This window comes from Chroicocephalus ridibundus, chromosome 4 (assembly GCF_963924245.1).
Source record: "Chroicocephalus ridibundus chromosome 4, bChrRid1.1, whole genome shotgun sequence".
In the NCBI taxonomy this organism is placed as follows: Eukaryota; Metazoa; Chordata; class Aves; order Charadriiformes; family Laridae; genus Chroicocephalus; species Chroicocephalus ridibundus.
The window spans coordinates 26,011,508-26,072,455 of NC_086287.1; the positions used below are offsets into that span (position 1 = coordinate 26,011,508).

Consider the following 60,948-nt stretch of genomic DNA (forward strand, 5'->3'; position numbering starts at 1 on the left):
AGTACTGGTATTATGATGGCACTCCTATTCTGTCACGGAGCTTCCCTGTTCTCCAATACTCTTTAATACTGAATTAATGGCTCAAAGAATTCAAATGCTAGATTTATTTATTTATTTGCTAGGATTTCAGAACTCCTGGTCATAAAATACCTACTTTTAGCTGGTGCTCCCCACATTCCACTTTGACTATAATGAATAAATTTATACTATACATAATCTCATCGGAGGGTTAAAAAACAGAGCAGAAACAGCCTCTGGATATTTCTATCTGTTCTGCATCACTATTTATAATTTTACTTTCAGTTTAGCAACAGATAACTCAATTGACCCAATTTTCATCAATCAGCTGGAGGGGTATTGTTCCTAATATACCTTAAAAATGCCATCTTACTCCTTTTAATCCTAATAGCTTTTGGTATTCACTTTTCCCCCCCATGGCTTGCTTTAACACAGGGAAAAAGTATAAATTAAGCTAAACAAAAATGTACTCGTGTCAGCTTTATCATGAAAGCACAGGGAAAAAAAGATACAATAAGATTGTCTAAGCAACAATGCGGATGGAAGAAATCACACTTCATTGAAAAAAATCAAATGAAACTGCAAGCAAAATTTAGAGAACTTCTATTTCAATGTTTTTCACTTGACTCACGCTTTGAATGTCGGGAATTACTTTTTATTATGTTTGTAAGATACAGGCAAATACATAAACCTAGAAGTTGCTCAGTTGTTTTACAATGTAAAAATAGAACTGCTGCCTGTGAGAAACACAGCCAAAAAAACCCAACTTTAAGAGAATTAGAAAATACTTCATCTTAGATACCAACATCCCTAACACACAGTCTCCATCTCCTGGTTTTGAAGCAGCACACAGGGAGTTATGAGACAGAACTCTGCAACCCTAACCCCATCTAACAGAAACAGAAACCACAGGTTTCTGTGCTGTAGTTCGTTAAAAAGGACATCAGTGACCAGCAGAGCTGGACAGACACAGAGGTGTTCAGACTCTCTCTCTTGATTAGATCCTTGCCTAAGGGTTGGTGAATTTCTACTACAGCGTTTAATGCAGCAAAAGTTTGTTCCACTCTGTTTATCTAAGGAGTGGGAGGAGATGGAGGAGAGGCATCCATACCTCTCCCAATATGTTCGGTGCTGTTGTGCTTAGCTGTGCATATGCCGGGGACATGAAGCATATGGCCCGGGGGCTGGCGGTGTCCCGCTTAGCAGATGTCTTCAATGCATTCTGCCATAAAAAGTCTTTTTGGGGGCTGGTTAACTGCTTTTTATCAGACAATTCTATGTCTCTGGTTGATAGAGAGTTATTCACCTCAACTGAAATCACACTAAGCACCTTTGTAGAACTTGTGCAGCTTTTCATGTGCAGGAACTAGAGAATAAGGCTTTAGTACTTTCTCAAATTAAGAGTGCACCTAGCAGATAGATTGACTACAGACTGACTACTAGGTGCCACAAGAAGTCATAAATCTCCCTAAAGTAGTTATGTTGCTTTGTTTTTTTGGACCAAGGAGTCTGAGACAGGAAAAAACAGTCAATCTTCCAAGGCAAAAGCTCTTCCCTGTGTGGCATTACTCCAAGCAGCCAGGGATGCACACGCCAGGTAATATATTTGTGCAGACCTGGCAAGCCAAGAGGTAAAGAGGAAGGCCCACACATCTTACAGAAATGCAAGAGAGCAAGCAAAGTACTAATGGTAAATAATAATCTTGCGAGCTATCTGGAAATCCACTGCAAATTAATCTTGCAGCTTGGCATTGTAAGGGCTCATTGAGTTATTCAAATGGCGAACAATATTTAATCCTGTTTACAAACTCCTTTACCTGAATTGTTTTCTGGCCTGTCAATTCCCACTTCGTATTTGTGCATTTGACAATCCCTTCCCCATAGGTCTTCCAGTGTTTGGGCACATCCATCAAGATAAAGGACAAAATAATCCTGCTAGAAATCCTTTTTGCCTTTGTAGAGGACAGATCAGACAGTGGAGTAATGGCTGGATGGGATAAGAAAATGCTGTTGCACAGTATCAATGCTTGTGACAAAAACTAGAAAGTCAAAGCATTAAAAGTGATTAGCCTCTAGTTGGTGAGCTTAAAGGCAGAACACACAAAAAACCTCTTAATTTCTATTTTTTTTTCGTTTTTTTCTTGTTATAAAGGCTGGACACTTTCACCAAGTATCACAATCCAGTTTAGTTCTATCTTGAGCTCAACATCTGTATCACGCTAAAACTTTTACATTCTCACTTTCAAATTAGAAGGGAAAAACTAGCACACTTTTTGAACCCTCATGAAAATACTTTACAGAATAAGACCCAGGAGAACCGCCCTTCAAATGCCTCAAATCTGGAAACTAATATTTAACTTTGAGCATTTTCTTCCCCTGAACCAGTGGTAGAGAATTCCCATTCCCTAGCTGGTGATGTGGACATGCCAGGCTTCTCCCAGGTACTGTGTCTGATAGTCACGCAAACACCTCACACAAGAGATCTCATTTATTGATTTCCTTCTTATTGTGGTCAAACACCCTGATTAAAAAAGAAGTTAGATTGCCTCAACAAAGTCCACTCTTCAGCGAGCAAGGTCTGCTCCTCTTGCCTTAGAAGAACAACGGGGAGTCTTTTATAATTATCTCAATAAAATAAACAGTATATTTTCAATCAAATTAAAGAAAATCTAGATTATTTCCCCCACCCCTTTCTATGAACCCTTTATGCCAGGTTCAGCATTACTTCCTTGTGTCTGAATTACAGAATAATCCACGTTTTAAGAACAATAATAAGCTTAGTTTTCCAGCTCTTTCACTATGTAAATACCCCAGTGGACAAAGCTTCTCCTCCCTTCTTTGAGAAGCTTTTCCCTTGTCTAATACACTTCACCATCCATTTGGGATTCAGCAACCCACAGATCACAAATTCTGAACAGATCAAGGGAAAAGCGTATAATTCTCCAGACAAATTACACTCCACAGTAAGCTTAATGAATTTTCCTGTATCCTCCTCTGAGAAGTTAACCACTTAATTTCTCAGACTTTCACTACTGTGCTACCATTTAGATGCAACACAAAATATAAAATTATAACAAGCATATATGAAAATATTCAAATTAACAGAACTATTTTTATTGTCTTCAATTGCTGCTTAATCCTTAGAAAAATTTTCCATTGGCCCTGATTCAGCAGAGCACTTACAAGCACATTCTTCCCCAACTATATGCCAAAGTCCCACTGAAAGAAATCACGCTTTATGTTTTCCATTCAAGTCCATACATAGACAAGATTATTAGGCCAAGGGACATATTTACCTACTTCAACCTAATATAAGCCAAATCTGCCCAAACCACTCAGACATCTGCTGATGACTAGAGTGAGGAGATCACTTGAGTAATTGATGCAGGTTTTACGTATTCGTAATCACCTGTTGAAATTCAGGAGTGTAAGTGTCCATCTAGTCATCACTATCTACATAAATCCTTACTCCCCTCCAGCCCATGAGAACTATGGGTCTATCGGGTCTATGATCACAATCTTTGAACGGCCCTTGTCTTCCGACTGTTCAACTCTTCATCTTTGCAAAACCACGATAACTCCATGGTTTGACAATGGCAGTGCAGAGTAATAGCTTCAGGAGACCTCAGCTATGTCACACTTATATTTTCAGAAATTAGAAGTTACTTTAAACGTTCCTACCCACAGTCTTCTGATTAGTCTGTGAAATTTCCTTATCAGACAAAAAAACAAGAACAAAACAAACTCCTGCCATGACTGAGATTACTAAAGAAAAAGAAAAAGCTGGTAGAAAAAGTACTTTTCTTGATGCAACTCTTCAAAGAAAGGCTGCAACTGACATTTTTCAATTATACTAAAAAAATTGTATGATCATTGTGGTGTGGGGGGAGCTTGACTCAAACTAAGAGAAGGAAAGGGAAAGAGAATGTCAAGTACTGCCCATCCGTATATTTTCCAAGGAGAGAAAGATGCATGCTGGTGGCAAACTTAATAGCATGTGAATGGAAGTGAGGCAGTGGCACCGCGCCAGACTGGTTTGCTTTATTTGAGAAAGCCCTGAACACTGATATATGAGATCACTTACTAGAGGAGCTGGGAGAGCAATTCACAATAAACAATTTACTCTCCAAATGTAGCTCTTTCACTATTCAAACTGTCCACAAAGACCATGCCATTTTTATAGATGTTTGCTATTTGTAATTATCCAGACAAGTATTTCCTTCTAGTCCACATCAGTGGACATAAGTGCTGGCTTAAGTATTCAGAGTTCACAATGACAGCACTGTAACTGCTCAGGCAAGTCAGCTGGTGGGGTTTCTACAGCTTCTGCTTAGCTGCATAATCTAAACTCCTTTGCACAAGGAGTTTACAAACTTCTGAAAGTTCTGTCTTGGCACCTACAGGCCTGGGGTTATTTCTCCCAAAACCTTAGCATAAAAACCCCAGCTCTTTCTGTACACATCACAACTGATGTGAAGAACATGTCACCACAGGATTTTACTGTAAGGTTAGTCAACAAATTTTACTCATTTCTCCTGCTCTTATTTAAAGCACACTGGGAGAAAAGGAATTTAGTAGACAGTCTGAGAGACAAGACATGCAGAATTAGTCCTTTTTGTCATATGTGCTTTGTCCCTTTCCTCTACCCTTTGAAATTCAATTTCTTGTTTGCTGAGATAGCATCTCATAAAAACTTAACCAGTTTTTATACACATAAAACATTTCTTCTCTAAATCTGACATTTATCTTATCAGAAGACATGTGTAAGTGCAAGAGAATTGCATAGCTACTTTTCTAAATGTAATTTCATTTAAGACCTCATACAGCTCTCAGGATTATGGCATGGTAACATCATGTATGAGACAGGTAATTTGATGTACGTTCACTGTAGTTCACATGCATACTCTGTTTACTCATACTAAGCTGCAGCTGTTGAAGTACTTATTTTATGTTTCAAAAAATAAAACTACTGGGGGTTAAGCCCTGTGATTTTAGGGCATGTAAAGGGCATTACATTTTAGATGTAAAAGAAACGGAGAAATATTATGATTTTATTTCACAGTTCCCAGCTATGCTCAGGTCAGGTTCATCGATCCTTAATGAAGCTAATGGGTCGGAAAAGAACTTGGCATGTTCCTCTGCAACCTCAAAGACTCACACTGAATCAACACAATTGCCTTTTCCAGAAGCAGGCTGCTAAATTTCTGGAAGCAAGTTTACAATGTAGACTTGTTTGTTTCCCAAAGGGAGAGAAAAATCATGTGAAACGATAGAAAACTGAGAGAAACTGAAAAGAAACTTGTTAAGACTCTTGTTCCAAGCTTGCAGATCAGCTAGAACCTAGCATTTTTCTCTACAGTGGTTACTGAAACGAGTAGGCAGTTATGTGTTTTCTAAGTGTTGAACAAAATAACTCATGTTGGCTTTAACACCGATATTTGTGGTTAACTACCAGATGCACTTGGAGCTCAGCAAAGACTAGCTTAACCCATCAGGAAGCAGTAGAAACTTACCCACATTAGGGTCCATGCTGCTGCACCAGAATAACCACCCGACCAGAGCTAGCTAGTTTGGTAGCTCTGTACTAGACATACCTTAGCCCACGTTAATTCAAATAAGCAAGTTCATACTACTGCTGTTGGCATGGCTTAAGGTACTCTTCTGTCAGATCAAGAAGAAAAGGAAAAGCAATGCATAGGCGGTACAAAGGGCTTAGACATTCTTTTTAATAAGATGGATGTTGCAATTGAAAGAACTACAAAGAGACCCTTGAAAACTGCTCCATCTGACATTCTTGTGCTTCTAATTTTCTCATCTCAAAACTGAAAAAGAAAATAAATATAACTTTCTGCATCCTATTCTGTGGAAAAATAGGGATGATTGCTTATTTTGGCAGGGAGAAGGGGACCAGCGTCTCATACTGTAGATGCAGGAAAAACACAGAAAGGGAGAGGCAATATGTTTGCGCAACTATGTTTTGCAGTCATGTCACAAACCACTCATACGTGACAACATGTTGACAGTTAATGCGTCCTCCTTAACTTTCAGTTCATGCTAAAAGAACCTATTATGTACCATTACATTTTATATTACAAAAAAATAACACATCTATCATATGATATGATCTGATGGAAAAACTGCTACTAGGGAATGACTCAAATAACCCACACAAAGCTGACCTGAAAATAATAATGGAAAGCTTCTAAATCATAGAATTGTCTAGGTTGGAAGGGACCGTTAAGATCATTGAGTCCGACCATTAACCTAACACTGTCAAAACCACCACTAAACCATGTCCCTAAGCATCACGTCTACCCGTCTTTTAAATACTTCCAGTGAATCAGTGGTGATTCAACAGCTTCCCTGGGCAGCCTGTTCCATGTTCTCATCCGGACTGGAGAAGTAGAACAAAAAACAGATTCCATTTAGCCATATTTCTAGATATATTTCTTTTTATGAAGTCTGACTCAGTAAAGCATTCACCACACTTTGGTTTTACCTACCAGTGATGCCATGCATTTCCAGAAGATTATTCACATGGCGTAAGAATTCACAGAGTTCAAAGTTTGCTTCAGAAGATCAAAATAACTGAGTTCTTGCAGGATGAAACCCCCTGCATTAATCCTGTTTTAATGATGCCAGCTATCTGAATGAGAAGACTATCAATTTCCCTTAAATGTTCGGTCCTTTTCTACCCTGCTACCAGCTAGAAAGATGTTTTCCATATTAAAATTCTATTATCTGTTTAGAGAAGTTAAGAAAATTGCTGTTGGTTAAGGAAAACAACAAAACTGTGGTTGTAGATAATTACAGTTACACTGACCTAAGACTCATTTTGCATAGGCCTTTAAACCAAATTATACCAAATGACTAAATTATCCTGAGCTGGATTCAAACCAGTAACCTCTAATTAAAAGGTACTAAACCTCCAAGGCACATGCTTTCACTGGCGCTATGTGAATAGTTACACTGCTTTCTAACTTGATGCTTTCTGTCCCCAAAAAAATCTGTCTCACTAATTACATCTCAAACCAAGATTTTTAGCAACCCTAACAGAAATGAGCAAAGTCTGCTACTTGTAATTCACATAAACAATATTCTATTTTACAAAGTCAGATGTCTGTTATTTCTTTTTTTCTGAGACAAAAGTACAAGTAAACACATCAGCATAAGGGGAAAAAAATGTTTGACAGCAACACCTCCTTTCTAAAGCTATAAAGAGATTTTTAATGCATGATAGGTTTTATAATAATTATAGTTCCATGAGATTACTCAAGGATCACAAGTCTCTTTTGAATTTATTAATCTTAATCTAATTAATATTTCTATTTTACAGATTTAAAATACAGATCTATTTTACAGATACAGATATTTCAAATTAGGTGTCCTATAGTCAGATGACTACATTCACATTGAGAACTGAAGGTACTCAGGATCTTTCAGTGTCAAAACAATTTTTTAGGAACCTATCCATTGGCTAGGCTAGAAATCATAGGACCCCACTTTTGGAAATTGTGGTCTATATGACTAGGCAGTGGATATCATAGGAACCTGTGTGGCCAAATACCTTATTCTAACTATTACCATTTCTAATCTTGGACTAAATATCTGTTGGGTTTTTATATATACATTTATATACACCTGAAGGAGAAGAATGGAACAAGCAGGTAATTTTGTCATTTCCTGTGAATTATATAAACTAGGTAGGAGCACTAGGTTTATGACACTCTAATTGCATACCACTTAACACAACGCTCCTGCTACACAAGCAGGTCTGCCCTCGCTTTAAGCTACTTGTAAGTAGTAATGGCAGTCTCTACCCATCAGGAAGACTTCAGGAAGACTTCAGGAAATGGGTACCTGTTCGGTAGTTTGACCAGTGTCTGATTATGAAGCTAATAGCTTCTTGGTCTGCAAGTCAGAAGGAAGGACAGAAACTTCAGATCTAATGAGATTACCCATTAACTCATAATACTGGGCCTTGGAATATAGCTATTATGCACAGGTTATGCTAACCAGACCGTAGAACAAAAGCCACTCTCAGTTCAAGCACAAAGTCAAGGCTCAACTCATTAACTTCATACTAACTAAAAAACAAATCATGGAGCTGAGTTGTTTCTCCACAAACTTTGGGAGAATTTGAGTTTAAAGCAGGGAATCAGCAGACTACAGTATTTTTCAGGCACAAACTCTCAGCATGGTAGAGGAAGCAAACTCAAGTGGCACTAGTCCATTAGATCCAGAAAAGCATAGGACATGTCTGTAATGCAGCAGTTGCAGCCAATTAAATATACAGCCCTAAATATTTAGGGCTGTCTCCAACCTTATTTCTCTTTTTTAGAATTTTATTATTGTAGTACTCATGCCCAAAGACACTCTAATCTTTGAACTGCTCCTCCTCTTGGGACATTTAATATAAAGAGAACATACCAATCGGTATCTCTATCTTATTGTTCCACAAAATAGACTAGAAAATACATACAAAATAACAGTGTTATCATGAGACTAGAGTTTATTCATTCTCTTTAAAGCCACAGCATCTTTTGCTAACCTCCTCTTTCTCTTTAGAGAGAGAAGAAAAAAATAATATAAAATATCCACATACTCAACTGTCCACAGGTATCTGCATGATGTACATCATCTATAAAGGAAGTCTCTGCATAACTGTAATCTTTTGTTGTCTTATTCTCTCCCTTTCTGTTTGTTCAGTTGAGAACCCAACATTTTCGCATGCTGAAGTAGTGAAGAATTACATAGTTACACAAGGTAATCAAGTCCACGTTTCATTGCTCATCCATCCACTTACTGGGACAAGAAACTCTGAAGGAATCTTTCCTCATGAAAGGGGGAACGGATTATCTAAATTATATAGGGCTTTCTTCCCTTCCTCAATCTTTCCTCTAAAACATCCATCAGCAAAATCTCAGTAATCCAAAATTCCACTCCAATTATGACACACAAGCTGAAATCAGGCACTGCTCCAACAGGTGATGCTAAGTGTAGAATCAGTTCTTTGCAGCATCTGACCTGAACACATTACCAGAGCTGTATGGAAAAAAATAGCCAACAAGTGTTCATACAGTTCACTTAATTTGAAGCTCCGTACTATGTTTTCCATGTGCAAAAGAGCAGAACATACGGGCCTTTCAGTGTAGATAGCTTCTTTTAAAGAAAAAAAAAAAAAAAGCTAGCAAGTTTTCTTTAGCAGGTACACTATAGGTTAAATGCTGATCTATTTCTGCCCTCACAATACGCTGGTTCACTTCAGCAATCAAAAAACAACTAGGAAGAAAGAGATAAAACTTGAGATAAAAGTGAACACTAATCATTGCAAAACTGAAACTGGAAGAACTTGTAACATCAAGCTTCAGTTACATCTCCAGCAAGTCTGAAAGATCAGGTTTAAATTAGAAAGCAAACCTTAGCAACAGTCAGTCTGGAATGTGTCGTATAAAAATCACACACTCACCTGTTTTTCAGTCCCAAGTCAGAAAAGCGTGCTTTTTCAAAATAAAGTTCTTTTTGAGACCTAAATTGCTCAGAATTCAAAAGTGAAAACAAAGTTACCACAGGAAGTCGGCCCCATCTGGATTAAAAAAAAAAAAAAGAGTAAAAGTAAAGAGAAAGTGTAGCACCACAAAAGCATAAACTGTTCCCCATGCCTTTGATACAAATACTTCCCAGTCCCAGAAGTGAGATAAAGACGCTTAAAAAATGTTTAGAGATTGAAACGTCTAAGTCTCTGAATCATTATGAAGAAAACTATTATTCCACAACTTGGTGAGGCAGACTATGCACAATGATGCTACGTGTTATTCACTGTACTGAAGTTAATTTTGCCCTGCATTTACTTTCTTTGTGGTGTTTACCTAGAGATTTAAAGATCTTTATTATCAAAATATCTGACTATTGCCCCACGAGCAGGTTCTTGTTCAGTAAAGAAGGGATGCATTACTAATGCCATTTCACAGTTGAGCAATGAAATTCTCGAGAGATTAAGGCAAGACTTCTCAAAAAGTGGATACTGAAGCAGAAAAGCTTTTCATGTTGTTTTTTGGGATACTAAGTAGCAGTACCCTTGCTGAAGCTTCCAGTACTCCACAATCTTTAAAAAGTAGTAGCCTTCAAGGTGTTTTAAGACACCCAAAACGAAATCCACTTGACAAGTATAACCGACAACGGAAGCCCCTCAGCAAATGCTAGACATTCAGAACTTTAGGTGAGGTTAACCGCAGATCCCTTCCTCTCTTTCCAGCGATTTCCTGATGCCAGGAACACCGTGAACGCCTGTAAAAGCATCACCAAGCCCTGTCCCCCCCATCCCCGTCCCCGCTCCCCGGGCAGCCGGCGCCACAGCGCCACCTAGCGGCCCGCAGCCGCCACCGACCGCTCCGAGCGGGGCCGGGGGCTTCACCCCTCCCGGGCGCATCTGGAAAAATCTGTCCTACACATAAACATAGGAGAAAGCACCTTCAAATCGTTTCTGGGGTGTCCAGCTTTCAGATATCTGGAATTGTATATTTTAGGTTAGTACCTAACAGGGAACTTAAGTACTTCAGTAGGAAGGCCCCCCCCCATAATTGAGGACAAATCCAATTTACACCCCCAAGCGAGTTACTTTAAATTGTTAAGATTTTACTTCAATGTTTAGAGCGGGCACTGCTGAGGAAAGATGCCCAATTACTAATCTTAAAGCGGCACGTACGGCAGAAGCAGCAGTAAAGACAGGTTTCTGCCAAACTGAAAATTGCTCTTAAACCTGAACTGCAGCACCCCTCCTCCTGCACAACAAACGGAGAGCTGGATCTCCAATCTAGGCAGTCTACAGCTGAGCATACTGAAGTTTGTAACATGAACACTCAGCTCCATCAAAACTGTACGTGAGCTGTGGGTTACAGAGCAGCTCAGCAGACAAAAACCAGCCTCACGAGAGAAGTGAGCTGATGGCCAGTGCCACTGTCCAGAGGGAATGCTGTCAAGTCAGAAGACTGATACACCAAACATTTAAAACTCACAATGACACCAGAGGGAAAAAAAAAAAAAAAAAATCTGAAGTGCAGTTTGTATTCATTCCCACTGCGAGAATCACCTGTCTATCCACTGCGTGAAGTGATGGATGCTTGCCCTGCTCAATCCTGTAGGCAAGCTCAAATTCTTGCAGCAAGAGATGAATAATCCGTCTTAAATCATCTCTGACTGGTGATACCTTAACCTGAGTGCCATAACTCGAAAGCTATTTGTGACACCTGTATGTCCTTTAAGAAGGCCCAAGATTTTATGAGGTGGCACGCAGCAAAAAGCAAAATTAATTTCAATTTATTTTCCCCGCTGTCTCTTACAGATATAGCATCTAACTCAGGTTTTGAAAAACAGAAACATGAGTCACTTATAAGCCAAAAGCTGTGTAACCATATTAGAATGACCTCACTAAAGGCCATGCCTATGAAGCCAACCACAGTGTTATAATGGTACAGTGATGTGTCTTCCAGATCTCATTTGGCTTTGATTTGTCTCCTTAGAACACACTGAATATACAAAATGAGCCTAATTCACTGGCGCAATTCTGGCTCAGTCAAAAGTAACATGACTGTTACAGAAGTTACAGCCCATTAAAATGGACCAGCAACATGTACACATTAATGTTGTCACCCATTTGCTTGGTAGGGGATACAGTTGTGACTCTCCGGTAGGCAAAAGCCTTAAAGTCACTTAGCCCTGATTACATGAATTCATAAACGTTAAATTCGGTATAAACTCAACCACAGTTCACTCACACACTGCATACAAGACCTTCCCACTTTGCAGCTTACACTTGTAACTACAGTTAAACCATAAACAGGAGCAGCTAAACCATTAGAGAAAAGCCTTTTCAACAAAGCAAATATATTTAAAATAAAAAAGGTCTGATACTCTTCCATAACTGTCTCACTAGACATCTGATCACCATTTCCTCCCCAGGACAACAGTCCAGCTTTCCTCCAAGTCTCAGATGCCTGATCAGAGAAATGCCTTTTTAATGGCTTTTAGTAAACTGAACATTGATTTTCACAGCCAAAACAAAGCTTAAAAAGCACACTATTCTGCCTGATTTTACTCCCCTGCTCCCTTACCACATGCTTTTACCACCAGAATCATGCCTGAATACCTTTAAGCAGGCCAGCTTGTTGGGGCATCTGGGGCCTGACATGAGAGAGAAAACTGACAAGGAAACTGATGGCAGGAGAAACTTTGTGTGAATCCATGTGACAACATAATTTGGTGGCAAGGTAACACCAGTACAGGCTTCGGTGGAAGCAATTAAATAAGGCTGCACAGCTAGCCAGCAACCAATGACCTTCATCTTGCCATCTTCAAAGTCCAGTGGCCCGTTCTGCCCCGTGGGCACAGAACTAGTTACACCACCTCACTCATGGCAGCTACAGAACCGAGGCATGACAACAGTCTAATCCTGCAATGGGGAAGTTCTCCTCAAAACTCTTCCAAATATCCCTTGGCAAAACTTGTGCTGCTATTCTACTCCTGAGGACCAGAGCTCAACTCACACCCCTCGGTCCCAACACCCTACTAGTACCATTTTTCACCCTCAAAGTTAGTTCTCTGATGATGCACTTCAAACGGTCTTGGGTGGGCTGACATCCATCCTGAATATTGATCTCTTAATCTGTCAAGTCTTACGTTCTTTTAGATACAAGTTATTTCTACATATGTGTTTCTAAATATATACAGATGATTAGTTTTTACCATTTCCTGTTCCCAAATAACCTCAGAAAAAAAACTACTCCCCCAAGCACGTTCATTATTTGCAAGTGTTTGTTGCATCATATTTCTGAATAAATTACACCCTGCATGAGTGCTAAGATTGTTTATTTGTGATTGATAGTTTAAACCTTGTGATTGTTTTTTGTTTTTCCAGCTGAATGATTCAAATTTTCTAAGCAAAGCGATATAAATAGTAAATAACCATACTTATGAGCTAACTCTTTGCCACAACGTGAACACAAATTAGATATCCAAGAGTTCACAGAAAGCTAAGGGATGGTCAATATAGCAAAATACAACATTCTTAGAGATGCATTCTCGTTCATCTGGCTTTGTGTTCCCACAGAATTACAGCTCTGGGGATGTTTCCCAGTTAATACCCAACCCTATTCCCATCATGAATATCCACCGTGCGTCTTTGCCTGCTCACCTCATCACTGACCAGAGCTTGCGCTTTTGTCCTGGGCCTGCAGGCAGCACAGAAAGTTTAAAGAAAGGGACTCATGAGCTGGAAAGGAAAACATCATATCCAGGTCCCACTTACCCCTGAGCCCATCTCCATGCTGTACTCATTATCTTGTCCTATTTTACCTTGAAGGGTTTCAGTCCCTTTGAGGTTTTCTTACTTTAAAGTAATTCAGGTTACACTAGAAATTGCCATTAATATAACTGAAACCACTACATCTATAAGTGCAAGTACAGTGCAACATATATGGAATTTTAGGCTGTAGACAGCATTAGTTTTAATTTCCTTCTGCATCTGCACTGCAAGTCACGAGACAACTCTCAGGAAATCAAGTCAAAGACACCCTAATACACCTAAATTCACATGTATGTACAGCAGTACAGAAAGGGAATGGCCTATCTCTTGCAATTTCCAATTATAGACCCTTAACTGTCGGACTATGTTTCTTCTAAATAAAACTATTTTCCTCATTTTATCCAGCTTCCGAAATTCACGAGCCAGAATAGAACTATTGATTTTACACAGCATTACTTCAATAATTAAAATGCTTTTTTAAAATAGAAACACCAGACTTTTACACAGACTGGCCCAATGTCACTACATCTCTGGAGTAGGCTGGCATTTGTTATGCTGTAACACACTGCAAACTCATTTGTGTTTGCTATTCATTGTCATCTAAAGACAGGACATTAAGCACACAGCCAACTGGATAACATTATTTTCAGAGCAAGCACACCAACTGTCCTTGCCAGAAGGTTTCCACACTAGGCAGAGAGCTGAAGCTCGCAGCACAATTCACAGACATAAGAAATCTATACAAGCAAGCAACTCATGCCCTTGGGACCGTAACATTACAACTCTGGTAAGCATGTAATACTCAGGTTTCATTAAATCCTACAGGAAATCTCACTGAAGGTAACTGGAGCTATTCCCTTAAGAAAATGAGCAGTAAAAAAAGCAAGTGATAGCAGTAACTCAACAGCAGAGGCAAAACCAGAACCAATACAAAAAGCAGTATGATTCCAGGACCTGAACCAAACAAGAGTATTTTTCTCTATGCCACTGTAAGAGTGCGTAGAATGTAAGAGCATCTGGTTCATTAAGCTATCTAGTTAAGGACTACCCAGTGTAATAGAAATAACAAGCAACAAGGAAGGCGATAAAGCAATAAAGTAAACAGATACGCAAACATTAATGAGCAGGTAATAACATAGACAAAGACCAGAACTCTTCAGTCACTGATTGACGGGCCCTTAAACGGAACTACTCAGGCATACTTGGGGTGGGGGAAATAGGAAGGAAATCAAGATTTTTGTGAGTATGATGGGATATTTGAGGGGTTTTGTGGGAGTGTACCAAAAGCATGGAATAATAGAAAGAACTTGTGGGGTTATGTAAAAATTATGGGATCTTTTTGGGAAGTGACAAGGCAAGGAAACTGAGGGATAAGGATGGATAGCAGAGGGAAAAACATGGGACACTTCTCTGAGCCCTACACTTGATCAACACAGTATATCCTATCTTCTTATTAAATCCTATTATCGACTTTGCCTTTGTAATCTCACTGTATCCTATACGAGTGCTACAATGTGTAACTGCCAGCAGCTGGAGAACAAACCGTGGGTCACCAGGCCTGCAGATCCAGGTGCCAACAACAGAGAGACCAGAGTACAACAGAGACCTGGGTGCCAGCAATTGGGAAGGGGATCATACACCATTGGGAGCAGGGTGTGTGCTGCTGGGGTCTAAGCTCCAGCAACTGGAATGGGGACAGTGACTCACAGGGCCCATAGATCTAAGTGCCAGCAGTTGGAGAGACCAGATCATTTGAATTTCCTGAGGGAATTTAGTTCTGCTCGCACATACAGATAGTTTGCTAGCAAACCTTAAGCTGGACTAGCTAGGAAGTAGAAGATCTATATCTAGAAGACTCCAGGTCTGAGTCAGTAACCAGATAAGGGACACAGGGTCCATGCACTGCCATTAAACCACCACCTGGTGACCTAAAATTCAAGGGATGCATGAGCAAGAGGTGCACGAGAGAACAGCGCATGAGCGTGTGCATCTGTTTTGCTACTGAACATCAAGCCAAACCACTTGCTAAGTAGGGGAAGCCCTGCATTACCGCACAGGGGCCAAGGGTCTAGACACGGATATTAGAGCCCACACTGATATTAGAGACGTCTGTGAATGTGGATCTATTTGGGAAGCTAGAGAGCACAAGCTGATGTTTTCACTAATGAGCTTCAACCCTTACCAGCTGTACAGGAGAAACAGTACTTGGCTATCTGCATTTCTATTTATGTGAATGCCTGTAGTTCACGATGTTGGCTAATTAACCTTTACAATTTGTTACCAGTCTGGACTGGCTGACAGCTCTTAGAGGTACATCCTTCTTGTTCCTCTTGACTGGAGTTCTCACAAAAGCCATGCCAACAACTTCTTTTCTAACATAAAATGGAAGAATATTCCTTCCTCTCTCCATCACTGCTTGTCTCTGCCTCGTTCCCTGTGCTTGGACACTTGATTATCACAGATCAGGTGATATTAAGTTTGGTAATTTTCACCTTTGCTTCCTCAGGTTGCTTAATTAGCATTTGTATTATGTCTCTTACTTTGCATATGGGCCTTGCAGGAATCATAACTCTCCTATAGCCATGAACACTGGAGATTTAGGAATGTTATTCTCCTTGTAATCCCTTCCTCAGAAATATGTGTCCAGAAACTTTAAAAACACAGAGTAAAACAAAGAAAAGCAAAAAAAATCATTAAAAGACTACGAAAATTAGTCTGTCTAAAACTATATATTTTGCACTTTAACAGAAAAAAAAAAAAAGGAAAGATGTGTCCTTTTTTGTCAGAAAAATCTGCCAGAAAGCCAGGATATTTTGGGACAGAAATCTTCCCTGAGAGGTGGCTGAAGCTTGCTCCTTTTTTTTTTTTTTTTTTAAAGCAAGCTGTAAGAACTTTATGAAAATACCCTGCAAGCATAATTCTTGGGAAAATGCTCATCAAAATGCACCAAGCTTCATACCTCTCCCACTTTTGCAGTTTTACATTAAGAAAAAAAAAATGTAATACAAGAAAGTTTCCACAATCAAAGAAAAAAGCAGTGTTGCTACAAAGGAAAAAGTTGTGTGATCAAACTATAGAGACAGAAGTCAAGCAAGAGAGTATGAGAAATACTCATAAAATTCTCATGCCTATCACTAAACTACTCAAAACTTTAACTCACACACTTCCATTCTCCTACCTGGAGAATGACTAATATTACATTATGCCATAGAAGTAGCAGGTAGTATTTAAATAGGTCAAATTCAAAAACCTCTTGAAAATTCAGATTCAGACTTTGAGAAACTAAACTTAAGCATACCTAAAACACAAAGGATACAATTTGAGCCCTTACTATTTGCCAGTCATTTGGACTGGTCCATAAAAGACCACCACATTTTGGTATAGAAAAGGAACACAGCAAAAATACCTAAGCTTCCATTCAAGGCTTCATAGAAGAAAATGCAAAACTGATTAAGAAAAGTAATAGGAATTTTATGGCTGCTGCACACATAAATGAAAAGGCAGCAATAAATTTACCACACTCTTAGAGTACAGCATAGACTAAAGTAATTGGAACTAACTCAGTCTGCATTATTATCTGTTTGTTTTTTTTTATTTAGGCGATTAATTATTTCAGAAAAAAAAAAATCTCCTTCCCTCATTATATTTTTCCTCATATTCCTCCATTTCACTTAACCAAGCACACAGAGCTTTAGACATAGAATAAATTTGGTTAGAAGAGACCTCCAGAGATCCCCTAGTCCAACCCCTGCTTGCAGGAGGGCTGATGAGGGATTTGTTCCCTCAAGTCTTGAACACCAGAAGGGCTCTGATCAGCCCACCCCAGCACCTGATACCCCTTGGTCAGAGGAACACGGGCATTGCCCTTCGAGGGTTTCCCCGGCCCCAGCACTGCTGAGCTGCTCCGCTCTTCTCAGGGCAGCAATGTTCACAAGCAGGCAGGCTTTAACATGGTTCTGTTTAGCACACAGGTTAAACTTTGGTCTGATCCAAGCACAGGGAAGCTCTGGTGAAACCCCCTCAGGCCTGTACTGGAACAATAGCACTCCTACACCATAGTGCAGCTTGTTTTTGTCTAAGTTGATGGACACTGTTATAGCTGTACTGTAGCTAGAAAAAAAAATTAACTAGTACTCAGCATTCTCCTAATTAGAATCAAAAGCACTTACTAGATCTGCGCAAGGCACTTACATGCTACTCAGAAGCATCGTAGGTGGAGCAGTACGGGTGCTCCCCTGACTGCAGAGCCGGTCCCAGCAGTAGAAAACCCCTCAGCCAGTCTGGGGTGGGACTGTATGTCCCACAGTCCTCTCCCACAGGAAAAAAATCCCACGGCCATGGGCGGCTACTCTCGCCCTGCAGAGACCACAACTGTAGCGATGAGATGGCTTAACGCTATTTAGATGGTATTGTGTTAACAGCATGGTCCTGTGATGCAGTAACACTTACTACCAAGTTGCAACTACCAAGTCGCGTTTCAGTCCACTGCAGGTTGGGACGCTGCTTCCCTTTCCTCGCCTGTTGTTGTTTTTTAACTGACCTACAGAGAGATGCGATTCTTGTAAGAATCAAGAGTTGCATCCCACGGTCCCTTCCCGGAGCTGACACCTTTCTGAAGGGAAGGTTCAACTAACTGCATTCTTTGAGTTCCACATGCTTCAGCTATGCAGGGTTAGATAGGTTTTTCATTTACTGCTGCTTCCCGTACAGCTAATCAAGAGTCTCTTCAGCCACCTGGAATTCCATTGTCTGAAACAGGGCTCCCTGTTGCTTTTAGAAACAAATTAAAGTCATAAACCCTTCAGTTTCCCACTGGGGGGAAAGAAAAAAAAAAGGCTGATGTAGAAACCTACTGGCAGAGAATAAAAACGTTGTAAGAAAAGAAAAAAAAGGCTTAGTAAATTAAACTAAACCATTAACCTCCCTTTCCGGGTTCCCCAAAAGAGAGGCTGGAGCTACTGCTCTGACTTGTGCCGGGCGGCCGCCGGCCGCATCACCTCACGGCCGGGCGGCACGGCCACTCCCTCAGCGGTTCGGCGCGGGGGGTTATGGGCGGTGGCAGGCTGGCCCGTGCCCCGCACCGTCCGCGGGCCACCAGCACCGCCATGGCCGCCGCAAGGCGCCCTGGGCCTTGTAGGAAGGGACACGCCAGCCAATCGGCGCCGCAATTTCGAGAGGGCGCCCTCGCGCGGCCGCTACGCCCTCTGAGGCACGTGCTTCCCGTCCTGTGATGTCATTGGCCAAGAGGAGGGCGTGCCCGACGGAGCCGTGCGTGCGCGGCGGCCAGCGGTCGGTAGCTGGCCGGCGGCGCGGCCGGCGGATTGGTCGGCGCCGGGGGGGGGTGGGCGGGGCGAGGAAGCCGGACCCGGAGCCCCCTCAGCGGCGGCGGGCGGCGGCGGCCCCTCAGGCTCCCGGCGGGATGGGGCGGTGGGCGCGCCTCGGGCTGGTGCTGAGCCTCACGCTGGTGCTGTGTCTGACGGCGCTCTGGGCCGGAACTCTGGCCGCGGCCGGTTAGTACCGGGGCTCCGTGTCCCGCTGGGCCTGAGCCCGGCGGCGGCCTTGCCCCCCGCCGTGGCCTGCTGCGGGGGAACGGGAGGGTCCTGCTGCGTCCTTGGGGACGGGATGCTGTGTGCTCCGCTGGGGCTTTGGAGTGCGCGGGGGCACCGCCGTCCTCGCCAGGGCGCTGAGGCGGTGGAGGGGAAGGGAGCTGGGCTGCTGTCAGCTGCGTGGCCGGGGGTGGCGGGCCCATCGCTCACCCTGTGCTGCTGGCTTTGCCTCACCGGGGGCGGTTCGGTAGGCCTGACAGGGGTGAACGCGTTGCTTAGTCTGGCTTCGGCCTTTAAACAGTTCGGTAGGAGCCTACCTTGTAATGCTTCCTCTGCTCAAAACCGAAATGAGACTTTTTTTTTCCTTCCTACTACGTGTTTTCCTGCTGAGGAGCTGATAGTGCTGACGTTAGCGTTATCAGAACAGTTTTCACCTGCAAATATATCGAGAACATTTCTGGGGCCTGCGTTATGTCGCTGTGATATATTTTTTTCCTGCTTCTTTTTTTGTTATGCAGTTTGGGCTTTGTGTGCTTCTCATATGTTGTCATCTACTTCCTTTCCTTTCTCCCACACCCTTCGCACCATGGGCGGGTGGGGGAAATGTGCAATACTTTTATTCATATAGTGTTTCTAAAGCTAGAAAGTACTCCTTTAGTAGACAGCCTTATCCAGTGCTACTGAGGATGTGCTTTTAGGCTGTCAATGGTATTTCAGGGAAGTAATGTTTTCTCTAGAGGTAAGTTCTGTGGTTTGGGTTCGTTTTCATGTATGCAGTAAGAAGTTGAAATTTAAAGTTCTGTTACTGGAGTTCAGATCGGATGTCAAGCACAGTTATAGGGATTTTGTAGGTAATGTTATATGCCAGCAGGGCACTTCCCAAGGTGTAGAAAGGATATGTACAAGTTCTGTGCAGCCAGAGAAAGGTACCTAGGCTCTGAATAATGTGTTCTCACTATGAGTGTATATAAAGAAAAAAGCTAAGGTGAGATGAGACTGTTCATGTCAGATGAACCATCTGTTGTGTATGTGGAAGTTAGGTGACAAAATTAGGGGCTGTTCAAGTGTGCATCTATAGCTGTGCTAGCGTGCAACTCTTCTGTCTTGACTGCTTTTCCACTATCACAAAGTTGTGTTTGTGAATATGAAGATCCAATAGCTTAATTCAGCCTTTAAAAAGCATATATTTAGAGTCAATTGAACTAATACAATTAGTAGGCCCAAGAAAGCACATGGTACAGTACATGAAGGATTAAGAGCTGTTGCCAAACGTAAATCGCTACTATGAGGTAAAACTGTTCATTAATATCCAGAATTAATTAGGAGAGGGTGTTCAGAGTCCAGCTTTTGGCAGCAGATTAGAACAGGAAGACCTCTCTTCCTCCAATTTTTGTCAAGAATCATTCTGAAAGAAAATAAGATGTCATCACTTCATTGAGGTTTTGATTTCCTACAGTAAGAGTAACACATTCTCTAGTAGAGTCTGTCATAAGCCTAGAGACTGTGTGTTAAATGCATCCGTGAATACCTGTTCATTCCTAATGTCTGGTCTGGAAACAGTCATCTGGAATGTGAGTACATTGAAGGGAGGGGTTTTAAGAAGGATGAGTAAAAATGGTTTGAGTGTTACATTTCCTGAGTTCAGAAGATGTTCTTAATGAGGATTTTTTTTTTAGTAGTGAGTCTTTTAACGATAGCTTTAAACCCTAACTCTATAGTCATAAACTTTGCTTAAATCAATTTATTGAAAACTTGAGCTGAATGCGTGAAAACTCAGGCCTAAAGAAATGGGCACTATTTTTTCTAAAGATACAATATTAATACAGATTATGAAGAAGTTGAACACTGGGGGCTGGGGAAAGAATATTAAGGAGTCCATGGGGAATTGGCAAAATCAGCTAACAGAATTGGAAACTCTGTGTTCCAGCCAAAGCTGGCTGTCTTATGTGTGTTAACAGCAGTCATGGCCTTCTGCTTCTTCTGTTACCATTCATTAAGAATGTTGAAAAAAAATCTTTTTTTCCAATTGCCAATATTATTTCATTGCTGTGGTGTTTTCCCTGTGTTTGCAGACTAAGAGGTAGAAATTCTGTCATTCTGCCTGAAGAGAGGAGCTGATGCTTCCTTCCTCTGACTGTCCTGCATCTTCCATAGCTGACTTCGGTGATAGGCAGAGGTTTTCATACTGTCTCGTTAAGTGGTAGGACAAATGAGCACAGTCATATACTTGTAGGAAACTTCTGTATCTGTTCTCTCAAAAGCCAATAATGGCTTTCCCCGCCCCTTCTAATTTTACTTACCTAACTAAAAAACATTCCCTAAACTTGTTGCCTGATAGGGAATCTCAGTTCCTATAGAGGGACTGCTGGAGACTAAGTTTTGTAAATAGTTAGCCAGCAATTGCAAGGAGACTGGAAAAAAGATTTGTATTCAGAGTGAGGGTTGACCTATATCTTAAACTTTTAGTTGCACTAAAATGAATACAGTGCACAGATTGTAGCTGAGAACAATTTAGTTGCTGCAAGGGATACTTCAAAACTAGTCTCACTGAATAGATGCATTTACGGATTTTGCTTAACTCACTGCAGATTTTAGAGGTTCATGTAACAGGAATAGAAACAGCATAGAAACATTTACGCTATTGAGTCTGTTTCTGTGCTGAATTTAACAGTTGAAAAATTGATGAGGTAATTTTCTTAAGATTTCTTTTTTGTCCTGCAAGAATAGGATAAACAGGGTTTGCACTCTTTCAAAGTCTAACTAGTCAATTGCACAAAAAGAGTATTGAAAGAAATAACTAAAAATACCACAGAATGTCTCTGATGGGTGCTCTAAAGCAGTTGTCAAACCTTTTTTGTTCATGCACCCCTCTCGGTAAAAACATTTTTGAGCATGCATCTTCAATGTTTAACTTAAAAACAAACAAAAAAAAATGTACTACTGTACTAGCATATTATGTACATCATAAACCATACACAAAAACAGAAATGAAAAAAGAATGTGATAAAAATGAAATAAACACTGTATTAAGAAAAGTTTTATTTATTAGTGGTACAAAAAGTATTTTCTTCCTGCATGCCTGGTGGGTTGGCTAGCACACCCCCTGGGGTGCACACACCCCACTTTGGAGATCCCTGCTCTAGAGCATGCAAACTCTTACTTGTTGCTTTGTTGTGATGGTGTTTGAAGCTTGAAGAGCTTGGCAAAAAATGGAAGGAAACTGACTCCAGTGATCAGTTAGGGCATTCCTCAGAGCTTTGGGAGATTGCCAACTGCTTGCACTTACTGAATTTTTGGCTATTTCCTGAAGATGAGTGACCATTCTAATGTTGAAACTGATAGTATTTCTTGTCTGGTAGTAGCAGTCCTTTAGCCTTACAGGCTGTCAGTTGATTTGTTCTTCTAATACAGCAAAACTCTGGAACTGTTGGGCTCCCTCCAGCTAATGACATTCTTCTTGCTGAATCACATGGCATAGCTCTTCTTGTTTCTGCCCCGCTCTCCATAGTGCTCTCTTGAAAAAAGTAATTCTTACAAAATGGTAGGATCTTTATCCAGCATATGGTAGGAACTTTTTATCTGGCATAGGCTGCCAGATGACTTTTGCTATATTTAAATAGGCTGATTGAACACTGGTATTTCTAATTGAGGAAAATGAATACATTTTAAAGCTGATTTTAATTATATATGAACTGGTGGATGGTTGAAACAAGTGTTTAGCTGTATGAAGTGCTCTAGAGTCCTACCTGGGCATGAGAGCACCCAGCAGTGTCTACAGGTCAGCACTGTTTGACAGTGAAGCATTCTGTACAACGTCGTCAGCTGCCCATTTCAGCCACAGGTATTTTTGCCTACTTCTTCCTTTTAATATATCATTGCATCTCCCTGATTTGTTTAATAGAAGGTAGGGTTAATTTCCAGTTGACCTTTTCAGAAGGGTTTTATAGAAGTAGGCAGCCTTGGTAACAGATCCAAATTAAAAAAAAAAAAAAAGTTAGTTACTTTTTTAAATTTAACTGTGGAAAACAAACGAAACTATCAGGTTTAATCTCTGAAGCAGGTGCACAAACATAACATCTGTGACTTTGCCAAGTAGTTGAGCCTTGAATAATAAGCAGTTCTTAGGTCAAACTGTTACCTTCCATAGATCTTTCATTAACACTTTCAGAATAATTTTCTTAACTGTTTCTTAGAAGTAGGCACACTTCCATGAGTAGCGGGTACATATTAGTCAGCAGTTCTGTGAAATAACAAGGTTTTAAGTTATCCCTCCTCTAGTCACGTTATTGATCATCACTGCAACCTCATCTGCCTAACTTAGAAGAGGTCTCAGAGCTAAGAACAGTTAAACTAATATTTTGTTGTTGCTTTAGTGCTATTTTGGAACCACTGTTTTGAAAACAATTATTCAAGTACAGCTTCTTAATAACAAATCTGGTTCCTTCAGAGAGAATTTAAATGATGCAACAGAAACGAAATAGGTTTATTTACTTTTAAAGAAGAGCAGCGAACATTTAATGAGCTCTGCCACGCGTTGCTCAGATGTCTCTTGCCTTTCAGTTTAGTAAACCTTTTGCTTTGCATATGAAGTTACAATAAAATTATCCTTTGATATGTGTGCATAGATAGTATACCCTATTTATATTTGACCTTGTGTGGTCTTTTGTTGTAAGGTCAACCTTCCGCAAGTTGAAGTCAGTTAGTAAAGCCTTTACCAAAAAGCTAGAATGGTCTAGTGCCTTCAGCCATATAGGCTGATTTTGAACAGACAGAAAAAAACACTCTAGCTGGTATAGCTGTTAAAAATAACATGATGTTTGTTACTGCAGTAACAGGTACAGTATAAGTGCTTTGTATATATTCATAACAGCACACCAGCTACTGGGCAGGTTAACCCTGTCTTATATTTCCCCCATTCCAGAAGCATGTCTGAATCTCTTGGCAAGCTCTGGAGTTTGAAGTTGTAGGGGTGGCATTTGGTTTTAGATTAAAATTATTTAGGATAGTACAATGTAATTTGTGGGAAAGGTAGCTTCAAATTTGTTTCATAGTTTCAAAGTAGAAAGGACCAGCAAGTATCCTAAGTGCATACCTACTTTTACTGTGTTTAAAAAACAACTGTTACATGGTGATCTGAAATGTTGAAGTTCAGTGGTAGAACTTCTTATGACTTATCACAACCAGCCTTATCTGTTAGATTCATCAAGCTGATAAGCACTGAGGTCTCTGATGAAAATGCAGCTAATTTGTTTTTTCTTATGCCTTTTTTGGTATTTTCGAAATTACGCTGTCTTGGCTGCTACTTGCAGGTTCTGTTTCGTCTAGACTGTTCTTTTCTTTCTCCACTAGTTTTTCCTAAAGGGCTCATTTTGGGCCCTGTAGGGTACAGCTGCTTACCCACACTGACTGTTATAGATCATTTTTAATCCTGTGTCTGCTGGCAGTCAAACTTTTTGAGCTTTCCATCCTCTTCAGTACGCTCAACAGACTGTTATCTATTTGTCTCAGTTGCACTGTCAAACTTCTTGTCACCTTATTTTTGCAGCTTCACTTATATGTTTTAGCATTTTTTCTTGATTTTCATTATGCTGTTATGGCTTAAAGTTGATCCTTATCTTTTAACTTACTTGTTCTAATCAAAGGTTATACTTCAAATAACAATGTGGAAATAACTTTCTGGAATGTGGCTTCCAAGATTAGCTCTTTCATTGCAAATAGCCACAGTTGCTCTGTTACAATAATAGTCTTCAAAACATGAGCTAATAAAAGTGTCATGTTTGTAGTTTGTCACTTCAGAGATGATTTATCTCTGGTAAGACACTTCACTTGCATGAGGATGGAAAGTACGCAAGTTTTGTTTGCTGTCAAATGCTTATAGAAAGTCAGCAAAGTTCAATTAACTTTTTGAGAGTTTTGTTGGCATTTGGTATTTGTGCAGGTAGTCTTTAACAGCTAACCATAACATGCTGAGTGGTGTATCTTATGTACAGGGCACTAACTTCTATCAGTTTAGGTACTTCTTGTAGTCATAGTGCTGATCTCCAGCCTGACTATGCCTTACCACTGCTATAGGGCATTACACACCCCAGAGTCTCAGAAGGGAGGAATTTCTAAATATCGTAGGAGTTAGTGGCAGCTTTTCTTAGTCATCTGGTTGTGTTTTGAGCTTTTATTTTAAGTGAGTTGTGTGCCAGAGAGAGGGAGGCCTATAGCATCTTCTTTCAAATGTGTGGGGAGTTTCTTTACGGAAATGAGGTGGAATCAGATACTGGGAACAGTCACGTTTCAGCTGTGATAATTTCAGAGGCTTTCAGTTGATAGTGCAAACCAAGTTGTTTGAAGCACAGTGCCCATTTAATTTGCAGGAACAAAGAAAATAAGAGACACAATTCTGCAAAACAATGGCAAAACTATAATTTAAAAAAAAGCTTTTCTGGTTATCTTCTCCCTCCTTTTCACCTCTATTCCTATAGGTTTCTGCCTCTACCTTTCTTTGCCATTTTTTCTCTTTCCGATCTTTCTAATCAAATATCGTATCATAGCCCATTCAGGTAAGAAAGGTGACAATTAAACAAAGCTTGCAGGTTTTGAAGAGTACCTTAAAACCAAAATAAGTTCTGAAGAGAGACCTCTATATAAAGGTCTGAATATACTGGTCAGGCAAAATTAATTTGCATTCTATAAAGAACAATGTTTAAGCGGGGTGGTAGTAATGTAACTTTCTGGTTGCTACTGAAGCTGTTTATACTAAAGCTGATTTGGTGACTAAAAACCTTAGCTTCCGTAGGTCCTTTTCACTTGATGTATAACTTTTTTAAAGTAGTTTAGTTGGACTGGAACAATTCAGACTGTATAGTAATCTAGAGGATTGGTTTTGGTTTAAAAAAAAAAAATCCACACTTTTTTTCCAGTATTGGTCACACAGTTGTGTTGGCATAGTTTAAGGAAGAAGTGGATCATCTGTGAAACAGTTGATTCTTCCTGACAGCACTAACAGGGTCTTTCTGAAATGCATTAGTCAACTTAGTACACTAGAATATTTCAGAACCATGGTACAATATTATAGTTTAACTTATTTTTATTTTTGAGACAATTATTCATGGAAGAGCTTTTCACTGACTTATAACATCTCTTCTAGATGAAGAGGGAAATCAAGATGAATCACTGGAGTCAAAGGTGAGCAAATAAGTTTCTAGTCATTCTGTTTTTCTTGTAGAGTGAGACCAAAGGTCTGAAATTCAGGACTGTCATTTGATTCCTGTTTTAAACTGTTCTGTGGCTCTTACTGTCTCATTAATTCCTTCTGTGCATCAGAAGAATTAATGTTGTGTTATATCTTTGAAAAAGATTTTTTTTTTCCAAAGAACTGAAAGGGGTAAAGTCAATGAGAGTTGGTAGAGGTAGCTCAACTTACTGTTGATACTACTGTTTACACTTAATATGTTAATCATACCTTTAAAAAGTAATGTTGTTTTTGCCAGCTGCTGCTCTTCAGTTTCTAATCTTCTAAATTATGTGGCTACTTCCCTTCAGACTTTATCAGCAGAGGACCAAGTAAAGGACCATTCCACAGGAACTCGAGTGGTAGCAGGTCAGATCTTCCTTGAATCAGGGAAATCAGACTCTCAATCGGAAGATGAAGAGAACTTTCACAGTCAAGAGGAGGAAAAAGAGAATTCACTGGAAGAGTTAAACTCTCTAGAAGTGTCAAATCTATTAAATAAGGATTTGGAAGAAGCAGAAATACAGAGTCCAGGTAACTGCTCACAGACTTTTGAACAAGTGGCAAGAAAGATGCATCTGAGTAACTTTGGCACATGGATGAACACAAATAGTAATTCTGAACATATGAAATAACTAGTGTCTTAACCTGTCTGGAATGAAATGGTAACTGCTGCCTTTTCCTTTAGAAAGTAATTCCAGAAAGTTTTCAAATATATTGTGAACAAAATTTGAGTGTTATTTTTAGATTCTCATTTGAAAGAGTTTTTTGTAGTTATTCTTGTTTCCATCTTCTTGGAAAGCTTTAACTATCAAATGGAGAAAGCCCTAATTTCTTCAAATAGGACTCAAGTACACATAATATGCTGTGTGTATGTATACCAGCCATAGAAGGAGAAATTGCATCAGTGTTTCAGCCTGCTGGCTGTTTGCCTGGGGAGTCAGTTGACAGAGAAGGAACAAATTGTGACGGAAAGCAGACTTGCTAGGACAGCATTGGGAGCCTTAGGGCAGCATCGAAATTGCATGTAAACTTCAGTAAGTTTTTAAATATAGGTAAAACCTTTAGGTGCTTATGCCTAAATTCCCAGGAAATATTAGTATTTCTTTTTTACTACTAATAAAAATATAAATGTAATATGTTTTTTTGACTTGCAGTTAGTAGTGGATGATAATTAGATGGCACAGTTGGGTACCCTAGCCTGTGCAGCAAAGACTTTTCACTTGTCCATAAAAAGTAAATCTTCAACTTTACTGAAAAAATATAACTACAGGGTAATATTAGTATTTGTCTGTCTTCTGAACTCCAATTCAAATGTCAAAAGAAAGCAGGAGTTATGAAATGAGCTCTGTTGTATGCTTTCAGTGTTTTCTAATAAACCTTCCTTATTAATGCAGAACTAGTACACAGTTTGTAAAAACTCAATAATAGGATTAAGTATTGCTGTTGATAGGTGTGGTGTTATACAGGAGAAAGGTATATAAAAGCCACTAAATAGCTTGTTGACACAAAACAGTGAGCTAAGCACCATATTTAGTTAGTGCAGTCTGTTTCAAAAGTAAACTTTAAGATACTTTTAATCTCACATTAGAAAGGTGTAACCAGATGGCTTGCTCCCTGGCAACTAAGATTTTTAACTACACCTGCCAAGGTACTGCAAGTGACTTTCAAAACCGATAAATTTAAGTCTTGCGCAGTTTTCGGAACCTGTTATGAAGTAAGAGATGTGGATGCAAGGATTACTGGATTAATCTAAAAAGCAATTCTGAAGGAAAGGTACTTGTATTCTGCCAGTTAAAAAAGGACAGCTTTACTGACAAATTTTTTAACTGAGCAGGACAGGAATCTACTTCAGGTACAGATGTTACATCTCTTGAATGAGCTACTGGTGACAGGACTGCATTAAGGGAGATTAAAGCTTTTCTAAGTACAGTTTGGCTCCTGCATATGGTCATGAGATTGCATGGAAAAAATAATATTCTTCAAGTTTCCATGTGTATTTTTCAGGATATTGAGCAGAAAAAAAAATTCATCTTCAGTAATTTAGAATTAATACCACTAAGGCTTTTAAGCTTCTAAGAAAGTTGTCCTGTTCTCTTCTGATTAGTGAGGAGATCTTGTGTGTAAAGAAAATGGTATTTTTTAAGTTATCTTTTGTGTTGTATGTTTTTGTAACAATCAAGTTACATACTGGAAGTTTTTGCTGAATACTGCCCACAAGTTTATACAGAGATTCCTGCAGCGTTTGTTTTCCTATATGGAGGAATCTTACAGTAATGTAACCAATACTTATAAGTTATCTGTATTTGGGTTTCCTGCAGTATAGACTATGAGATGAGATAGAAGTAAAAAAGGACAAAATATAATGATAAAAGACCATATACATTACCTGTTTTACTATGTCTGAATAAATTGCTGCTTGCACGCTCAGTTTGACAAAAAGTATTTTATCCTCTGAGTAAATTATTTGCCTCAGATTGTATTTATCAGTCTGAAGTACATGATAAAGTAACTGTGGTGAGCATTTTATCCTGTGATCGCATTGCTGTGTTGCTTTAGGGGTTAGTATCTGGGGGGGGCGGGGAACAGCATTATGGTTGAATTTGGAATGCAAAAAGGCAAGGGGGAGGACTGGGGCAGAGTAATTTCATAACTTTAGTGTACAGCTAAGTCTCCTGCAGAGCACTATGTAAGTGGTTCATGTCCAGTTGCTTTCAGTACAGGGGACAAGGTGCTAAACAGCACAAGTAAGACTTCAGGTTCTCAAATAGTGTTAATATCCTGGACCTGGAGTTTGTTCAAATGACAGTGATAAGTGGTCCCATCCATTGTAGTTATATGTACCTTTAGCCTGAGTTTGTGCATTACTCTGTGGTTAACAGATGTCTAAAATTATTCCAGGCTAACTGCATCTGGACACGTTATTTTTGAATGCAATTTCTGAAAATAACACTTTTCCTTGTGTGTTACGGGATAATTAACTTGGAGTGGTGTGGTGGAACGTCTGCCAAGGAATCAAATTATGAAGAGCAATTTGAACAGGCTAACTAATCCTGGAGACTTCCTTATGCTTCAAAAAATCAATATGAAATTTTTAAATTAGTATGGTCTCTAGGCCTTACAATTATAGACCCTAGAAAAAAAGAACTAGCTTTCTCTATAACCACGAGAATTACAAAATTAACTTGAAAAAACACCATGTAATTGACATTCTCAATTGCCTGACTCTGCATGTATCTTCAAATGAAGCTGAATCCAACTGCTGGATTTAGCTTAGTGAAAGAGAAGAACTTCTATAAAAGGCTAATTGAAATAATTTCTTTTTCAAAAAACAAAGATAATTCTTAGTCTTTGTAGAAGATTGATTTTATTTAAAAATATTGCAATATTGGAATTAGTAACCTTTGAAGTTCTAGTACATGAGAAATGATAAATCATGCTGTTCAAAGTAACTTTGAATGCAACTTAAATATATTGGTGAAGTGAAATAAAGTTTTCAATGTAAGTATCTGCAACAGTAGAAAATGACTGGACTCGTAGTGATTTCATTTAAGTCTTTTCTTACAGTTGCGTATTTTAAGCGTACTCCCTGCTGATATTCAAGTACTTTCAGTATTGCATTTGATGATGTGGGTGGTTCTGTCATGAATATATCTCTAGCCCTGGGGCTGAAATGCTTATATGCACTGGAATGCACTTCAAGGGTAATCTTTTGCATGAAGAAAGGAATGCAGAGAAGAGAAAGTGAAAGGAAGGGCTGTTTATTTTTGTAGGCAAAAATGTAACAGATTTACCTTCCCCAATCTAAAGAAAAATATTTTCTTTGCTTAGAACTAAAGAATATAAGAAACCACATACCTTCTGTTTCATTTTCTACTTAAAAATAATACTTTTTCAAGTGCCATTTGGAAAAATAATTGCTTTTTCAGGCTTTTATAAATTACAAATTTTACTGAAAACTTGATTAAATGCAGTACATAGAAATTAAAACCAACATAGGAGTGTTTTCCTATATGTAGCAGATGACTTTATTTTGTGGAATAAAGGAAGGCCTTCTAATTCCTGGGTATGTATTTTCAGTATTGACAGCTATTGGAGGCACTGCAGATGGCGAACCTTGCCACTTCCCCTTTTTATTTATGGAGAAGGAGTATGCAGAGTGCACTGCAGATGGGAGGGAAGATGGCAGGCTTTGGTGTGCCACAACTTACGATTACAAGAAAGATCAAAAGTGGGGCTTCTGTGAAAGTAAGTAACCTGATGTCTTGTTCTTGTCTGAGGCATGCTTTCTTAAGCTAGCGTTTTCAGTCCTCTTAATGCCTTTTATTTTAGCACCTAGAAGTCCCTGTCTTATGTTAATGGCCACTTTATACTGTGATATACAAGTAATTAGAAAGGTGAAGTTCTTGTGATGGAAAATATTATAATGGAAATGCCACTTTCTGAAGCTATTTGGGAAATCTTGCAGTGGAGGCATCTATGAAACTCTTAGTTTCTGAGGCTGTAGGAATATAGGGGTTTGACAGTGTCTTCTGTTACACTCGCAGATTTGTTGCAGAGAGGCAACCTTTCTCTAGGAAGCATCCTTCCTTGCACAGGTTGCTTTGGAGCAAGGAAGAGAATATTTTAACAGCAAATTCATACATGAGAGACATCACACTAGAAGAAACTGTCTACCAAGATATCCAGCAGCTCCTTTAGACAGGTTTTTGTAATCGCTTGTGTTGTTTCTTGGTCTTTGCAAACAATGCAGCTCTTAACATACTCTTTTCCTTTTTTTAGCTGAAGAGCAGTCTAATAAGAGAAGGCAGATGCAAGAAGCTGAGGATGTTTATCAGACTGGAATGAAAATCCTTAATGAAAGCAGTAAAAAGGCTCAAAAGAAAGAGTAAGTCTACCTCTCCACCCCCACAAGACAAGGATGATTTGGCTGATCACTCTGGCTTAACTGAAAAATAACTTAAATGAGTTGCCCTGGGACTTTGCACTTTATTGGACTTAGCATCGACTATGCAGTGATAGTAGTGAAAATAAATAGGAATTTCAGGGTATTTAGAAAAACAAATTTATGCCTGCTTTCCTCTGCATCCACTAAAAATTGTATAAGATTAACTTCTGAAAAGTGGATGTCATCAAAATATTGACTTAATGCAAGATGGTGCTGCAGTTCTGTAGCTACAATTTATATGTGGCAACTGCCCAGAAAAAAACTGAGAACATGATACAAGATAATTGTCCTTTTTCAAATGTTTCTTACAGTCTGGTTCTCTTTCTGCTTCAAAGATTAAGTGGGAAATATCAGCATATCTTGTCCTGCTCTGTTTTTGTTTCTGCTTTCTGATATTTTCAGTCACCATAAAAATAGTATTAAACATGATCTCAACAAATTGTTAAAACTCTAATAATTAACTTTGTATGAGAGAAAAGGGTAATGCTTGTAGATGAAAAAAAAAAAAAAAAAAGAATGAAATGAGTGTCCTGTTCATTCTGGTCTGTTTACTTTCTACTCTGTATATATCCAATTACTGATGAAATAGTTGTCAGCTTACCACTATAATTAAGAATAACTGTGTTCATTTAGAACTCAGTGGTACTCATGTTGACAGCTTCATCCGTAAGTGGTGACTTCAGTCTGCTGGTTATTATGTGAGCACTGCTACCATGTTAAACTTGGTAAATAAGGGAGCATATTTCTACTTTATGTATCAGGGAAACTGAAGCACAGCGTAGAGATTGTCCATCACACCTTGGCAAAGACAAAGGGAGACAGTATCTGTTAGACTCTGACTAGTATTCTTTTGTATAAAATAGTGTAGAAATTGTAAAACAGTATTAGATCTTAGTTCTCTTGAACACCTTACACTTTCTTAGAAGACAAAATTGCGTGAGGAATCACGTGTGCCTCAGCCTGTCCTAAAGAAAACAAGGCTGAGAATGGAAACGAGGAGAGGTAATGAAAAATCTTGGAATGCTATCAAAGGCCCATGAGAAATCAAGCTGAGGCATGCTTGACAGGACTGTGTTATGATATTTAAGGTTACAGTTCTCTTAAATTGCTGTGAAACTAGCTGCTGTGAAATTACTTTGGAGGACTACTGTAGGTTCTGAGGCTGAAATAGAAAGGGGAGTTTGCAGAGAACTTTCTTATTGTTAGCATGACTGTTTCATCACAAAATTGATCATGTGCGCAGTTGGCTTGGATCCAATGCTTAGTGTTTTCATTGAAATAATTTTATACTCAAAAAATCAAAAAGAGTCCATAGTCTTTTTCAGGCTTCTTTTTTCCATCAGGATCTGTGGAGCATCTAGTGGTCCTACTAGATGCCCAGTACAGGCTTTAAATTGTTGCTACAAAATGTGAGCATTGGACCTTAAACTTAATGTATATCTTACAGGGGAGGAAATGCACACTGCTTTGCATATGGAATAGAGTGAACATTAAAATCTAGTTTGTCTGTTAGCTAAATCATATGAGTTGTTGCATAGGTTGATGATTTGGAGCTGGAGCAAATTACTATAGATAGATGCATTTGTAGAAAATAGAGGCTAAAACAGAGGAACAAAACACCTCCCCACAATCCTCAGTTTTATGAATGGAATCTGCTTCTTTGCCTCAAGGTGACTAAGAAATTGTTTTCTTTTAAGAGCGTATCAATATCTTCTGAAAGCAGCTGACATGAATCATACCAAGGCAATGGAGAAAGTGTCTTACGCTTTGTTGTTTGGGGATTACCTGAAGCAGAACATCCAGTCATCAAAAGAATTATTTGAAAAACTAACAGAAGAAGGTTCTCCTAAAGGACAAGTGGTAAGTATGTCCTTCGATTCTACAGAAGTTTTTATAGGTTTATGAATTGTTTTATAGATTGTACTTATTCTAGGTTCGTTTTATAGATTGTTCTTGGATCCAAAATAGAATGAGAACAGTAAGTGGTATCTGTTGCCTGGTTAAAAAAGACAGCAGGCAGAGTGCTGCGTTTTTTAAAATTGTTTGAAAACTTGATGTAAAACATTTGGTTCAGGCTCTGATTCAGGAAATGTATTTTACAATGCTTGCCTAAGCGGTTCCTAGTCCTGACTGCTCATTGCCTTTACCTTTTTAAATTTCACTAGTGCCTTGCTTTGGTTCAAAGCTTGTCCCCCAAATGCTTCTGCTCTACCTCGCTTCTTCGTGCTGCTAGCATTACTGAGGGTGCAAGAATAAATGGCACCTGCACCCTCAAGGTAAACGCATGGAAATAGGTGTTCTCTTTGAGTTTAAAAAAACAGCATTAAATTACTAGTAGTATAGTATGATGGTGATCTTTTCATTTCATTTCTTATCTGTTGTATGACTGACTAGATGGGATGTATAAGTCAAAAAAAACAGGTAGATACAGGTGATCCCAGCCAACAAATCTTCTCTGAAACTGTTACTTTTTTCATGTGTTTTGTGCGGGCTGTTGTGGCTTTTCATCTGCAGTTTTATCTTTGTGATATATACACACAAGATGTGTATATATATACACACAAGTTCATAATATAGGAAGTTATAGGAAGTCAAGATCCTACTCCTAGGATCTTGAATACTGTTCATTGGAATGGGACTTTGTCCACGTGCCTTTGCCCATTATAGAATTGTTCATAGGTAATTGTTAATATGCAATGTCATAAAATGGTGGTGTTATCAATTTTAATGTCTCAATATCTGCATACACTTATTTTTAGTTCTCTCTTGTTTTGGAAGTGTCAGCTGTTAGGAGTTACCCAGTTTCTATTAGCTCTTTGGCTACCAAGTCTCCTGCTGTTCCCTGTTTAATATTGGAGTGCTGATCTACCACAGAAAGCAGGAACATGTTTTCTCTAGAGACTTTATATCTCAATGAAGACCTTGACTTTCATTGTTCTAGAATTCAATATTGTCTGCATGAGATGATTTTTTTTGTGTGTGTGTGTGTGCTTTCAGAATTGCCTAGAATAGTCTTAGAACACGCATCAAATACAGACACCTTTATGTGTATACTGTTATCTTCTGGGCTAGTAGTTTCTCCTCTGAGACACACAGCTGTAACAGGTGTTATAGATAGAGCAGTAATGACGTAAATTGTAAGAATAAAAATAACTTTTGAAAAAACCTCAGCCAAACAGCTCTGTGTGTTCTCACTGCTTATATTTATAGTCATAAATGCAATTAAACCATGGCAGAACAGATGCAAAATGGTAAATTCATAGGATCTGTTAGACAGTAAATCAAACAGCACGACACTTCTAGAGAAGGTTCATGCGTGTTTGCACTGGTGTATGAGACACATAGGATACATGGATAACCTGACAGATATTGCCGATCTTCACTTGAGGGTCTTTAAACTGGGATACTTTTACTGTTCAGGACCTTTGGATCTACATTTGGCATTCAGGGAACTAGTAGTTTCTTCCTTGCATTCGATCCACTAGACTGAATTCTGGTGAGATGTATTTATGCTAGTGTCCTAGGCAACTGAATCGTTTAGAAACTCCATACTTTAAAAGGGGCAGGGAAGGGCCTACATAGGAGGTACCAAAGTGAAGGTAGAGTTCGGCATGTTCTTTGAAGCTTTGAATTATTGTTAGACAACTTTATACTTACGTATTCCAGGAAAACTGATCCTCGAATTTTCAAAGGATGTGCTAACAAACTTTGTTTTATTTCTAGGCTCTTGGATTTCTATATGCCTCTGGTCTAGGAGTCAATTCCAGTCAAGCTAAGGTAACTTAGAAACCTTCAGTGTGTGCTCCTGTATTTTATCTTGGAGGCACATGTTAAATAACCAATGATTTTGTTTTAAGGCCCTGGTGTATTACACCTTTGGAGCTTTAGGAGGAAATCTGATCGCCCATATGATCTTGGTAAGTAAGTTAAGTTAGTAATTTTATATATGCAAGAACTTTTTTGTACTCTTAAATTTTTAATGTAAGATTTGCATTCATGTATTACGCTGTCCAAATAGTAGATCATTATACATGCACTGGGTGGGCAATAGGATCTTCCATTTTACTCCTTGTTAACTTAAGGAAAAGTCTGCTCATTTTAAGTTATATACCACTATGAATTTAGATGGACCATGTTTACCTCTCTTGACTTAAAGCAGACGCATCAGACTTCCAATTTTTATAGACTAATGAGAACTGTGAAAGCCAGAGATCTTTGCAGAAGATGCTCTTTTAATCAGTATTGTGAGATTTAAGACAACTAAACTGCAACATGTGTAAGTAAAAGGCTTTGGGTTTTCACCCATCAGTATCATTCAGCTTTTTTGCTTTTTCCTGAGTAATATCTGAAGTATATTGGCTACACTTAAACTTTAATGATGTTGGTCAGTTGCTTTTAATGCAGACACAGTGGACTTGTGGCCTTTGTTTTGCCTATTGTCTTGTCAAATCTTACTCAAATAATGTGAAAAAGGTTTGTAACCTGGCAAGTGGTATGTTGTCAAATAACCAATAGTTCCATATTTTTATATTTTCCTTTCTAGGGTTACCGGTACTGGGCTGGGATAGGAGTCCTTCAAAATTGTGAATCTGCTCTCACTCACTATCGACTTGTAGCTAACCACGGTAAAAAATTTTTACTAGGCTAACCTTCTTTATTTTCTATGTATTTCTATATCATTCACCTAGAGGATACTAGAAGTACTATCAACACTACTAGTATAAAAATAGAGAATGCCTGCTATTAAACAAATTATCTGTTTGACACTGAATCATGATATGCTATTTTAATCTCTGTCGAAATGTTTTTAATTCTTACAGTGTCAAAGTAATTCATTCTCTCTGAGTAACAGTTCGAAGGTCTGTAGAGATCTGTTTTTATTAAGTAGCAGTGTAATATTTGTATTGAACAAAACTGTCTGAAAACTTATCTTCTCTGTTTTCCAGTTGCTAGTGACATTTCTTTGACTGGTGGCACAGTGGTTCAGCGAATTCGCTTAGCAGATGAAGTAGAAAACCCAGGAATGGCAAGTGGGATGCTAGAAGAAGACTTGATTCAGTATTATCAGTTTTTAGCAGAGAAAGGAGATGTGCAAGCACAGGTAAGACTAAATTCACCTGATGGCTTGCAAAGGTTTTCAAGAATTAAAGGAACAGCTTTATGAAATACAGAAAGATGTTGGAGCTTTAGTTTTCTCTTCTTCCTAAATCAACCGGATTGTTATTTCCTGACTAGTTTTTATGAAAAGAGGTTTATATTTTAGTGTGTTTAAGGTAGAGCTTTGGCAAAAAATGCAAATTTTTGTGGAAAATAAGTCCAAAACATTACAACTTTAGTATCTTAGGAAAGAGGATTTTGGCTTTCACTAGAAACCAGCCAGACTAGTTTAAGGATAACTTTAGAGGTTGTGGAGGAAGCCTTAATCAAAAGAACTGGTCCTGACAGGGCACGTCAATTTCTCACTGCTTCTGCTCTTGTATGACTTCTGTGTGCTGCAGGCTGGACCTCTTCTACACACAATGCAGGAGTGGAGGACACTAATATAGGCAAATTGTCACAATTCAGCTTGGTCATATATGACTTAAAAATTAGGTAGGCAGAATTCAAATGAGCAATTATTATTTTGTATCTAGGACAGTCATGTCACTTTCATCTAGGATAAATTTGTGCTTAGGCTAATGTGAAAAAGTAGGACTGTACTGTAGTTATTGAAGCAAATCTGTGCCTTGAGACTCAGTGGCATCTTTAATTCTGATATGGTTTGTCTTTGTGCATGTAATTAGCTCACTGGTATCTGTATTACTAGAAACAGAAAGTCCCTAGGGAAAAGTAACTTATTTGCAATGTAAAATTTATTTTTAGGTTGGCCTTGGACAGTTGCACTTGCATGGAGGAAGAGGAGTAGAGCAAAATCATCAGGTACCCTGTCTGTGTATATCTCTGATGCATGTTACACTTGGCAGAAGGGGAGAAAGTATAGCTGAGACCACAATGAAGCAGAATTGTTTAAGTACCACTGTAAGGTATTTAATGACTTCAATAATCTCATTCAATAAAACTTAATTCATTCAATAAAACTTAATCTTTATGTGACTAGTAAATGGAGCTGATTTTCTTACACAATTAGTTTAAGTAGTTTGACTAATCATCTTAGAAATGAGGAAGTCAAAAACAAAGCAGGTTTTCATCAAGTAGTACTTGAAACCGGCTGAGCTTTTGTACATGTGGTAGAATCTTCATGACACGCTCTGCGTGCGTTAGCGATGATAGTCTAGTTTGTGGCTTGCAAGAATATTTTGCTTCTATAGGCGAAACAGTGCAACTTTCATTAAGGATATTTAAGTGTGCACAGAAAATAGAACTTCTACTGATGGAAGCCAACCTAGCTACCGCTTATAGAAGTTAAAATACCTAACCTCTTCTTAAAGAATGCATTGAAAAAATGGAGAGCTGAGGATTATTTCAGACTCAGCTGCCAACAAGAAATTATTTAATGGTCATCACATTTAAAATACCTTAAAATGACTGCTCTATAAGGGTTCAGAGATATCAAGTGCTCAGAATGACTATAACCAAGCTCTCTGTAAAACTTGAAATAGGAACTGACAGATTGCTCCTCTTCTAAACGGGGTTTGGAGGTACAATAAGGAAGTAAGATTTACCCAGGCAGCTTGTGCATGCTAGCAATTGTAGGGCTTTTTTTCCCTCTGCTTTTTGGAAAACACTGTTGAGAGGGATTGCTGATCAATATTCCAATTATAAGTGGGGAACCCTGTTACATATATTAAATTAGGTGGGATTGATAACTTTTATCCCAGGAAGAACCTGGTAACTTGGCAAACAACCTACTTCCAATTGCAAGAAAAGGTACTCAAGTCATAGTCATAGTGGCTAAAATACTTGTTTTCTTCCCTACAGCGAGCATTTGAGTACTTCAATCAAGCAGCTAATGCTGGCAATTCACATGCAATGGCCTTTCTAGGAAAGGTAAGATATGAACACTCTCAGAAGTAAGCAAACTGACTGCCTTTCAATGAAAAATAACAAATATTTCTTACTTCCTGATATCAGGTATTCTAAAACTTGAATGCTGGAATCTAAGTACTTCTGTTTTGCTGCTGTTCTGAATTGTCCTGCAAGATTTGAGTGTCATAGTCTATTCTATGTAGTCTAAATTTTCTACTTGCTCCTTCACATTAGGAACTTTTGGTTGTTTTTTTTTTCTAAATAGTGCTTGAACTAGATTTTATTTTTTTTTTAAATTAAATAGTTAAATACCTAAATATCCTTCTGTGGTGGAGCACAAAACTCAGAGTAGGCCACTATGCTCTTCCATACAGTGTGTGGGGAAAAGCTAGGCTTCTCAAAAAATTTGCCTAGTGGGAAATACTAAGTTCAGGAAGGAAAGGGGAAAGACATCTGTATTCTTATTCTGTGTAGAGAACTGAGGCATCTGAGTCAGAGTTGCCAATTAGTCTGCATCTACTCCGAATCAAAGCCAAAGTCTATTTGCGAGGTGGGCCATTGTATGAATTTTCTCAGATCTAAGTCCTTTTTTTCATGTAAAACATGATTGCTTTTGGTGCTGTTTTGGTTACTGCTTCAAAGGCATTTAGGTCACTTACCTGAGACCTGGGTTGCAGGCTACCTTCACCCTGTGAGGAGCTAAATCCTTATTACTCCATTGGAGTACCCTCTAAGGTTAGGCCGCAACACACAGCAGCTCTAGCTCATCTTTTTCAGGCTGTCACTGCAGTAGAGGATGCAAAATTCATGTCCTTAGAGCATGAAAAAAATAGCATAATGTGATAGTCAACAGGAGAAATTGCACGTCCCTGCTTTTTTTATGGCTTGAGTGTTTTGTATCTAATAAATGCTGAAATGAACAGGGTTTAGTAATCAATTTTTTTCTTTGTTTTCAAGAAGTATTTTAACTGCCAATCCACTGGTCTCACAAGAGTTTTGCCTGATTATGTGTTCTTCACTGCACAGTGGTAGAACTCAAAAATGAAGTGTATTTTCATAAAAACTTTTTAATTTTATAGGCAGTTCATTCTCTATTAGAGAGTTAAACCCTCTGAATCTGAATTTTACAGCATAGAGATGTGTTCTCTGCTTCTGGGCAAGTTCTCTAATGATTATTCAGTAATGCAATAGTCAGAATAGTCTAATAGTAGAATAGACTCCCTCTCATATGCGAAGTGAAGATACTTCATTATCTCCATGCTAAACCAACTTCTTCAGCTGTTCTTTCATAATGCCTTTCTCCTTCAGATGTACTCAGAAGGCAGTGATGTTGTACCTCAGAGCAACGAAACAGCTCTTCAGTATTTCAAGAAAGCTGCTGATATGGTATGATTATCTGTAAGCTGGAAATGCAGCATATGCATGAAAAACTTGATTAGCTCAGAAATGCTGCTAGTGCTTCTTTTTGTGCACTTCCATGTGCATACACCTACTCCCAACTTCTGCCCCAGAGTAGCCCATAATTAAGCTCTGCTTGTTTAAAATGTCAGAAACTCCCGCCAGTTCTGGTCATGGTGCTTCGTGAAGTTGTATCCAGCGCAAGGAGTCTTAACTCTCAGGAATGCTCACATCAGTATGAAATACTGCGCACCTAAATAGGCTGCAATTCTGTTAAGTGTTAATTTTCATTAATCCAAAGTTATCTTGTCACAGAAACTATTGGTTTGGTTCTGTTTTGCGGTCAGTGAATAGACAATGGTTTTGGTTTTATACCTCTCATCTCGTTGGACTGTTGGGGTTTTTTCGCTCTTAATTCCTTGTGTCTGTTTTTGACCTATCACTTATGGTAGCATTTGTACACTTAAAGCATGAGTGGTCCTTCAGGAAAGACGCTCATCTACTGTGTTTCACATGCTAAAGTTCTGAGGGGTCTTCATGGTTCTTGCATTCCACAATTAAATTGCTGTTCTACACCTCTGTCCTAGGACAGAGTAAGGATCTCTCAATTTGCTTATTTCCTACATTCAGTGAAGATTTCTGAGGTACCTTGTTGCCTGTCCTGGCACTGAAGGAATACCATAGTGCATACTTTTGCAGGGGCAGTGGTCAGTAATCCAGCCCCCAGGACAGCCACCAACCTGGCCTTAAATTAAGACAGATTCTCAGAGTTCTTCTGGCTGTTTTGGGAGCTTCTGTAGCATCCAAAACATCTCAGAAAGATATTACTGCCTCAGCTTTCTATGGGTGTGCGTTCTACATCTCATACAACATTTTGAAAGTGCACAGTAGACTTTCATAACAAGTGTTGAACGCCTTTCTTTTTCTTATTTATCACCGGTATAGTTACTGAATAAAAGTTACTGAAGATGCTATTTTCTCCCTAAATAACTATTACTAGGAGCAAAGTTACAAAGCAGATCTACCTTAAGCACTATTTGTTTTAGTGATTTAAAGACATAGCCAAAACTTGAAAGATGTAGCTGTATGTTTTACCTTTCCCTGCACAAATGTTTTCCTGTGCTTTCAGGGTAATCCAGTTGGACAGAGCGGATTAGGAATGGCTTACCTCTATGGAAAAGGTGTTCCAGTGGTAAGCTTTTGACAGTCGTCTTTCTAATCATAGGTGATTGTGTAACTTCTTGTTGTCAACAAACTTTTTCTCTGGTGGGAAGTACTGTAGAAAACTTAGTTGTAAAGTTAACTGTAATTGTGAAGTTAATTGTTACACTGAAAACTCCATGAGGAAACCTGTAATATTAAAAAAAAAATTACTGTGGAGTTAGCAGCTATGAAACATGCTGAGTTCCCTCTAACATTTGAAAATGTTGTTGAAGCTATTAGAAATGCATAGCAGTGTGAATTTTTAGTAGGAGTTTTAAACTTGTCTTGGATTTTCTTGTGAAATTAAACAAACCCTAACTATCTTTATTTATGTATCTTGTGAGAGTGGAGGAACACTTTGAAACTTTTAATGAGTTCATTTACCTTGTTGCTTTTCCCACAAGAAGGTTTCTTGTCAAATGTTTTGTATTTAGCTATGCAAACAGATGTTCAAAAGTTGAAAATCAGCCCAAAGTTGAGGAAATAAGTTAAATAATTGTTCTAGAAACAGAATAGGGCATCCATTCTGTTAAGCATAACTATTCATAGCAATGATATATATGGATGACAGCCTGGACATAAGCTTAAGACAGACTTAAGACATGCTAATATGATTGTAGGCTATTTCATTTGTTGTTTCCAAATTTTGACCAGATGAATATTTTCTTGCTAGACTATCTCACTGTAATCTTTCTGTAATATAGATCTGTCCATGCACTGACACATGCGTGCATGCGTGTTTTCTCTCTTTACTTAAATTGTGGTGTATTGCAAGGCTCTAATGACTGGAGTAAATCTTCCTGCAGAACTATGAGCTAGCACTGAAGTATTTCCAGAAGGCTGCAGAACAGGGATGGGTTGATGGACAACTTCAACTAGGTTCCATGTATTACAGTAAGTGGAATCAAAATGATGATTTTGCGGGTCTAAGCATCTGCCCTTTCAGTAACTGTTCACTAGGTGGCATTAGAAGTATAGATATACTGCATGTAGAGTGGTTTTACTGCATTGAATTTATATTTTATTCTGTTTTTTCCTAATGCTTTCACAATGTTTTTCTTTATACAACTCTGCTTTTCAAGAGCAATGAATAGCAATGACTTATTCTTTCTTTTAGATGGCATTGGAGTCAAAAGAGACTATAAACAAGCTTTGAAATACTTTAACTTGGCCTCCCAGGGCGGCCACATTCTGGCTTTTTATAATCTGGCTCAGATGCATGCCACTGGCACTGGAGTGATGCGATCCTGTCATACTGCTGTTGAGGTAAGGTTATCCATTTATAAAGGTCCAATAATACTGACTTGCAAAAGGTTGGATATAACCACATCAGCTTATATTGGAAATTTGTCTTAGCTAAAATCCACTGGTGACTGCAGAGCCAAGGCTATCAAAAGGAAAAGTGATATCTTTATCAAACTCCTTTATATCTCATGAGAAAAATCTTTATTTTTATGTTGGTATGGCAAGTTTGTATTTCCTTTATTAACTTGGAAGAAAATGAGAATCTTAATACAAAGTAAGCTGGTATTTTATAAGTACTGAATTCTTCAATTAGACATGGGTTTAAGTGTAACAAAAAAGCTGATATTAAGAATAATTCTGAGCAAGCATCTGAATCTTGGCTTGTATTTGCTTAGTAACCTGCATCTTAAAGTAAGCCTGTCTTAACCAGTAAGTTGTCTATCAAGTTTTTCCTGTGAAAGGTAAATATTTTAAGCAGGCATTTGAAGGTTAAAGGTTTACCTCTTGCAAAACCTAAATTTCTGAAGTTCCTGACAACCAGTCTTCCCCCCCTTTTATTTTTTCCCCCTCTGCAGTTGTTTAAGAATGTATGTGAACGGGGACGTTGGTCTGAAAGATTGATGACTGCCTACAACAGCTATAAAGATGGTGATTCAAATTCTGCTGTGGTTCAGTATCTTCTCCTGGCAGAACAAGGCTACGAAGTTGCACAAAGCAATGCTGCTTTCATACTTGATCAGAGTAAGGACCTGAATTTGTACTGAAAGTTTGGGGTTTTTTGGAGTTGATCTGCAGTAGCCCATTTAGCAGAGTGCTAGTGTGCTTGAAGATATAATTACATAGCTCTTGTTCAGTTAGAACTTCAGTGGGAGTCTTGTCCTCTTTCTTGCTCGTCACACTGGGTAGCAGTCAGTTTTAATTTTCACCTCCAAGGATAGCTTTCTGGCCTAAAAGTTAGAATACACTTAAATTCTAAGTTACAGGATTTAAAAAATGGAGAATGCTTTAGAAAGTTGCACAGTGCTGAAAATTTTCTTCCCTGGGCTTCCCAAACACAGACTTAACACTTCATTTTTGAATCTATAAAGTAGGAGTTGCATTAGTTTTTCCTTTGGCCTTTACTATGCATACAAGCTTCAGTTTCCTATGTTCTTTATCCTGTAATGTCTTTTGTCATTTTTTTCCAGATTTTTTTGTAACTTCACTTTTACTACTATTGAAGCAGGGATGAAGAGCTGGGCAGTTAGTTCTGTTAGATTTGAAAAACACTTGTCCCAGGTCTCTTATTGCAACTAGGTGGCTAGAACTTGGATTTCTTAGTTTGATGTCGTAGGGGAAACAATGGAAGAACAAGTGACAAATCTTTCCAGAAACTACAAAACCCAGAATTTTTGAACTTTCTGGATCTCAAACCTAGAAACCTAAGTGTGTCCTTACCAGCATTAGGGCTTTGTATCTTAATATAAAAATCAGGCTATTGGTGGCTAATAGGCTAATCTAACATCTTAATTTCCAGTGAATGTTTTTCAAAGGTGCCTCAGTGACTCGTCTTTAGATAAGCTACAGAAATGACAGTCTTGGCTGGGAGTAGGTTCTTGCAAAGAAATAGCATCTTTACTTGTGTTAAAATTCTGATTGTCATTACTCAGATATATCTGCATCTCAACTGGAGATGAATTTAAAATTCTTTTATACGCTTTATACAGAAAGTCTGTATGTCAACTGTGAGATCGTATAGCTGAAACCATACTTACACTAGAAGCGAAAAAAGTTACAAATCCTTTTAACTGAATTCTGATACTTCAGCAACCCTCAATTTATGACGTGGACAAGTAAAATACCTTGTGTTCTGAAGCAGCTGTAGCACTGCTCTGTAAAATATGCAGTCTCTGGCTGTTAAGGAGTTTAAGCCTTCATTTTACTTGAATAGTCCTGTTTTTCAGATGGTCAAACTAAAATAGCTTATACTTTAGCCTTGTATTTGAGTGCAACTTTGTCAGAGCTCGAAGTGTGTGCATCTTCTGGCATTCTTCAAGGATGCTTCAGAATCTCCTGGAGTAGGAATGGGAGAGACACTTGGTAAGCAATATTTCAGGGTGAAATGGTACAACTTGTTCCTAGCTCTTACGTGGGCAGATACATGGAAAGAAAGACTATATAAATGAAAGGGGATTTTGTAAGTTTGGGATGGGTTGAATCTTTTTTGTGCTATAGCACAGATTACTTCAAGTTTTTAATTCATTTCAGCAGGCTAAATATAAGCATGGGCTTTTTTGTGGTCTTGTGTGCATGTACCATGCTTCTGTTTAACTGAATTACTTTCTTCTCTAGAAGAAGCCAGTATAGTAGGAGAAAATGAAACCTATCCTCGAGCTTTGCTTCAGTGGAATAGAGCAGCTGCTCAAGGTATGTCCATACCTCACAATTCCAATTAGTTTATTATCAGCAGAGCCATTAATGTTTGATTTCGTGCTTTCTATGAAATGGGCAAGGAGGGAAAGCTTACCTCCTCCTGCTCAACGTTAGTTCTATTCCACATAGAGTAGTTGCTGTTCTTTGTTCCACTGTTAGCTGTAACGTCATTGCAATATGCTTGCAGTTCTGAGCCATTCTGAAATCCTGAAGATTAAAAGAACTAAAACACAAATGTACAACGTGTTTCTTTTGCCATTCCATATGGAATTATAGAGCAGTGTTAAACAGCGTTAGGAATGTTTACCCTGACTTTTCTAAAAATAAATTCACTTGGAAAAACAGATACAAAGTACCCTTTAGGATTTTGGTACTTGTCAACATTTATAAGAAATGCAATTTCCTATTCAAAGCAAGCAGAGCTCAGTGATGAAGAATGCAGTCTTGATGTCCAACCAACCCAAGTTTGAAACTCTGGTACTTGTAATCCTATCCTAAAATAAGCAAAACTAAATTTAGTAATTAAATATCTCAGTGTGAGGTCTCTAACTTTTGTATGAGTGCATCTACACTAATGTCTGTCTGCTAGCTTTTTACTTAACAGCATGCGTATCATGCAAATGGAGCCTAAGAGTTTTATCTGAAAATCTTCAGACCTACTTGGTTTTTAGTAGAAACTTAGAAATTGAGAGGATGGAATGGTTAAGTATTCAATTACCAACTGATGATGAGAGACTTTATTTTTCAAGTTTTCAGTGTATCTGTTTTAGAAACAAAGCTGAAGCCCTTAATGACTATATAACAAATGAAAAGTTTTTCTGTAATAAGTGATGATGAACAACATGATATAGATTTTCGACTGATGCCACTAAATACCCATAAAAATGTTGGTAGGATTACTGGGAAACCGACTTTCCTTAAAATAGAAATCAGTTATGTTTAGGTTAGCTACACACAATATTTAAAAAAAAAAAAAAAAAAAAGGGTTTATGTGAGAGTGGGAAAAAAGGAAACCGTTTGTGCAAGCTGTGGAAAGTAATAATAAAGTCCTTACTGCATCTTCATATGAAACTGAAAGGCTTTCTTTGCCTAACTATTTTATCTTTTTGTGTTGTTTCTTGATTTATAGGATATACTGTTGCAAGAATTAAGCTTGGAGATTACCATTTCTATGGTTTTGGTACTGATATTGATTATGAAACTGCATTTATTCACTATCGACTGGCATCAGAGCAACAGCACAGTGCCCAAGCAATGTTTAATCTGGGCTACATGCATGAGAAGGGATTGGGCATCAAGCAGGTGAGTAAGCTGTTGGCTGATAGTCTGATTAATTATAGTTAGTGCATTTGCTCATATTAGATTAAATCCATAACCACTACTGGGCTTTGGGCACTATACAACCCAAAGTAGCAGAATTAGGAGAATTAGCGTGTCTCCCAATACACTCTCCAATAGCAAATGGATAAGCATATCCACTTCACACTTACCAATGTGAAGAAATGAGGTATAGACAGGGAAAAAACTATTTGCTCAAAATTGTGAAGATTGGCAAAGAGTGCCGTATGCTGTTAGTAATGCTTTCAAGACTTTGAAGTGTAATGAAATGAATGCAAATCAATTACAGGTTCAAAGTACTTCAGGACAACATTGTTCTCAACCTCTGAAACACTGGTTAATTTGTTTTCTGTGTCATGACATTTTGAAAACAAGTTCTGTGCATCTTCAAGTAACAAACCATAAGCACCAACAACAATGTGATTATTAGCTATGGTTTTTCCAATTAGGCTAGGCCACAATTTCCTTTACAAACTACATTGCCTAAAAGAAGGCAGTATATCTGGTTCTCTTAGGAAGCCTATGGTGTATTGCTGTCCATGAGTTAACTAAAACTTATGGAATCCAGAGCAACATGTTCTTGTATGTGTCAAAATAATGTAGTTAGTAATTGCATACTAATTTTGAGCAGCCAACTTTACCTTCATGTATGATTAATTCATGTGATTAATGTATTAATTTAGTAATATTTTCTGAGATACCTGAAACTGTAAGAAACGGTTTCATTTTCCCTATTTTCAGTGAGCTTTTACATTTGGGTTTTGTCTAGGTATGCACCTTTTAATTACTCCATTGGTCTAGTAAAAGACCAGTTTTTGCTTCTTTTCCCCTAGATTTCTGGCAAAAGATCAGAACAGTGAAGGGCAAGTCTTAGGTCAATATTGTTATTTTGGCAGCAGCAAGCAATCAACCTTTGAAAACTGCTTACTGACCTACCTGTAGATGTGACAATACACAACAGCATTATTTTGAAAGCTTACCTTCAAATTTTGTTTTAGAACCGTTTTCTCTTTTTAACCGAGTCTTCAAAACTAGTTAACTTCTGAAAATGTGCTTGCAGCTAAAAGCAGTTGTGGTAAAGTTGAGAGGTTTTCTTTTTTTTCTTGTTTTTTCTTTGAAATAAAATCCTTTCAGACACGGACTTTTTTATTTCTTTTGCTTCTCCCTTGAAAACAACCCAATTTAGAACAAGTAATAAAAACTTTGGAAATGTTATTACATCACGTTCAGCGTAACTGCTAAGAATTTGAGAAAAATGAGTCCTAATGCTGTCATTTGCACAGAGTATTCTCCAACCTGAAGCAGAGATGGCTACACATAGACAGACGAAATGAGTACACAGGGGCTCACAATGAGCATATGCAGCCTTGCTTTAAGCAGATGAATAATACTTTCCTCTCCACTGTGGAGGGAAGAGTTGAACTGCAAGGGAAATGGAAATTGTTCGTGTAAATATGGGAAAGAAGCACTGAGAATGTCTAAGCAAGGAAATTCCATGTATAAAACCAGTCTTAGGAATTCTGGATAAGTAATGTCTTTGCTTGCTGTGTGCCAAAACTTTACAACTGTAAGAGGAGAGGATGGGGATTTAGGATTGGCTATTTAAGACTACAGTGGCGCTGGTCTAGGCTATTCTGGAAAAAGGCTAAGACTGAGTTTTGAATGAAGCAAAAGAATATTTGGCTTTCTTTTCCTAGAAAGGAAACTGCGGAATTTTGAGCACCTCTGAAAATCACTGATAGTTAAAATCATGCTTCCTGGGGTAGCAGGTGATGTCTACCACTAAAGTCTGTGGAAGTGGCATATAAAGATTCTAGCACTATAGTGTCTAACAAATTAGGGATTTAGTCTGTTGAAGAAAGGGATGTGTACTCTTACTCTCTCCCCATCTATGTCCATGTCATTAAGACTGCAAGCACTCCAAAGTTAGAATGATCCAATAAGGTGGCCTGCACAACTTCAGTTCAGGTCACTGCTCGTTCTGGATAATCCTGAATAAATATGGTATGTTTTACTAGGCTTTTTTTCCACAAACAGCTTTTGATGTATTCTCTCTTTACTTATTGAATAAATAGTCTTTCTTACATACAGGATTCTATGCTATACTTCCTATACGTAGGTAGTTTTCAGACTCACACCTGGTCAATGCCAAATATTAAGCTGCCTCAGAAATCTCACACATGTACACTGTTATACGCTTTTCATAGATTTAATGTTGTCCAGTTCCTGAGCCTGCATGTCAGAATGAAGACTATTTCCATATACTGCTCAAAATAGAATTAATGATTTTCTCGAATTAATTTTCTCGTGGTCTCCTCTTAAGATATGGCATGCTATTTCAGTGCTATTTGTGTGTTAAAGCTCAGAGTCCTAGAGGTCTCACTTGTCTGAATGAAGTGCTTGCTAATTAGAAATTAAAGTAAGCCATGATTTAGGCTCTGCTTCTACACTGACACTAGCACAGTACAGAGGAGGTAAGGAAACTCTTCTAAATAGTTACATGAAAGACAGACTTTCCAGGCTCAAGGAATATTCAGAGTTGTTCTATTGAATTAAAATACTAAAATGGGAGCTAGTATATCTCATTCACATAATGTGTTGATTTTCATACTGTTATTTCCACATGTGTTATGGAACTAAGCTTTGCTGTTTCAATGAGCAGAAAATCTTTATGGTATTTCACAGTCAGGATAAAATATAAAATGAACATGTGGCATGAAGTCCTGGAGGTTTCTCTTATTTTAAGTGTCCAACTTGGAACACTTCCAGAGGTAAGTCTTACACAGGCCTGTCCTTCACATCACTGAGTGAACATAGGCAGTTTGTATCCAAATATCCTAACATTGCACAGTATGTATCTGAAATGGAACCAAAAAAAGCCCCAAACAAACAAGGAAAGTTACACTATTCAGGCACACGTATCCTCTGTTCGTCTTGCTACAGTTGCCTTCTTGTTCCAGCTGCCACAGAAGAGAACACTAATTTAAGCTCTTCCTAAAGTTGCCAGCTGTTTGTGCTCATACTTTTGCCAGGCTGCCCTCACTAATGCAAGTTATGTCTGTTTTGGATAAGGCATAGAATCTAATTTGGGAGTATGTGCAGAAATGGTTAGAAGCTGCACTGTGCAGCAGGCATACTATAGTATAGCAGGGAGGAGTTGCTGCTGTGTATTCCTCCATGGCTTGTGTTTTCTTAGTCTTTCGTGTTTGATGTGGTGTTGGAGATGTTAGAGTGTACTGTATGAGCCTTAGTTTGCAGTGCATGCTTTGATACGTCAATACAAATCTCTTTGTGAGCTTCAATTCTAGTGTCAGTTACGATAGGTTCATCCTTGGATTGAAGCTTCCCTTTACTTGTCTATGCAAAGGTGAACATCCCTCAGGAAAAAAAGGGGCAAGTTTTACTGAATGGCTTGCGTTTAACTTTACCAAAAACCTTGTATTCAAGTGACAGTATAAAATAGCTTGTAGAAAAAGCTCTAAGTTTTATGGTTGGTTTTTCCAAGTTCTTCAAAATTGAGCTTTGTATTTTCCTAATTTTAGGATATTCATCTTGCAAAACGATTCTATGACATGGCAGCTGAAGCAAGCCCAGATGCTCAAGTTCCAGTCTTCCTAGCACTTTGCAAGCTTGGAGTGATTTATTCCTTGCAGTATGTACGAGAAATCAATGTAAGTAAGGCAGAATTAAAAGGAAAAACAACAAATGTGTTTTCCATTTTTAAAAGAAGCTTGAGTTGTAATCTTACTTAAGTAGAAGTCTTACTTGAGCCTTCTGAAAACTTAATAGGTGTGTTTTGTGTTGATGCATATTAAGAAAGTTACTGAAGCTGTGATTCCTGTTTCTTATTTGTGCAATTGTGTGAAACTGAAATGTGCACAGCCAGTGCTCTTCTGTGCTGTTCTTCCCCTGAAGAGAATTTCCCTAACCTGTTTGACTGTTCTTATCCATAACTGTGTGCTATAAAAGTTAAGCAGATGATTACAGGGACATAATTGCTGTTCAGAAAGAATACTTTTTTTTTTAGCCCTAATTCTTATGCTATTTTGTATTCAGTGGTAACAATTGCACTTGAGTTGTGTTTGATTTCTATGGGGAAAGAATATTATTTATATTGATAGTTTAGCTGTTGTGCAGAGTTTCTGCTGAGTGATGGCACTGAAAAAAATATTTGCCTGGAATTTACGTGCATTCTTTCCATATAGTGTCTGAAATATTTCCAGTATTCTGACATCTTCCTGCCTTTTGGATTCCTTAATACATTCAAGTGGTACAGAAGTTATTACCCCTTAGAGCAAACGCAAGTTCAGGCAATCCAACTAAATTTGACAAAATTTAATAGTGTTGAGACTGGTGACTTCTAGGAGTGGACAGTCAAAATACTCTAAATCAATTAAACAGATACCCATGTAGCACTTGCAGAAGCTAGTATGCAGAACATGGATATTCCAAGTTTTAAGTCTGCTGATGCAGACTTCAATTGACAATGACTCTGTAGTACCATCAGATACAGTAGTGAAGCATAAAGTGTGTGTTGGCTAATGCTTATGCGAATGGAAGTCTGATAAAAAAGCACTTCAGTCAAAGCTAAGAGTAAGTCCCTTTAACTTGCCTGTACCTTATCTGTACAAACCTCAGCATTGTACCACAGAAGCCCCACATCCTGGGGCTTAATGTTCCTTCATTCATGGTAGTCTGCTGCTGACTTCCAGTTTGGCTGGACTGACCAGTTCACTGCCTCTGTGTATGTGGTACTTGCTCCGCTTTCTTTAAGACAACTAGTGTGGTTACATACCTCATTCTGATTTACATTGTGTACTCTTGTGCTCTGTATGTGAAAGTCACAAAGCTACCTATCAAGAACCTTCATCCCTAGAACAGAAAATAAAACAGCTCATCCTATGTAGCATGGCTCTTAGTCTTACTGACATTTAGTTCCTGGAAATTAAGAATGTCACTGATGTGATGCTATTTTTTCAGAGAGGAAAAGAGCTACTGAAGTTTTAAAACTGGTACTTGTTCGTGAAAATGTTACAAGTCAAATTTAAAATCAAAGTAACTTCCTATTCTTGCTCTTTGACATGATGATGTGGACTTCTTGTTTCTTAGATAAGGGAGGCATTCTCACATATTGATATGGACCAGCTGCTGGGGCCTGAGTGGGACCTTTACCTTATGACCATCATCGCCTTGCTTCTGGGAACAATTATAGCTTACAGACAAAGGCAACATCAGGCAATTCCCAGACCAGCAGGACTGCGGCCAGCTGTGCCTCAACAAGAACCACCACCAGAGCATCAACCACCACAATAGCAACAAGAGCCTCGGTGAAAGAACTGGATTTTTCCAAAAGGAACAATTTTCATTGTGATTTAGGACTTTGGATCAGCGGTCCCTCCCCCAAAAGAGGCACAAAGAAGTTTAATAAAACAAAAAAAGTCTGAAAGCTGCTTAGAATGATGCCTTTTTTCAGGGATAAGAAAATTTTTTTGAAACTGATTTGAATGTTATTTCAGTGCCAATGGAATAACACTATGGCTTTTTTCATGGAAACACAAGAGTGCTACTACAAAAATGTTGCCTGCTGTATCTAGTTCCTCTTTATTCAGAGTCCTTTTCATCTCCTAGAGAGAGCAGAAGGCTAGCATTGGAAGGCTTTTGCCTGCTTGATAGCAGTTGCCCTATATAAAAATAACAAGAAGAATAATTTTATGGCCAATTAAAGTCCAAGAAGCTGGACTATATTCAAACTAAAAAGACTAGAGCTGTATGAACTTATATTCTGATCTGCATCCCAAGTATTTCTACAACCCTTATTTCATTATTTCTTAGTATTTCTTACACTTTGGTCTTTTATGCTGTCTTGGATGATTTAACATGGATTATTTATAAACTCTGTAAAACTAAGCCAGCAAACATGCCACTCTCTATTTGTTATTTTTTGTTTTGAATATTTTCCTCCATTCCCCTTAGACTAGACAGTTCTCAGCAGATAGTACAGAGCCCAGGAGGTGGTTTGGGACAGATTGGGTCTTTAAAGCTCATCAGTTGGAAACTATCCACACAGTGCCCAGATTTTGCATCCTTCTAAAACTTTCTTGGAGCCTATATACTTTGCAATACTTCATGACATAAAAACAAATTGGTAGGGTTCCTAAATTATTTAAACTTTGCTCTTACAAAGAGGCTGAGTTGAGGTTGCAGAAAGCGCCAGTATTATTGTGGATGCTGAAGAAAGGACGGAGCCAGAAATCTCAGTGAGTTAGCTTACTTTTTTTTTTTTTACTGTTTCTAGAGGTAGAACTTCTGTATTTTATTTTCAACAATCCTTTAAGTGATCTGCACTGCAAGAAGGAAACATATATGGTATCTCATGCATGCATCTGTTTAATGCATCTGCAAAAAGGGCCCTGAAGATGTGTGCTCTCTACAGAAGGGCATGGGATTATGCCAGTGATGCTACTCCAAAGTTTGGCTGACTGATAAAAATTGTATGGTAGATTACAACAGTGCTCTGGCTGTAGCCAATCTCTCTTGTACCTGGCATACATGAGAAAGTGAAAATAACATCTCTGACTGTGCCATCTTGAGGATCCCTTGTAACAAGAAAATCCAAAGAGAAAGAAGACAAGTGGTTTATGGCTTCTTGATACCACCAGGTCAGTGCAAAGGCTTTTTAATGGGTGTAAAGGATATGACCTGTGGACTGGTGTTTTTAGACTGCAAGAGGAATCTTCGCTTAGTAATGATTTTCAGTGACCTATAATTTCAGGGGTTGGGGGTGGGAAGCAGCGAGGCAGTAGCTTAGAGGGAAGAAATGCAGCAGTTTCTGTTCTTATTTACCAATGGCTGTTAAATATTTGTTTCTGTACTAGCATTAAACCCTCTGAATATACTGTCTTAAAGCTGAATGAAATACAAATGAGGAAGCTTTAATTGCTTTCTGACAAAAGATGTTGTGTTTAAAGGGTTAAGGGCTTCTTTTCATGCAAATGTTTTTCCAGTGGATTGGCAGCAACATATCAATATGCTTTATTTAGAATTGAGATTTTGGTATGGTTTCATACTTAGTACTTTTGTAAGGATACTGTTGCACAATAGATCTGTAGTTTGGGAAAGAAGATAAGCAATCCACTCTTTTGTAAACTGAAATGTCATGGATGACTAGTATTAAAATATAGGTAGAACTTCTCAGTACTTCAAAATGCTTATGCTGGTTATGTGAAGACAAATCTTTCATTTTAGTTTGAAGGGTTGAAACATGTGATAGAGGAATGTCTTGTTCAGTCTTAATCATCATTAGCAGATGGAACAGTATTGAACTTAAATGTAGTGTCTAAAATGTACAGCACTCCCAGCTGCATTTCTTAAGATATCTGTGACTTCTGAACACTCCCTCTGAAGTATTTTTGCCTCTGTCACTTAATAACTCTTCTTAGCTTGGCGTGAATAAATTAAAGATTATATGGAAAATGTTTTTCAGTTAAATACCATTGGTTCATTGGTATCGGTCTCTTAGGATGTTTAACAGTTTTGTTGCTGCATTATTAAAATGTTTTGGTTGTTTGATCTGTTAGAACTACATTCTAAAAGCTCTATCCTATTTGCATGAGAATCTCTCATCATTGCTGCTATGTGACAGTCTTATAGCTGACTTTCACTGAACCTGATGCGTTTTTACATCCAAGAAATCAGCAGAAGAAAACAATTGAAGATCAGCAAGTTATTTCACTTTGAAGAACTGCTTTTTGAAGAAGCAATAAGGAAGTCTTTCTCCTGCTTTTTTCCCTTCCACCAAATTACTACCGCTAACTTTTTTTGGATGACATTCATTTGAATGAAGTGGTAGTAGCAAAAGGGTACTTACCATAAGTAATGGCAAGTTAACTCAGGGATTAAAGAAATGAATACGTTTTCTAAATCAATTGTCTACAACTTAAGTTTTTGTGACTTAAGTTTTTGTGACAATCCCTTGCTACTCTGTGCTGAAACTTGCATTTTGAGGGAAGTATATTTAACCCTTACTAGCAATATATTTCTTGGCTTGCACTCAGTTTATCAAGCAGCTTTTTTCCTAAAGGAGCTGGGTTGGTCAGTTTACTGCAGTGAAGTACTATTCCCTTGTGGTAGCGCACAGGTTGTCTTACAGTTTATATGCAGGAGTATTTTAGAAGGGAAACTTGATGTAAGAGAAGCATTTCTGGCTAAGTTCAGCATGCTTTGAATGGAAAAATTGTATTTTTTGTCTGTAGTAGTGTAGGCCAGCGCCTGCCTGTTTGACCTTCCTGGACACATGCTCTTCTCTCCCTGCACGGAGAATGGAACTACGGAGCAGTAACTGTTGTCAGTGGGAGTTTTATGTGTAGGAAAACCATGGAAAGATATGGGGGAAATCATTGTTCTGTATCTCAAATTATTAATCAAATATGCTAGCTGTTCTTGATGATTGAAAGAAATGCTGAACTGTTGAGAAAACAGGATTCCAGTTCATCACTCTGAAACTTGTCCCAGAGCTGTCTTGAAATAATTTTCCTTGCTTTATATTGTCCATCATGGGACAATGTAATAGAAGATAAGGCCTTTGATCCAAACATCCCAATGAGACTCTTATGAGATAGTTTTACTCACATTTTAGTCATCTTCCATCAGTCAGCTGCTCTTACTAAAGTAAAAAAAACACCTATCAAATGCTATTCTTTTCGGAGAAGAACATTAAAACATGGATTGTGAAAGGACTTTTAAGACTATGCATTATCTAGTTTCCACCTATTATATGCTAGTTTTGGCCTATAAAAGGGGATCGCACTCACCTTTGCAAGTTGCTTCCTTTTTAGATAGGCAACAATGAACTGAAATTATATTTTTGTTTCAGAGAATATTAAACTAAAAAGATTTAGTTTGATTTGAACTACTGCAAATGCATATGTCAAATAGGGACTATTGGGGGGAACCCTTGGTTTTTATCAGCTACAGTTCTTTAAAGGGTCTTGTAGGAGTTTTGTAAATTTATTTTGTATTTAAAATCAGTATAAAGGCTGGTCAAATGTAATATAATTGTATAAACAAATTATGTTAATAGAAAGATGTACAGATTCATTTTGTACTGTATCTCTAATCTTGTGAAATAAAGATACCACCTGTGTGGTTACCCTCAGTGTTCACAGTGGTTCTGATAACAGAGGATGTCCATTGGTAGTCGTATGCACTGATATATGCTACTGCTAAATACATCCCTTCCTATAAGGATTCTCACACTTCTCTCCATTCTATTCCTCTTCAAAAAAATAAATCTGTTAATTTAGGAGGGACATAGCAAGGGGTATAGAAAATTATGCATTGTATCTTCATCTGTGCTAGCAGTTTGCCCTCTGTGTGTGTGTACGTGTGTGACCCTCTCGTCAGTGCATGTACCATGTGTGACAGACACAGAACTGCTGTGTGATTCGAGAATAGTGACCAGTAACTTTAGGATTACTACTGCATTTTCAATAGTAATATGGGGATAATACAGTGACTAGAAACAGATACTGGGGGAGGGACTACTCCAAGCTGACAAGTTTGCTTGCTTTTCAGGCCTTTTTTGACCCACTCATCCCTTCAGGCTCCACTTGTTGAGACTCTCGAGTCCTCCCTCATAAATGTATTGCACTGCTTTGCTTTCCAGTGTGCCTATTAATTTGGAAGAAAACAATTAGGGAGAAGTAAGGAGAATGAGGGAGCAATGATGATGGCTATGGAAGGCACCAGTAGGTGAACTGTCTTCAGCATCAGCCCAAGTTACTTCGTTTTCTGAAGTATCTGGAGGCTTCTGGTGTGGTCTGCTGCTGCCAATAGCGCGTCTCACAGGTAGGAAACAGACCGGCTGGTACTAAAATCAGCTTGAGTCTGACTGATGTCGCTCAAGCTTAGTGAGGTCATCCTTCACCTTCCAAAACAGCCTGTGCCTTGAGAGGCAATCGCTGATGTGCTCAAGTGAGATGGGGTCAGAAGAAGTGTAGATACCTTATTTGACTTGTAGCCTGTGGTCAATAGGAAGTTGTTTTCTGTGGTGGGGTGGAGTACCAGGTATATAAATGATTGTGGGGTTGTTAGTTTTTGGGTTTGTTGTTGGTTTGTTTTGGGTTTTTTTTAAAAAGAGCCACTGAATAATGTTCATAGAAAACAAGTATATTTGTTTTGATTTCTTGGCTTGGTTGGTTTTGTTTGGTTTATGTTGCTTTATTTGCCTCAGTCTAAGACTAAAATACTTAATTTAAAATCAAAATATTAATAGAAAGTATAGTTTGTGAACCTGCAACACCTGTTTCATTAGAATGTGTTATTTGGTATAATGCCAAAATGTTCCTCCTAATCTCTAAATGACTATGATCTTAATGGCATTTTTGAAACCTGACTTTAATTCCTATTTTCATAAAGAATTATTGAAGAAAAAAGTCACTCTAGTTTACTTGTTGCAGAAAAAATTCAGAAGATGGTAAATGGTGTCTTCCAAAGCTAAGCTGAGGGAGGGCAGTGTACTGTCTATCCAGGTAATGAATACTTTAACATCTGGTCTTAATTTTCATATTCAGAAAGAAAAATAATTGGAGGTAGAGCACCATTGTAGTTGCATTTCAGGTAGCAAGAGGTAAATGCGATTTAACATCCACGGTACCGTAATGAATTCTGTAGTGAGTCTCAGACAGAATGTTTCTACCCCGAAAGGTATCGGTGCCACTGCTGCTTATTCCTGGTAAGCTTTTCTGAGTGCAGGAGCGTTTCAGGCAGACCTCCGTTTGAGGAATAGGTTGCTCATATTTGTATTTCTTTGCTACCCAGCTTTTTTGGGCTTTCCACAGAACACAGGTTGTAATTCCAGGTTTTTGAAAATAAGTTGGAAGAATATTATTTTTTTTATGTTGCGAAGCAGTTAAATTATATTTCTCCAATTCTCTGTCAGGCATTTTCCGTATTTCCTCGCTAAGTGTTGGTTTTTTTCTATGCTTGTTTTTCTTCATGCTCATCCTTCCTTCTAAACACAGGCATAAACTGCACTGTAAAACTAGATGTTCCAGTTCCCATCTGTTATTTATGATTGTCGCTCCATCTTTGTACAAGAGTCATACTAAAATTTTTCTCCTCGTATTGCTTATAACTAATTGCTCTTGCTGCAAAAAAAATATTGTACCTGGGGGGAGGGTGTGTGTTTGCAGCCACAAGGGGGCAGCAGATATTAAATGGTGACTCGGACTCGGTAACTATTTCAGGACTCAAAGGTTAGGAAAGGAGTAACTTCTACACTTTCGGTCATTGCCACATCATAGGAGGATGTGTATGTGTATCTACAATATGTGTGTATGTGTGTGTATATGTATACACACACGCATATATATTGAGAGAGAAAAGAGTGTTTGGTTGCAGGAACTTCAGAAACTTACTTATCAAATAATTCAGTGCTCTTATTTCTCTCATACTTGTCAAACAAAAGGCCAAAATTAAAAATCACTGCAGCTTCTGGAAAGACCACGTAAAGAAGTACCTTCCCTGAACTGTTAAAGGTTTTTTTTAATATGTATGTTCATGAACTTGCTGACATACTAATCTGTCTTGCAACCTCTTTAGGAATACGTACAGATAAAATGTGGACTAGTTGGACACAGCTTCCAGGACAGTGGCTATTTTTGCAAAGTTAAATCCAAGTACAAATTCTTAAAGTACAAATTCTTTCCCACTAAAGGAAGTGAAAATACTTAGGAACAGGTGATGAAGATTTCTTTCAAAAATCACTTTCTCACTGAGACCATCTGGTGAAATATTTAAGCCATCCAAATAACTTGAAATCTGTATTTTATGATATTTTTACAGTATTTGTTTCTGTCCAATCTTGCTTTAAAGTTTGGTAGGCTCTAGACTTTGCTATATACTGAAATTACATTAATTAATGGCACTTTAGGTGCTTCTACATAAGATTATTATTTTTTTAATTTGGAAAGCTTCCTCAGGTGTGTTCAACAACAATTTTAAAGGAAAAGCTTGCCTGCATTACTAGTCTTAGAAATAGATATGTGAACAGAAAAAAAAAATAAAATGCAGTTCATAGACTTTAAAGTCATTATTACAGCTGATGTTATAACAACGAAACAAGTATGTAGCATGTTCCAGTTTAAGGCTGATAACTTTGCATTATAAAAAGGATACTTCTTGGAGAATCATTCAGCTTTGAATTCAAAGGCTAAAGGCCTGAAAACCTACGTGTTTGGTGAGTTTTCCAGTAGCTGATTGCCTTTGTTACTGATGCTGTGAGATGAAGAGGACTTGAGTTAACTCTTTTCAGGTTGTATTTAGTTTCATCTCCGCTTGTCATCAAATTTATCATAGGACTGGACAGTCCATTGGGAAGAATAGCCACACCAAAATAGGTATACATTTTATTGTGGAATCCAGAGTGTAATGTTAAATGTTCATCTCTAATTGGATAACTAAAGGATTTCACATCTTCTACAAATAATTTTGAGTCTGACTTGATTGTGGAAAGCTGGGAAACATTGCACAGAAGGGAGGTGACTATAGTAAGGGAATTCAGACCCAGTGAGATAAAGGTGGTGATCTCACTGCACGCAGCTGTGTTGGCTTTTTCTGCCCCTTTGCTAAACAAACAGCCTTGCTGAGTTTCCTACGAGGAGTCGATCTTTTACTCTGTGGATGGCAAAGGATGCAAGTAGGTAGGAACTTCTCAAAAGACAGCAAGAAAGAAGGGTTTCTTCACTAATGTATTCCCTCTCAACTAACAAACAGTTTAGAAAATGCTATATATTAACTATGTTTGCCTACTCTGGTAATCTTGCAAACTCAGAGAAAAGCTCCACAGAGATACAAAAAATATTTAATTTTTTTTTGCATATATAAAATTTCTTTCTGTTACTGTTTTGGTTTGGGGACTAATTATTAAGTTTGAGTTTACAAGCCCCCAAAAGTTTGCTCTTCTCCCTACATTTGTAATTCTTACTTAAGCTCCAAAAGATAGATGGATAGGAAATACTTTTAAATGTTTGTGGTGATACTAGTTCAGCATCGTAAAACACAGCTCTTGTATTTAGAGTAAACAGTATGCAAATAATCCTTTGGCTGAAAACTGAAAAACTGTATGGTAAATACTGAAAATGAACAGAAAATTCAACTAAAAATAAATTCCCTGTTTTAACATGTCAAATCTAATGTCTCACTAGTCTTCTCTTTGTGACTGAGAAAGATGCTAGAACAAAAGATAGACTGTGTCAACTTAAAATACTATTCCTTATCTAAACACAAATAAAATATTCATTTCCACTGTCTCCTCAGGATTTCTAGATGCCAAATTATAAAGACTTCCTTGCAGCTACAGAAAAGGAAGTTTTCAAATTACATAAATCAACATGTTTGATCAGTCTTTAACTCTCTGTGCTTCTCTATTACCAACATTTGATGCTTCCAAATTCTTCCACTAGCCATAACACTCCTAGCACTGCTATTCTGCAAACTCTTTGCTTGCTTGAATCGCAGGCAGAACATAGAATCATAGAATCGCAGAATGGTTTGGGTTGGAAGGGACCCTAAAGATCATGTAGTTCCAACACTGCTGCCAGGGGCAGGGACACCTCCCACTAGACCAGGCTGCTCAAAGCCCCATCCAGCCTGGCCTTGAACATCTCCAGGGATGGGGCATCCACAACTTCTGTGGGCAACCTGGGCCAGTGTCTCATCACCCTCATAGTAAAGAATTTCTTCCTAATATCTAATCTAAATTTCCCTTCTTTCAGTTTAAAACTGCTACCCCTCGTCCTATTGCTATGCTCCCTGATAAAGCGTTCCTCCACATTTCTCCTGTAGCCCCTTTAGGTACTGGAAGGCCGCTATAAGGTCTCCCTGGAGCCTTCTCTTCTCCAGGCTGAAGAACCACAACTCTCTCAGCCTGTCTTCATAGGAGAGGTGCTCCAGCCCTCTGATCATCTTCGTGGCCCTCCTCTGGACCTGCTCCAACAGGTCCATGTCCTTCCTGTGCTGAATGTGCTCTGCAGCTACTGATTACTTTGGTTTGCTGTTACATGGCAAAACAAAGGTGCCTGGACATGCGAGCAATTTCTTTCCTTGGGGAAAACGCCCAATCTCTGAATGGGAAATGAAGGTGATGGCCTACCATGCTGGAAACAGCGCCTTTATCCCCAAGCTATTGGTTTTAAACTAATCTTGCCATAACTTGAGACATACAATTCCACAAGTCTCTCTCAAGTGTGGTGTTTCAGGCTTGCCTGTGCCAGCTGAAGCAAAGGCGGTTCACGTGCCTCCACACGTGTGCAAGGTGAGGAAGCTGAGCAAGCAATCTTTCAGCACAACGCATTTCTTTCCTCTTACTGCTCTTTGGGTCGTGTCAGTAGCAACCCATGGACTGAGGAGCATGCATGAGCAAGCACTCCTGTGAGGCTGCACTTTGTGATACGGTATGAAGTATGTGAAGTACACACTGACTTAATCATGGCAGCATGTCCAGAGGGGTAAAAAAAAATCTGGAAGTGCCTCTGTGCCTTTCTGAATTGGGTCTCTGTTGGGATACCATTAAGGCTTAAATCACACTTCCTCACTTCCTTTAATGCAATGAAATATATTTAATTCTGTTAACTGATTAATACAGTTAAATCTGCAGCAAAGCTTGCATGACAATCATTGTTTCGTATTGGAATAAAATAGCATAATTAAGAGTTTTGCAAGATGTAATGAATTATTTATATCATCTTTACAATGAAATCTTAACATTAAAAACCCTCATCATCTGCCAATTTGAAAGAACAAAAAGTCAGGTGATGTGTGTATTCAAAATAAATTAAAATTGGGATTGTTCTAGCCTTTAGTTATTCGGTACATGTGTTTATAGTTATGATCTCACATGCTCTGACCCTGTAGAGTCTCATCATAAATACATTTTCAACATAGGTCAGAATACCAGCAATAGAATGCTGTATTTTTATGGTTAATATGCAACATTATGTCATATTCTAGAAAATGAAAGGACATAATCTTTGTTCTTCAAACGTAAACTATTTCAAGTAGGCAAACCAGACTATCTGGGGAGTGTTTGATTTTATTATTTTTTTTCCTTCTTTTCCTCCTTACTTTGAGGGGAAAAAAGTTCAAGTATATTCTAACTCGTAACTTCTCTTTCTGTTGTATGAATAGCAGTTTTCAACCGGAAATTTAATGTATAATTATTCAAATGGAGTAATTTCATTTCTGATTCTCTGATATAATAGAATATTTCAGTGGAAGGGACCTACAACGACCATCTAGTCCAACTGCCTGACCACTTCAGGGCTGACGAAAAGTGTTCTCTGTGTTTTTAATT

At 38.4% G+C, this 60,948-nt stretch overlaps 1 protein-coding gene across 2 annotated transcripts; it reads left to right on the top strand.

The window, feature by feature from the left end:
* The first annotated feature begins 18,578 nt into the window (after positions 1-18,578).
* SEL1L (SEL1L adaptor subunit of SYVN1 ubiquitin ligase) lies at positions 18,579-54,750 on the top strand. Of its 2 annotated transcripts, none has more exons than XM_063331796.1 (21): positions 18,579-18,828; positions 26,003-26,040; positions 26,398-26,620; positions 30,167-30,334; positions 30,869-30,974; positions 32,732-32,894; positions 34,758-34,811; positions 34,892-34,951; positions 35,578-35,659; positions 35,981-36,135; positions 36,897-36,953; positions 37,953-38,021; positions 39,309-39,386; positions 40,528-40,590; positions 41,408-41,495; positions 41,719-41,867; positions 42,422-42,587; positions 44,181-44,252; positions 45,388-45,560; positions 49,139-49,267; positions 50,706-54,750. In XM_063331796.1, exons 1-21 carry the CDS (start codon positions 18,738-18,740, stop codon positions 50,907-50,909), a joined length of 2,388 nt encoding a protein of 795 aa, XP_063187866.1. In that variant the 5' UTR covers positions 18,579-18,737; the 3' UTR covers positions 50,910-54,750. The 2 variants fall into 2 exon arrangements, with proteins under 2 accessions (XP_063187866.1, XP_063187864.1); XM_063331794.1 differs by having other exon boundaries at positions 18,618-18,828; positions 44,178-44,252.
* Positions 54,751-60,948: the final 6,198 nt, after the last annotated feature.

Coding starts and splice junctions, on each gene's coding strand:
- SEL1L (XM_063331794.1), top strand. CDS start 18,738: ATGGGGCGGTGGGCGCGCCTCGGGCTGGTGCTGAGCCTCACGCTGGTG. Junction 30,335..30,868: donor AAAGTGGGGCTTCTGTGAAA/GTAAGTAACCTG, acceptor TCCTTTTTTTAG/CTGAAGAGCAGTCTAATAAG. Junction 49,268..50,705: donor AGTATGTACGAGAAATCAAT/GTAAGTAAGGCA, acceptor CTTGTTTCTTAG/ATAAGGGAGGCATTCTCACA.